We start from the raw sequence: 72,089 nt of genomic DNA, 5'->3' as shown, positions 1-72,089 counted from the left end.
AAAGAAAAATTTCAAAGAAACCATAGGTTATAAATATATTTTTCTCTGATTCATTTTATTTAAAGTATTTATATAGAGAATATCATCTTTTTTTTAAATAGAATACTTATTTACAAAATAATTCCTTTTTAGAATACTACGAAATGACTTTTTTTAATGAATGTTAATTTACAGATTGATATTTTTTTTTAAGATATAAAATTTTCTTCAATGTTGCTATTGATGTAAGAAACTTTTGCCCGTGAAATATATTGTAATACATGAAAAGATTATTATATGCAAAATTTATAGCAAATCTATTTTTAATTGATAAATAGTTTTTAGATTATATTATATCAGAAAATAGATCTTATAATTAATTTTATAAATCATCTGCATAAACCAATGTAAAGTCAACGACAAATAATTTATTAACATAAACTAATATAAATAGAACTCAATAATATAATATCAAAAGTATTTGATAAATGATTAAAAAATTAAAGCTATTCACTCATTATGTGTGAAGAAAACACTCAAAATGGTTATTTTTATATATATCAAAATTATGAAAATTAATAAAAAGAGAGGAATATAAAATTACTTTGGCAGAAGTAAATCATACTAAATTCAAGTTTAATATTTATAAATGGATCTTATCTCATCTCTAATAGAATTAATATTAATTTAAATAACAAATTTCCAATTGTCGAAGTAAATGTGCTGTTATTTGTACCTATAAAATTCTAGTATTATATACATATTTTTATATTAATTTTTCTTTATATATGTAAATAAGTATAGTTTTACCTCACGATACAAATTAATACAATGATTATTTATTTAAAAATAATTTTTGTTAAATTGAGAAAAGTCCATATTAAACATCCTATAATTTCTTATTTGATAATGGTTCTGATATGTTGAATGATTTTAAATAAAAATATAAATTATAAAGTACTAATAAAAATTCCACTATTGAGTCTAATAGAATTTGATAAGTATATGCTTGATTAAGTTCATGTGAAAGGATCTCACAATGAATGTGCCTTTAATAGATAAAAAAAAGAAAATAAAATAACATCAATATTATTTTTATCAATAACTTATAGATAATAATAGGAGAAAAATTTTAAATATTTGAATGACACAAAAAAAGAAATCTATAAATTTTCTTTCTATAATGAAACTTTTCTTTCAGAAAACAAATATATAAAAAAACTTTCTAATTTATTTGATTGTGTAAAGATTGTGTAAATCTTTATACAATCAGAAAATGATACATACAATGAAAAATAGGTAATCCTAAACATAATTTTTAACGTATATATAACGTATACATAATTTTGCGTATTCGAATATAACTTAAAAATATCAGAATAATGTAATATAATATAAATATCAATATTTGTACATTCAATTGTTCATTTTTATATGTATTATATTATACTAAATTTTCGAAAATATTTTACATAAAGAATACATCGTATTTTATAATATTCGTTTCCATTAAAAAGATTTTATAATTTTTTTTCAAAATATTTTTTTGTAGCAATTTTTTTATAAAAAATTCATCATCAATTGAAACAGATATTAAAATTTCACTTTTTCGTATTAAAATATTAAATGTTTTTTTTAAATATTGATGCAAAAATGGCAATAGTTTATTGTATTAAGATTAAGATTACTTATTAAGATTATTAATCGAATAGAAGATTATATTGAAGATTATATTAAAGTATTTATATAAAAATTAAGTAAATTCTGTTTCTATATCAATCATTGATCGATAAAGAACCGATATCGTTAAATATAATCACGATTCAAAGGATCAAAGAATTTAAATTCGGGAATGCTAAAATTTTATGTTACATCTAATTGATTTATTAAATTTATTAATTTTAAAAGATATTTAATTTTATGTTTTTTAAAATTATTTTGTGATTCTTAAAAATGTCTAGAAATATTAATTTCATCTTTTGTCAATTTTATGCCAATATAATATAAATGAAAATTTGTCAAATGATGTTTATAAGTCTTAAAATATGTTGAATTGTTATTTAAATTAATAGAACATTTAATAATAATCGTTGATAAAAATTAATATGAGTATATTAATAATATTCCTATTATATTTATAATTTACTTAATTTTATATGCAATTTGCTTAATATATATGATATTACATATAATTCTTTATAGTCATAGATAATAGAAAATATTAAAAATATTGAGTGTTATTATTTGAGGTATCTTTATTAAATAATATTACAAAATTACAAAATTTTATATATTGCTGTAAAATCATCAAGCATACCTTGCAATTTAAAGAACATGTTGATTGTTGAAAATGAAATCAAAAACAAATAGAATAGTGTTTATTTTCTAAAAAAAAATGAGCAAATCAAATTTTATAAAGATATAATAATTAATATTTTTGTTATTGTTATTAATATTCATAGTATATTCTCAAAATATTATTATTGACTATTGTATTATTATTATATTGCTATTTATTTATACTAAAATTGCGCACAAAGAGCATTGTTTATTTCTGTATATGAAATTTCATCATCAAAAATGATAGGAAAATTACAAGATAGATTATAATATAATAATTTAAAAATTTTTTTAAATATCAAATATTTATTTATATTAATTGGTCACATTTTAATGTATTTAAAAGTAAGAATTAAATGTATTGACAATATCATCCGATATTATGAAAAAAAAATTAATGTGAAAGAACTATCTTTGTTATTCTATTTGCTTTCGTAAATACCATTCGTCGATCTACACATGTACGCATAAAAACAAAAATAAAGATATTAAAAGAGAATCTAAAAAAACTTTAATTTTCAAGAGATTACCATAGAACTCGGTAAAATGTTTAATTAAAATTCAATTTCTTGTATATTATAATATTATTATATAGTATACAATTCAAGAAGTATATAAAAAATTATAAACTTTAAAGAAAATGGAAATAACCAATCATTATCAATCATAGATTATAAAATAGAATTGTTATTAAATAAAAAAAAGTATAGGATTTTATTAATCAAAATCGATTAGAGATATTAAAATGAATGAATCCTAATCAAAAATAACAATTAAAACCACAGTTTCTTGATGAAAGATATTGTGTATATTTTCATAGCCAATAAAGAAAAAGAGGTTTAGATTGCACTGTAAAATTACATTAAGAATCTATCAAAGTAAGATTCGTTATTTTCTTTAAAAATATTCAAAATCTAAAACTCTCGGAAATATAAAAAAATATAATCGACTTATATAATCAGTTAGAAGTAATTGAAGAAGTTATCAATGATATATTTTTTCATGATAATGCTGTATAATTTATCGGAATCTTATAATTATTTAATAAATATTTTTAAAAACAAACTCGAACAAAAATTAAAATTTTTTTTCAATGCTAAATTAAAGAAAAAATAAAGAACGAATATCATAGATTGAATTATCTGAAACAAGTTACCATATTTTTATATAGTATAAAAATTACAAATTAGTTCTAATCCAAGAAAAGAAAATTCATTCGAGCTAAAATTATTTTTGTAAAAGAGAAAATATAAAATCTGAAAGCAAAAGAAAGAAAAGATAAATAAATAAAGAAAAAGATAATAACAGTGAATTTTTTTTAATGCAAATTCGTATATAATCGTCAAATGAATAATATGATTCAAAAAGAATAAATCACGTGACAAATAAAATAAAAAATTTTTTATTTTCTATAAATAGTGCAACAAGTATTAAAACGATCACAATTAGAAGATATAAGTAGTATTAAATATTTAAATAAATTCAATCTTAATATTTCATATGAATCTATATATTCTGTATATAATATAAAAAATATAAAAAATATAATAATTTTATTTCACGATAGAAGTTAATATAGTAATTATTTATAAAAATAATTTTTGTAGAATGTAAAAGAGTCTATATAAAATATCTTATAATGTTTTTATTTGACGTTTTCTTTGACGCTTCTAACAAGTTTGATGATGTTTCTAATTTATTATAAATAAATACGAAATACGAAATTACGATGATGTTTCTAATTTATTATAAATGAATACGAAATATTTCTTAAATAAATTTGAAGAAAAAATATCATATACTATATTATACTCTGTGCTTATACAAATATATAATAATAACGTTAATCATATTTTAATAAAGGGTGTTTCAAAATTCACGCAAAATTTGAATTTTATGTCATTTTCAATGCTAAATTAAAGTATTGTCAAAAAGACAGAAAAAGAAAAAAACAGCGAAACAGCTGATAGTTTAGGATTATTAAAAATGAAACATTAGCCGAAAAAATAACGCGTTTTCATTGTTGAGCAATTATAAATTATTTTAAAAATTTTAAAAATAATAAAGGTTTGACAGCTATAGTTCGAACAAAATCATTTTTGATTGATTATGAGAGAATTGTCGTATTTGGAGTTCAAAAAATCCACGAGTAATTATTAAAAAACAAATGCATTCAAAACTTGTCACTATTTGGTGCGGATTTTGGGCTAGAGACATCATCAAATCATTCTTCTTCGAAAATGCGGCTGGTTAGGCAATAACAGTTAATGGTGCTCGTTATCGCGACATGATAATCCAGTTTTTTTGTACCTGATATAAATTGCAAGATATGGATATGGATGACATATGGTTTCAACAAGCAGTCCGAAAAACAATTCAATTACTGTAAAAATCATTTTCTGATCGTAATTTCCCGTTTTGGTAATCAAAATTGGCCACCCAGATCATGCGACTTAACGATTGAACTTTTTTCTTAGGATTTTTTGAAGTCTAAAATTTATATCGACAAGCCCACGATCACATCTTGAAGGAGAAAATTGAATGCTGTATCAATGAAATTCAGACATTATACAAAACGATCATGGAAAATTTCACCAGAAGAGTGCATATGTGCCAGCAAAAGCGTGGAGATCATTTATCCGATATGCTATTCCATACATAATCCCATACTGTACATTTTATGAATCAATAAATGAAAAATACATGAAAAATTTACAATTTTTAATTGTAAATCTATATTATCAATCAAAATTACTTCTTGCATGAATTTTGGGACATCTTTTATATACGCATATACTTAAAATAATACTATTATAAACTTGATGCATTAACATTTACAATTTTTTATATTTATTGTATTATATTATTCGTAAAAATATTTCTCGAATATAATCGTATTTCTTGTTTGTTTTGATTAAAATGTTTTTTAATGTTGTATTTTTTCACGAAATTATTTGCAATTATTTCTAAATTTACTTTTAGATTAATATATTAATAATATTTATAGCTATTCACTATATAAAATTCTCTATATTTCTTCTCTATGTTAAATAATATTATTTTACAAAATTACAGAATTCTATATATTGCTATATATCAAATATCTTGTAATTTAAAGAACATGTTGAAAAAAATGGTCTTTATTATAAGAATTCATTATAATTATAAATTAAGGAAATATATAATTGCATTTTATGTTATATATAAATTTCGTCTGTACTTGATAATTGAAGTATTTCTTTTAAAATTTTTTTTATCTTATTCAACTTGTAAAATTGTTCAAAAATAACAAAGATTAAAAAAATAATATAATTTTAAAATAAATACATTTATTATGAGTAAATAAACTCATTCATATTTTTACAATTTTACATAAAATATGAATAAAAAAGATTCTAAAAAATTCTATTTCCATAATATAATATGCAAAAAAAAAAAAAAATAAGAAAATGAAATGAAAGAACAAAAGTTTTTTTCTTGTAAATTTTGTTGAAAAAAAATTCTTTCAGAAGAATTTTAGTATTTTATATCTAGAAAAATATAAATTCGATGTGTGATTTTAATATCCTTATATTTATATTTTTTATATTTCTTATTATATATATATTTATTTATTGATTTTAATCCATTAATAAGTTCTGTATTAGGAAAATATAATAAAATTTTATTACAGTTATGGTCTTATTTCAGAAATTTTTCTATCCTATTTTTTTTTGTAATTATTATCATTATATTTATCATTATATAGAACGGCGATTACAAATCATCAGCGACACAAGCCATCGTTGATTTTCATTAATTCGATGAGAATCTAAAAAATAAAAAAATTCATTTAAAATTTTATTAATATATATATATGTATCAATGTAAAAATTAAAAAAAATATTAATAATTTACTTGTCATTGTATACATATTTTTTTATAATACTAAATCGAGAGATACGTTTACTTTGTATATATATTACAATATTACTATATATATTTATATTATTATATATATTTATAATATTATATTACATTATAATATATATTCAGTTTTTTTCAACAAGTCCGAACTTATAAAATAATTTCAAGTATCGTTATTTGGACGATATTTCTATATTCGCAGTATAGAAATATATACATATATCTTTTTCATACTTTTCATATTTTTAATAATTTTTATTAATCATATTTAATTAACATTTCAGAACTTTCTTAACTTTCATAAATATTTCTTGGCAATATCAGAAAACTCACTTATTATCAGTCTAATTTTGAGCAAGTTTAAATATTGAAAACTATATATTACAAGTGTCGTCAGACCATGTTTATTATTAACACGTTAACAATCGTTATTTTTGTGAAATATTCATTCATTTGTATTCATCAGAATTTTGGATAATTTTAATTAAATGATATAGTTTCTACACTGTGCCATAAATCTTGAACTTGCCAAAATATTTTATTGATAATGTATCAGATTGTTATCTATTAAAATATTCATTCTCAAAAAAGAAAAAAATTCGAAAAATAGAATTATCATTTACACATATTAAATCTTCTTGTCTTTTCAATATAACACATAAAGAGATGAATAGAACAAATGTACAAAAGATCTTAAATGTGTCAAAACTTTTCTTTTTGGATAAATTTAAAATTAGCGTCAAATTCACACTTCAAATTCAATTCATTCATAGTCATTCGAAAAACAAAACACAATTCGCAAAATAAAATGCAAAACAATGCATTTATTTAGTGACAGTAAAATATGATTTATATGAGTTCACGAAGAAAAATGAAGTCATCAAAAAATACAATATAGTTATATTACATAATCTCAAAAATATCACAAGAATATTGTAATCTAAGTGATTATCTGTAACATCGAATTTGCTCCAATTAAACATTATTTCCAAAAATCGTTATTTGGATGTAATTGAAGTGAGATTGAAGCATTACTGACAAAGTTTCATTTATCATTTCTGTTTAAATAGATTCTATAATTTTTTACCGTTATGAATTTCTAATTTTTCCGAATTATAAAATTTGATTATCAGAATATTAGATTATGGATGCAATATTGAAATAAAAATATAATTTAATATAAAAAATTTATAATATAAGATTATATTTTCATCTCAAAAATCAATTACAAACTCTTTAAATAATTTTATATTAAGGATAGTGCACATATAGAAATATATTTTGCTAAATAAGAATCCTTTTATTTTTTATTAAGGTCATAAATAATAACAAATAGTTGTAAATGAAATGATTTAATATGAATCACTGTAATCAAATCATTTCTATGATTATTCTATGAAAAAATAGAAAACTTATTATTTTAAGAAATTTAAATATCATAACATAGCAAAATTAAAATTTATTAAAAATTGTATCGAAAAATGAAGCATTAGATATTTATGTAGTATCAATATTTTATGTTATTGATGATGAAGAAAAAATTTAATCAAATGAACATAACAATTATAATAATTATTGATTTAGAAGAAAATAAAAAGTCATGTTACAATAATTTCTGATATTTAATTTATCAGACTCTGCATTCACTCAAAAGTCACATTTCAAATTAAATCAATAATATATTTGATATTGTTTATAAAATTGACAAAATAAAGATAACTATAACGTAATAAAAATATTTGATATTATTTATAATATTGACAGAAAATGAGAAAACTACTTTTTTCTGAGATATCATTATTAGTATACATTCTCGAAAAAAAAATGATTTAAAAAATTTGAAGTGAATTCATTGTCATTACAAACATTAAATCCTTATTAATAACATTGAAAATTTCATCTTTTTGTTTATGAGAAAATTTATTATCAGAAAAAGCTAGAAATCATATTGTAAAATTTAAAAAAATACATAAAATTCTCTTGAACTAAATGATAAAAATAATTTAATTACTAGTATTAGTAATTATTAATTTAATAACTAATTACTAATATTTGTGGTTTCTTAATAACAAACAATCAAAAATAAAAGAAAATAATTTTATATTAAATACTAAATGTAAGAATAATACACATTAATCACAGTCCAAAAAGTACAAAATTTAAAAAAATAATCTTTATTTAAAAAGAAATTTTTATTTCTTGTTTTTTTTATATCATATTATAAAATATAAAAAAAATTTCAATCTTCGTTTCATTTTTGTAAAAATATTAAGAAGAAATAAAGTTAAAGAAGAAATAAACTTAAAGTTCACTAAAATTTTATTTGTGATTTTATTATTGAATATTGCCAACAATACTACAATTTCGTAATTGATATCTATTTTTTTTCAATACATTCATTTCAAATGTTTTGTGAATAGATATTATGCAATTATTATAATTAAATATATTCATTGAGATAAACACATACATTTTTATTTATTGGTTTCACCGTCCAACAAATAAATAATTGTAAAAAAAATATATTCAACATTTTAATTTGAAATATAAGATTTTGTAAATTTCATATAGTCAGATTGAGTGTCATTGAATGTCAACGATTTATTTGTGGATTTGAATAAAATGGTATAAAAGATTTATCTATTAATTTTTTTTTAATTTGCCTATTAAAGAAAACGTATTACATAATAAAGTTTGCTATAATTTTTTCGCAATAAATTGTTAAGTAACAGATATTTTATAATAGAGTTCACAAAAATTTTATATAAATAATGTATGAAAAATACAAGATTATTATTTCATTCATACATTGCAATATTATAATGTAAATGTAGCACACTAAAAAGCTTTACTGTCATTTCATTCTATCTGAAATGGTTATAATAGTCAATCATTATGGTAAATATAGTCATTATGGAACATATAGGAATTTTTCCAATATTTTGATATTTAGAATTTATCGTCCAAGAATATTTTTTATAAACATTGTATATATGTATATGTATATATTTAGATTTTTTTCATTTAACTCAGATATTTTGTACACTATAATAATTATATATTAAAATAAATTATTTTTTCTATTTTGATCTTATTTAGATTGTTCGTTTTATATTTTGATTTTATTCAATTTTTTTTTCATTTTTATAAAATATTGAAGAAAATGCTATAAATAAGTATATACATATACAAAAGAAATTGGTAAGAATTAATATTTCTGAAAAAAATTGCATAAAAGAAATTAAATAAAATTTTTTTGATCTTTTTCATATTTACATTTAATATTCTATTTTTTAATAAAAACAAATATAAATTTTTTATTTAAATTTAATCAAAAATGTGTTTAAAAAGATTTTCTTAAACAGTGTAAAATGTCTCAAGCGTTTTCACTTATCAGAAGATCGATAAATTTGTGAGAAGCATGAAAAACAAAATAGTTTATTTTCTAAAAATTTCATAATAAAACATGTTTGTTCGAATGCTTATACTAGCACATTATATGAGCCACTATTTGAAATATATTTGATATTAAATCCAATGCTTTTGGTTTCGAATATAAAATTTTAAAGCAAGATTTTTATTTTCTATATATACTCTCAATACTTATATTATTTTCATTTATCTTAACAGAAACGTACAATATGACAAATATCATAATTATGATTTATCGAAATTAATAAATATTTCGTTAATAATTTTTCTTCTTCAGTTCGTAGATCTTATGAAATTTGAATAAGAAACTATTATTTTTATATTTAATTATATATCCAGATAATGTTATTCTATTAATTTTATATATTTAAGCTTTTTGTTCTTATTAATTTATTTTCATTAATAACTTTCAATATAGCATTTTTAATATATGATTAAGTGAATTTATTCGACAATTTTTAAATTTCAATTCAAACGACATTTATTAAAATATATAAATCATTATTCCTTTAAGAATATTTATTATAGATTATGCAAAATTAAATTATTTTAGAAAGGTATAATATATGTACCAAATTTTCCTTGACTATATGCCTCATATCTCTCTAAATATAGAATTTTAAAATAGTAATTATAATAATATTTAATTTTACTGAAACTAACAAAAGTTGGCATATAATATTGTATTTTCGTATAAAATTAATAATATTTTATAAAAATCATTATATATATCGTTATATAATGATAAAAATCTTATATAAATAAAATAAATATTTATATTTTTCAGCACTAAAAATAATTTCTATAATAAAATAAAATAATAGTTTTAGATAATAAAATTATTTAAAGTAATCATAACTTAATGTAATCTACACAAATATATCATAAGATATAAAGTGATATGATATAATCTACGCTTCTTTTTATTTTTAACGTGGGAAATATAAAAATGTTTCAAATCTGCCTATATGTCAATTTTCAGTCTCTTCTAAATATATGGTATATGAATTTTTTCAAACTTTTTTTTTTCATTCCAAAACTATATCGAATACAAATAATCTCCATTTATTCGATTTACTATAATTTGAATATAACTTATCATAAAAACATAATAATAATATCAAATTCAATCATTTTCATTATAACTTCTTTTTTAAAATTTAATGTTAGTGATTATATTTTTAAAAGATTATCAATGCTATCTCAAATAAATATAAAACTATTCATTTAAAAATTTAATTTATCTTTTAATTTTTGGTATTATAATTGTAACTTATTTGATTATAAAGGACGTCCCAAAATTCATGCAAGAAGTAATTTTGAGAAAAGAGGTTTGTAATTAAAAATTGTAAATTTTGTATTGATCCATGAAATATACAGTATAGGATTATGTATGGAATAGCATATCGGATAAATGGTCTTCACACACATTTTGCTGGCACACGTTTTGGTGAAATTTTCCATGATTATTTTGTATAAATGTGGCTGAATTTCATTGGTACAGCGTTCAATTTTCTCCTTCAAGGAGTAAGTGGGCTTGTCGGCCATAATATAAACTTTAAACTTCAAAAATCCCAAGAAAAAAGTTAAATCGCACGATTTGGCTGGCCAATTCTGATTAAAAACGGGAAATTACGACCAGGAAATAACTCATGCAGTAATTGTTTTTCGGGTTGGATGGCATCGTCTTATTGAAACCATATCGTCCATTTCCATATCTTGCATTTTAAGCTGAAAAACTGGATTATCATGTTGCGATAACGAGCACCATTAACTACTATTGTTTGGTCAGCCTCATTTTCGATGAATATAAAATGGTTCGATGCTTCCAGTTCAAAATTCACATCAGACAGTAATTGTGAATGCGAATTTATATGAAGGTAAATTGTTCAATAATTATTCGAATTATTCAATATTTATTATAATATTATTTCTTTCGTTGGTAACACTATCGCACAAATAGCGCAAAATTCAAACCTTGAATGAATTTTGGGACACCCTTTATTAATACAAATAAGTTCATCGTTAAATATAATGAAACCTTTAGAAAGCTTTGAAGATTAATGACTTACCACTGCTAAAATCATGGTAATATATTATCTACTTCATAGTATATATTATTTACTTCATAATACATCGCTGTTACATTTACAAATAAAAAAATAATAAAGAAATTGGAAAAAAATATTGATTTGATATTCGCTCTTATACATTTATTGTATGATTCTCTCAAAAAATATACTAAGATGTCATCAAAATAAACATTAAAATCAAATTAGACATAAATATACAAATGTTTATTAAGTCTTATTCATTATATAAATTTGCTTTAGATTTTTTTATTTGTCTTTGTATTTATTTTATATTGTTTTCGCTTTTTCATCCAACGAAAATTTAAATTGCTTTTAATTATTTAATAAATAAATCTCAATATATTGTATATAATATATTTTTGTATATTAATTTTGAAACTGTTTTAAATGGATATATTATTGTATACGGTATATTATAAACGATGATATACCAAATTTATCTTAAATTCATAACTGCAAATTGTGAAATAAAAAAAGAAGATCACATTTTACGGATCATTTAACACAAAGAATTACAACAGCCTTATAGCCTCTTATAATTCAAACATATGCGCAGATCATTATGCGCAGATATATATATATAATTATAAATATATTTGCAAATCACACAAAACATATGAAAAATGACATCATAAACGCAATAAATACTTTATAGAACTACACAATTTACATTATAAAATTTACATTATTTATAAAAATATATATAATTATACAACAGATTTGGTTAACTGACGGCTTGCAAACTATGATTCATTTTATTAATTTAGAAGACTTTTTATTCGTTTAGAAGAATTAGAAGAATAGATCATTTTATATTTCTAAAATAAGTCAAGACGAATTTTTCTGTATTTCACGATTTCTACTATAATATAGTTCGCATTAAGTATAAATTATTGTGCTCCATTTAATTCTAATATCCATTTTATTCATAATCTAAAATATACATATGTAATTAATATTTTCGTGTTTTTCAATATATTAAGTCATATATTAAAACATTTATATTAATATATTGAAACATATATGTTGAAATACATGTATACTTATAACATATAATGTATAACATTTTAATATATTTATTTTTTAATTAAATATACTGTGATACACGTAAAATCGCCGATCAATAGAGATTATAAATTTAATCAATTACATACGATTCGACTAAATATATAATAAATATGCATTGCATTAAATTATTTATGTTCTACATTATTACATTATACATAAATATTTTTCGAATATATAATATGTCGGATATATTTTAGATATATAAATACGATTTTTTTTGTTAATATCAGAAATTCAATAAAATGTTTGAAACAAAATTATGATATCGATGGACATGTATTATGATAATAAATGTTTGAATTTGAATTATCGTGTAAAAGTCATCTTTAAATTTTTAAATAGAATTCTATATATTTTATTATGTATCTTTATATTGATGTGAAACGTTTTAAAAAATTATTTAACTTTTAAATTTTCTGCAACATTCATGCTTTTATCATTAATGTTACACTTCGATTGCTTTATAGAATTTATATATCGTGATAGTTTTGAAAAATCAATTTTGTGTAACAAAAATGAGAAACAAAAATATTAATAGATGAGAAACAAAAGAGACTATTTTTCAACGTCCTCCATTATTGAAAATATATCTTTAATTTGCTTTTCATTTTCTTTAACATTTTAAATATTATTTCTTTATATGTATTAATTATTCTTTAATTTTTCTAATCTCATTGTATTTTTAAAGTATTTATATTAAAAACTATTTATATTGTACTCTTGTATATTGTATATACAATATATACATTGTATATTGTATATTGTATTGTATATTGTAATCTTATCTTAAAAAAATTGTATGATCAAAAATCTGGAGAAATTACTGACCATACTAAACTATTTTCAATTCAGCAAAATTTATATGTAAAATGTAAATGTAACGTACATATAAATTTTGAAAATTAATAAATCAACAAAAAAAAAATGTAAGTAATATTTTGAATATGTTTCAATATATAGTACAAAAATATATAATAAAAAATATAGAATTTCATTTAAAAATTTAAAAATTTAAAAAAATTGTAAAAAAAAATTTCCATTTCATAGAATAATTCAAAGTTATCCCGTAATTAATACTTAATTTAATACCATTACAACATGTTCCTATTAATATCGTACAACTTACATGTGAAATTTTTATTATTTCTGATACTTTTTTATTATTTTTACTAAAAATAATAATGTGTACATAGAATGGATATATTTTTCATAAGTATTTACATATATTTTTAGAATGTTTTTTTCATATCTTTCATGCATTGTTATCTATAGTGTAATAAATTGTATAGTGTAGTATTGTGTAAATAATGTTCTTTATTCAAATATATTAATGAAGAATATAATAATTAGTAATACGATAAGCGTAAATATTATATATACAATATAATAATTGATATAAAATATAATAACAATAATATAATAATAATAATAATAATAATAAATATCATTTTACGTGGAAAACAATTATAGATTATTCATATGCAATAGATTATTATAACTGTTATATAAATTATTAAAATATATAATATTAAAATATATAAATTAAAATTATATTAAAATAAAAAATATTGATTGAAATCTAACTGTAGAACTAATATCTGCAATACGAATAATACAATAATTTCAAACGATAAAACTATCGATCGAAGGAAAAAACATTAAAAAATCAAAATATTAATTAATTTTGTTGTCACAATATTTAGTAGGTTCTACTAATAAATTCCACGATAATGTAAGAATAAATGGAATGAAGTATTTATCGCGTAATTGAGATATCATTTGCACCGGTAATATATCTTGTCAGGATGATTTTCTACAAAAAAAGAATCACATTATACGCTATAGGTTTCATTACTTAGGACTTTCTGATTGGCTGAAACGATGCAAATTTAATTTTCTGAACTGCGCGAAACTTGAAACATTAAATAAGTTAATATTAATTTTAGTTTTCTGTACATTGAGATCTTATGAATGTCCGTTAATGAAAAAATATAATAAGAGATAAACATAAAAATTAATTATGAATAAAAATTGTAATCAAATTAAACAGAATTAAAGACGCAATAAAATAATAATACTTAAGAAACTATATAAATATGTAAAAAATAATATAAAAAAGAGAAGAAATACAAAAGCTCATTAAATTAGGAAAAACAAGAACGTATAAAAATTAAAGCATAATTAGCTTCATTCATAGTTCTATTCTTTTCCAAGAAACAAAAAAATTAATGAATTCGAAAAAACAGAAATGCGACATCCAACAAAAAATTTAGCAAATTATGTTAAATTATGAATATATATAATTGTGATTGTGGAATGTTCTAATTTAAAATACAGAAATGTTAATAAGACTTTGTAAATATAATTTTTTCCAAATATTTAATTTGGCGGAATGAAAGTGTTAAGAACTGACACTAAGAAATGATTCTAAAGAAATCTAGAATAGTATCGATACAATAGTACAATAGTCAATAAATTTTTCAATATGTTTATATTGCGATATAATTATATTAATGTTATAATAAAGTATTCCAGTTTAGAATAAACAAGTATCATTTTCGTAATAAAATTTCTCTTAAAAATAATTTCAATTAAAAATATAATTTAGATTTGAATCACGAAACATTTTTTTCATCAATTATTATTATTTCAATTTTATCGTTTAGAAATGGAAATTAAATTTAAAAATTTTCGACAAAAGTATGGAGATAAATACATGTTAAGAAATGATTCTAAAAAACAGAATCTAGATTTTTACATGAAAATCAAATAATTTTCAACAAATTTGCATAATTTAAATTAATGTTACGATTCTAATATTTGAAAAAGAGAAAAAAAAATTCAAGCAATTTTAGACATTCGTAATATTCGTATTTCATATCGTAATATTAAAATATTTAATGTCAGCTCTACGTTGTGTTACATAATGTTTTTGGAATGCGAAATGTTACCGCACAACTAATCAAGCAGTAATCTCAATTGAATACCTTGAGAATCGTGATTGAGCATAAACGTAGGGTCCATTAGTTCATTTAAAATTACTGAAAAGATATCCACGATCGTGACGACAATTTCGATCTCATTAATACCATGATCTATATCTCACATATCAGGGTAATCATTAATTTATTTTTATTTTTAAAAATCTAAATTTATTATTTTATATTATTTTATCCATCTTAATATAATAATGTTACATTAGAGAATTTTTATAACTATGCAATCAATAATTCAATTTCGTTTGATTGACAAGGATAAAAGTATCTCGTACATATCAGATGAAAGCATAAAAAGAACAATTCCTCGTAGAACGGTAGCTATTATTTTACGGTCACGCTCAACTTTTGATATGTTACAATATTTATTTTCAATTCCAATATTTACTAATAATGTTAAAAATTAAAACCAATAGACTAATGATACCTCGCTGTTATTATATTCTTAAAGTATTTACTTTAAAATATAATATATCTTAAGAAATGATGTCTAATTCTGCAAAATTGAAATTTAAAGTAATCGAATTTCAATCATATGATTATACCAAACATAACAAATGACGATAAACAATGCTATAAATAAAATCTATAAAAAATATCTATAAATCATGTCAAAGTTCACTCTACCACAATTTTTCTCATTATTTAAAAAGATAGTGTTTAATTTCACTAGGTTTAAACAGGAAATGTTAAAAAAAAAATGAATAATAAATCATATTACAAACTGCTATTGCTACACATTAGTAATTAATATAATAACATATTTCCAAGATGCATTACATCAATACTATATCATGAAACAGTAAACAAAAAAGGATAATCATAATTTCAATCATATCAAACACAAATAATAGTAAATTATTCTATTCTTAAAAATTGAATTTGTTTCTGGAGTGTATTATCAATACTTTTTATTATACTATTACTATGGATTTAAAGGACATTTAGATCAGTTGTTAAATTAGTTTCTCCTGGATTGAAACAGAAAATGAAACAAAAATTTCATCAATATATTAAATAATGATAAATTGCCATAAAGCAGCATTTATCAATAATTTTTTTTCTAAGATACACCACTAATACAAAAAGAGACTCTTTTTCTTTTCACTCTTTCATGTTTCACGTTTTCTCCATCTAAAAGTCTATTTTGTACAATATTTAAAAGTGATCGCAATTTTTTTATTTTCTGTGATCTTGATTTCACAAAAGATATCTTATCTTTCTTGTGCTGATATCAAGGTATTTTGCAGGATAAGTTTGTGTACAGGTTTATCCAACTATTTCAACATATCGAATAATTTAAACAACATTCTGAGAATTCCAGTTAAAGACCACGTTTTGCAGAATCATGTAGGTTTCTTTTTCCTTAAGAGATCAATGATAAGGAATCCTTCTGCATAACATCTTAAGCCTGTCTGTCTGTATACGTTGACAGTGTGCAGTGACAGGCATATTGGATGAATTTTTTCCTTATAAAAAAAAAAAGAAAAAAAAGAATATTTATTACATCAAAGTCATTGACCTTAATATTTGTCTTATTCCAATGAGAAAATATAGAGTTTAATTTTTAATTTTATGATCTTAGGAAAACTTACACGATATTTAAGAACATTAGAGTCAAAACTTGTTCCACCAATTTCACAAGAAAACACAATGCAGTGGATTCTAATGAAACCAGTGTTGTCATATCATTACAAATTGTTGCATTTAATTATAGCAATTGAACAAATCCACGGACCTTTGGACCTTTATCTCGATTTTATCTTCTACAGAAAAAAATTAAGCAATCGTGCCCGTAATAAGGTTACATGTGCTTCGGAATTGATGAATTTTCTTTTTCCACCAGATTCTTTAAATGCTGCATCATAGAATTTGTTTTTACAACACAAATCACGAGATTTGCTAAATGTTAAAAACCGCGAATTCGGATTCGAAGGCAAACAGAAATACGACATCGAACAACAAATACGACATATCATGTGAAATTCTGCCATGCATGAAAAATTGATTTTGATCAAAACTGTAACTTTTCGACAAGAAAATCGCTGTTACGGCGAATTGGGGATCGAAAATGATCAGAAAGGCGTTAGTTAATCTCCAATACAAATTCGCCCTGTTACCTCAAATTTTAGAACGAAAAATTAATTTCGATAATTTATGTAGCATTTCGGCACGAAAATCGCAGTTTCGGCGAATTCTGCTTTGATATCGTTGATGTTTTCAAATTGATACTCACGAGTTACGTCGAATTCTGCCACGAAAATTCGATTTTGATTGAAAATTGTAGCTTTTCGACGCTAAAATCGCTAAAAACCGCGAATTCAGTTTTAAAACAAACAGAAATACGACATCGTACAAAAACTCGCCATATCATGACAAATTCTGCTATAAAAAATTGATTTTTAATTAAAGCTGTAACTTTTCAACAAAAAAATCGCTGTTTTGGGGATCGAGAATGATTTAATTAATAAATTATGAATTTTTCATAAAGTTTTAGAAATCTTAATTTTAATTTTGTGTTAGAATACTGATATAGAATAGTGATTATAGAATACTGATAAACTAAAAAAAAAATAAAAGATGCGCAATAGTAACGTATCACATTTTTGTTTACTCAGTAAACAGAATTATATAATAATCGTACTGAATACTGAATATTTGTTGGAAATAAATCTTAAATGACAAATTATGTAAATTTGTATAATTAAAAATCATAAAATTTTTTTTAATAATAAATATATTTCATAATAATATTTATGTTCATTGTCTATTATGATCATTGTATATTACATTTTATTAAAACTTAAAAATATTCATTTCTATATACATTTAAAAGAATTATTTCTATTATATACATTTACTTTTTGTTGAGAAGTTCTACATAAGTGATATTGCAATATATAAGTAACATTACTATTGCATCTAGTTGAGCGTTTTCGTTTTTCAACTATTTCATTCTATATAATGTAAACTTTCTAGATATTGCTGTAGAATCAACATATCTTGTCATTTGAAGAACATATTGGATAAAATGTTTCCTATTATAGTAATCTATTAGAATTAAAAATATTACATAATATAGAATTACATAATATTAATAATCCGATAGAATTTACGTACAATACGTGATTATATTTCATATCTTATATTAATATCATTTGTATTACATAACTGATGCACTTCTTTCATAAGCTTATTTATTTTATATAATTTATCCTGTAAAATACTTAATAATCGTTCAGATAATATTTCAGATGGTCTCGGATGCATTGTCAATAATTATAAAATCAATCATATTTTTAGAAAATTACAATTTTTAGAAAAACGAAACAAAGGTAAAAATATCTTATGTATTTCTATAATTAAAGAAAATAAAGAAACAAAAAATTTTTTTTTATAAATCTGAAAATAAAGAATGATCTCTCAAAATACATTTTAGAATAAAGAATATAAATTCAACGTGTAATTTTAATATCTTTGTAATTAATATTTAGATAATTTTTCTTTATTTTTAATCGTAATTAGGATCGAATAATTAGAATAGAATTCGAATTATTGATTCGATCACGGAACAAAAAAAATAAAAAAAATCGTATAAAAACTTCTAATATTTAATTTTACTATTGTAATTTATTTTTTCGCGAGACTTGGATCATGTTTCAAATTAAATCTATTCGATAATTGTAATATGGATATTTGATTAATCATAGCATCGACGAAAGATAAAAGTACTATTCTTTTGTACGTTAATCTTTAACAGTGGATCTTCATTATTGTTTAAGAAATTTTAAATTAATTTAAAATTATTATCATGGTTAATAAATCCTAATTTTGATAGGAATTAATATTATTGAAAATCTTATTAATTTTATTTTGAAAAGATAATTTACGAAATCACGAGAAATCAAAAACTAATCATGCTATAGAAATTCAAAAAATATAGAAATAGAATAGAATTTACTCGAATAAAAATAATGAAAAAACTGTTATTAAATAATTAATGTTTATTACCGCTTGATTACAAATAATTGAAAATAAAAGAAAATTAATTGAATGTTAAATAAATAGTAAAAAATATTAAAATTAAATAATTGATTTTATTGTAATTATTCTATTTATCTCTTAAAATATAATTTTAAGAGAATATTCTTTTTCTTCTTCAGATTTACGAAAACTTTTTCAAATTCTTCTTTTTTTTTCTTAATATTTTTTATTTTTTCAACACTATTAAAATATATATATATATTCTATATTATATTTATATTATATACATATTTATATATTTTTAAAAAAATTTGATCTTAAATTCAAAAATACGATATTTATTTATTTATTTATTTTTAAATCCATAATTATTAAATTCATAATTTAGCTTACGAATACGGTAAAAATAAAAATTCCTAAAGTAATAGCATTATTTATTTATTAATTCCTAAAGTAGTAGTAGTGGTTATTATTGGTATATATATATAAGCAAAATTAAATTGAATTCTCATAATTTATAGATATAAATGTACCAATACCAATTAAGATAAAGTTTATTTATTATGCTGAAGATAATTAATATAATTAATATTTGTATAAGTTGGAAGAAAATTTTTCGATAATTTTTTTCAATTCCAAATGATTGTAACATATTATTTATATGTTCACATCTTGCAATAATTTTTCTTGAACGCTGTAGAAAAGAAAATAGAAAAAGAAGAAAAATATATAGATGAAAGAAATGTAAATATATTAAAAAAGTGAAAAAAATGATAAGTTATTAATATATTCGAAATAATATTTTTTGATTCTAGGAATCAAAGCAAACATAAAAATTAAGATAAAATTATTAGTTGAAGCTTTTTCGATAAGTTGAAAACGAATTTGGTAAAACATAATAAATAAAGTACATTTCGAATTTTAATATGTCAATTTTTTTTTGTTTTAACTTTTAAAATTGATCATTCAAAAGAAAAATCAATATTAATTTTATATCAATTAATTTTATATGAGAAAAAAATTGTAAATGCCGTTTATTTATTTTATTGCGTTTATTTAAATTAAAATCAAAATTATTTTAGCTTTTTTTTACCGTCTTAATAAAGAAATTGAATTTTTATGAAAAATTTGATTTCAATGAAAACTTATATATAGCAGTATATCAAAATATTATATATAAAAGAATTTATTTTTGGACAAAAAATTTCTTTGAGTATGTGAAATCAAGTCTTATTTTTCTATGTTTTGCATACAATTTCTTCTAGAAATATATTGTGTTCTATCTCCGATGGTACAGTTAGAATTCAATATTTTATAATTTAAAATTTTGTATTATCTCGAATCATTACGAAATGAATATATATAAAGTATATAAAAAAGAAAGTATATAAAGAAAGAAAAATAATAATAAAACTTGAAAAATTGATTTCATTGCTTTGAAACGATGTCCCATTAAAAAAAAATGGTTTCATATTATTATGCAATATTATGCAATTATTATGCAATTCGCAATATTTCATATAAAAAATTATCGTCGATTTCGATAACACAAATTCAATTGTGTAATGTATACGAAAACTTCTGCGAATAATTATATATATAACGTTCTTAATAACAAGTTAATAATGAAAAAGAAAAATAAATTTTACACGATGTGGATTACATTTAAATTAAAAAAAGTATTTCGTTCTGATATATTATCTAAATTAATTTAAAAAAATTAAGACTGATTTTATTTCTTGTGATTATATATATATCCTTTTACAAAGATAAGATAAAAATTAAAGAAAAATAAATATTTCTAATATAAATAATTTATATTTTTAAGAAAAATATGTATATCGTCTGTTAATAATACTATTATTAATATTAATTATTGATAAATAAATTCATGAAAATTATTTTTTTGATAATTAATTAAATAATTAAAATTAAATATAATTATGTTATATCAAAATTATGTTAAAATAATATTGTTAACAGGTGTGATACATTATTAATTTATAACAATATGATCGATATGATGTAAATATATATATATATATATAATACTTTAAATCGAATGCTGTTGTAGAAGAACTAAAATACGTTTAGGTTATTTAGTCTAAATGTCATGTTTGATTATTTTGTAATAGATATTCTGTGAATTTATATTTTGTAAATCATATATACGAATATATGAATATGCACACATATATTAATAATATATTTAAAAATACGATATAAAATATAAATTATGAATATATAAACAACAAATTTAATGCATAATTTTAAAAGTTCGCTAACGCGAAAAGTTCGAATAACGCGAAATAACACGTAACCTTAATGATTATAACCTATACGAAAGTTGTAAATTTGACAGTAAAAAGAAATAAAAAAAAGAAAATGAATGGTTTGAAATAATAAATATTTTAATGAATGCTTTAAGTTGAAGTGTTTTAGTTTTCTTTACTTTTCTTTATTTGAATATTATTTTTAATATTATATTTAATTTAACTGTTTTTCTGTGGAATACTTTTACCAATTATAAAATTAACGATCGTTTATATAATAGAATTTTAGAACATAAGTAAATATAAATTTCACATATAGTTTCTCTCCAATCTTAATATTCATAGTTTCGTTATTTTGAAGATTATACTTTTTAAAATTATACGATATAATTAGAAGAATTATAATAATGCAGAAATATTTAAATTCATAATAATTTTTGTATTTAAATATATTGATAAACATTCGTAATAATTCAATAATAATAATCCATTTTAAATATATCTTGTTCTATGATAAGATTTAATTGTCTATATTACTAATGTCTATATTAATATTATTTAACTATATTACGTGGAAATCGACAACGTGTAAATATTCGACAATGTGGAATTTATAATCTCGTCGAATCTCGTAATTTATGTTGTAAAAACAAATTCTATTATGCAGTATTTAAAGAATCTGGTGGAAAAAGAAAATTCATCAACTCCGAAGCACATGTAATCTTATTACGGGCACGATTGCTTAATTTTTTTCTGTAAAAGATAAAATCGAGATAAAGGTGCAAAGGTCCGATATGATGTGGATTTGTTCAATTGCTATTAATAAATGCAACAATTTGTAATGATATGACAACATTAGTTTCATTAGAATCCACTGCATTGTGTTTTCTTGCGAAAGTGGTGAAGCAAGTTTTGACTCTAATGTTCTTAAATATTGTGTAAGTTTTCCTAAGATTATAAAATTAAAAATTAAACTCTGTATATATTATTAGGATAAGACGAATATTAACGTCAATGACTTTGATGTAATAAATATTCTTATGTTTTCTTTTTTTTTGTAAGGAAAAAATTCATCCAACAGTGTGCCTGTCACTGCACACTGTCAATGTACACAGATAGACAGGATTAAGATGTTATGCAGAAGCAGGATTCCTTATCATTGCTGACCTCTTCAGGAAAAAGAAACCTACATGATTCTGCAAAACATGGTCTTTATCTGGGATCAGAATGTTGTTTAGAATATTCGATATGTTGAAATAGTTGGATAAACCTATACAACAAGTGTCCTGCAAAATTCCTTGATACTAGCACAAGAAAGATAAAATATCACTATTTTTTGTGAAATGAAGATCACTGAAAATAAAAAAATTGCGATCACTTTTAAATAATTCACAAAATAGATTTTTAGATGGAGAAAACGTGAAACTAGAGTGAAAAGAAAAAGAGTCCCTTTTTGTATTAGTGGTGTATCTTAGAGAAACTAGATACACTAGTATCATAGAGAAAGTTATTGATTATAAATGCTGCTTTGGCAATTTATCATTATTTAATATGTTGAAGAAATTTGTGTTTCTTTTTCTGTTTCAATTCACTAGAAACTAATTTAACATCTAAGTGTCCTTTAAATCCATAGTAATAGTGTAATAAAAAGTATTGATAATATACTCCAGAAACAAATTCAATTTTTAAGAATAGAATAATTTATTATTATTTATGTTTGAAATTATGATTATCCTCTTTTGTTTTCTGTTTCATGATATAGTATTGATGTAAGCATCTTGGAAGTATGTTTATTATATTAATTACTAGTGTGTTCATAACAGTTTGTAACATTATTTTATATTTATTATTCATTTTTCTTTTAATATTCCCTGTTTATGATATCATGCAAAGATAGAAAAAATTTTAATTTCATATAACTAATTAGTGCAGATTAAATTTATAATTTGTATCAATAATTATATATGTGTGTATGTGTGTGTATGTGTATGTTAGTGTGTGTTTGTATTAATTATAATTTCCCGTGTTGAGTCAAATTAAGCCGCAGGCTCCACTCCTAGTGGTGTCCTTCCGTCAATTTCTTTAAGTTTCAGCTTTGCCACTATATTTCCCCCGGAATCCAAAAGGTTTGGTTTCCGAAAGCTGCCCGCCGAGTCAAATGGGCAGGTTAAAGGATTTAAAGTGTTCTCATTTCGATTATGGGGCCTCGGATGAATCCCGTATTGTTATTTTTCGTCACTACCTTCCCATGCTGGGAGTGGGTAATTTGCACGCCTACTGTCTTCCTTATATGTGGTAGCTGTTTCTCAAACTCCCTCTTTGGAATCGAATCTTGATTTCGTTATCCATTACAACCATGGTAGGCACAGAACCTACCATCGACAGTTGATAAGGCAGATATTTGAAAGATGCGTCACCGGTGCTAAGTGAGCATGCGATCAGCACAAATTTATTCAGAATCACCAAAACAAACGGATGAGCCGTCTGCCACCGATTGGTTTTGACCTAATAAAAGCATTCCTCCCATCTCTGAGAGGAATTCTGTTTGCATGTATTAGCTCTAGAATTACCACAATTATCCAAATAAATATGTCCACGATTTAATGAACCATAATGATTTAATGGGCCATTTGCGATTTCGCCTTAATTCGGCATGTACTGAGACATGACTTAATCTTTGAGATAAATATATGATTACTGGCAAGATCAACAAGAAATCTTATTAATATATTTTGCCAATTTTGACACACATATATGTATGTTTTTTGTCATTGGTGCCCCCTTGCCGATCGACTATAACTATCGATTAGGTCTTTGTAAATATTCGACTACGTATCAAGTATGCTAAACATTTGGCTACCTTTTAAAGAATATAATTTAATTTCAAAAAGCGCGTAATATAAATTCATGCTGAGGCATATCCCAATGTTACTAGCATTTCCTCAATATGCTCCCATGATATCATCGTTTCAAGAATCATACTTCACAATATCATATATATATAAAACATAATATAATATTGTGATTTTTAACAACGTGTAATAATAACATCGCACGTTGTTTCTTTTCTCTCTTTTACAAACTTAAAATTCATCATACGAAATGTGCAAGCCAACAAAAATACGCTCGTACGTCCTTAATAATATCCTTAGGTGAAAGGCCCGATCGCTCGAAGCTAAAAGTTAATGCTCAGTCGTACAAGTATACATGGCAAAAGCCATGCATACAGATCACCAGCGTCTCCCTATCAGCCGTACAAGAGTCATTCGGTCATAGACACCGATTCGCGGCTCTGCAGTGTGGAGAAAGATCGGTAAGAAAGTATTTCCCGAGGAGCGGTGTACCATATCTCGAGATCATAGAACAGACACGCGCCCGACCGCTGTTCCGCCCGGCCGAAGCGGGCTGTCGCTTCTCTTACAGTAACGGAACAGTCATATCGGCCATCATATCGGTTCCGACTAATGCACGGCTGCTTACTGGTGCAAAACCGCTGTAGTGACAGATCGAGCAAAAGGTACATTGGAAATTAGATTTCGATCAATCATCATTATCATTATATAAACTGGTAAAAAAATTATAAATATATTAACAGGACGGTATAAATGAAAGGGCAAAAATAAAAGATTTTTATAAAAAAATTAAATTTTTTCTTTTCGATAAGAAAAGTTACGAAAAATCAATTTTTAATGAAAGAAAAGAAAAAATTAACGATATAAAAAATTGCGAAGGATAAATATAAATTGATTAATGAAAAAGACATACAAGTTATAAAGTTATTTTTCGAGAAATTAAGATAAAAATATTTGAGTCACGTCGGTAGTCTGATCATACGCGCAATCTCCTGGTCAGGTCCATTCGCCCGAACTACACGTATTGCGCAATTTCCCGGTAATATCAGTTTGCTCGTTTTATATGGATGGCTCAAACTTACTCTGTCAGGTTAGTTCACCCGTTCTATACGTATCGCTCGGATTTACTCGGTCAGGTCGGTTCGCTCGTCCTATTTGTATCGCTCAAAATTCCCCGGTTAAGTCGATTCGCCCGTTCTATACATATTCCTTCAACATCCCCGATTAGATATTTTCTCCGCAATATAGCTTTAACGTTTCAAATGATAATTCTTCCATTTTCTAATCTTACCTCCAAGAAGCTCGTATTTGCCTATTATTATCATTGTTCGTATACATTCCATGTTTTGGTTCTGAGAAATCCTTTATTGCTATTATTATTATTATTATTATTGTTATTGTTATTATTATTATTGTTATTATTATTGCTGCTGCTGCTGCTGCTACTATTACTATTACTATTACTACTGTTATTATTATTATCGTTGTTATCATTATTATTATCATTATCGTCATCATCGTTATCATCACTATTTTCTTTTTATTTTTCTTTCTTTCTTCCTTTCTTATCTCCTTTTCTCCTTTTTTTAAATAGAAACGTGTACCCGCCTATAATATTTTTATGAATATATTTTAAAATATATTATATAATATATTTTATATTTTTACATTAATTTTATATTTCATATCTCTTATGAATATCCATAAATGTTTACATTTCCTTTCTTTTTCTCCTCTTCCCTCTTTTTTCTCCCTTCCAACTCTATTCTCCTTCGGGATTTTCTATGACTACAAATATTTTCATTATTTTTATTAATTACACTAATACAATATTATAATTATATTTCTTTCGTTTTTTCCTATACTAATATTACTATACTATACGTTACGATTCAACGATGTTACGTTCTGTATTTATTCAATTTTCTAATAACATTGATTTTTTATTTTAATGATCCCGTTCACATTGCTTCGGTGCATCCGTTTTGTTTACGGCAATCTGCCCGATCACATCGCTTCGACACCATCCTACTGTTCGCGACAATTTCCCCGGTCACGTCGTTTTGGTGCCATCCTATCGTTTGCGATTATTTTTTCGGTCACATCGCTTCGGCGTCATCTGGTTGTTTGGATTAAAGCTCCCGGTCATGTCGGTTCGCGCCGTTTTAATCTATTTAGTAAATTCGATCTTTACTGCGGCATATTGCTTTGCATCGCGAATGCTCTTTCAATGTCCCAATAACGTATTGCTTTTATTTTAGAGTACTAAAAAATTTTTTTAATGAGTACCTGCTAAAATTTTTTTTTATAAGTTCTAATGACGTGTTGTTTTTTGAAATTTAAAAAAATTTTTTTTTAATAATATATTATATGTAATATATTATTATTTTATCATGTAGTTTTATATGTATGTTACTCATGGATAATATAATACCATATCGTTACCGCGGGTACACACATTGTCTGCTAGTTTTTTGGTTGGATGTATATATATTTTCTCTTGCGTCTCTTTTCTCTTTCTTTCTGCTTTCTTTCTCTCTTTATAGTTTTGTTGTCTATATTTTGTGGGGTCTCGTCTAACCGACAAGACGAATCCCCAAACATACGGCTAAGTCTCAATAGAACGCAGCCTGCTCTATCGAGTACAACACCCCGCCACGTACCTAAATCGTCTTTCAGACAATTCTCAACATCGAAGTTGGAATACCCATGATCGACCGTTAGAGCGCCATAGCCGTCAATCGGCGAGATCCTGACGACGAATCCAAAGACGCCTGTATGGCAAACTGGGGCTCGTGCAATGACCGATCACAAGGGCCGACCACCTAGTAGTGTCACATTATTTTGAGCTTTTCGACCCACACGAAATTCCTAGAGATATCGTTGCTATCTTTGACTAGAAAGGATACGACCTTAGAGGCGTTCAAGCATAATCCCACGTAGCTTCGCACCATCAGCCGCTCGATTGCATGCGTGAACCAAATGTCCAAATCTTTCCTCTACTAAGCAGAGTTACTATTGCAACGAATAGTTATCAGTAAGATAAAACTAACTTATTTCACGACGATCTAAGTTTATGTTCTTTATTGGCGGGTGAACAATCCGACACTTGGCGAATTCTGCTTTTAATGATAGGAAGAGCCGATATCGAAGGATCAAAAAGCGACGTCGCTATGAACGCTTGGTCGCCACAAGCCAGTTATCCCTGTTACTTTTCTGACCCTTATTGCTGAAAACTCTTCAAGCCAAAAGGATCGATAGACCGTGCTTTCTGTATGCATACTGAACATCGAGATCAAGCCAGCTTTTGTCCTTTTACTCTACGCGAGGTTTCTATCCTCGCTGAGCTGGCCTTAGGACATCTGCGTTATTCTTTAACAAATGTACCGCCTCAGTTAAACACCTCGCCTGGCAGTGTCCTCGAATCGGATCACGCGGGAGTATTTTTGACGATCGACCGCGAAAACCTCACTCTTACACGCTTGGCTTTAGAACACTGGTCGAAACACCGGTGCACGCGCTCCGCTCAACCGAGTAAGTAACCGAGTAAAGAAACGATGAAAGTGTATTTTACCATCTCCAATTTATGCTCTCCGAAGAGGAATCGATAAGCATTCCAGCGATACCACGTGAAAGTACGAACTACGACTTCAGGGATAAGAGGCTATATATTGTGCTTTGTGCCCTCATCACTCTCAAAAACTACGCTTCGAACAGCAATACTTAAGGTGCCTCACTAGCCGCTGCAACAGCGCGCATCTATCCAACAGCCAGCGGCGTATTGTTTACAACCACTTATATTGCTTTGCTCTGACGTATTGTTTCCAAGGCCAGCTGTGTATTGCTTTGCAATCACCAACGGCGTATTGCTTTCTTTGTCGCGGCACAGCGGCATTGGCCCCGCAACAAATTGCTCATTCCTTTTAGTTTATTAGGTCTGACGGCGTATTGCTTTTGACTCATGAGGATATAAGAGTCATAAGATTTATGATTTGTCAATTTTGATATGGTCAAGCCTTAAATTAAATAATATTTGAATATTTTTGAATATCACACTTCATAATTTATATATATATATATATATATATATATATATATATGTACTTTTAGAATTATGATAAGTATAAAAAGCAAATGATTCATATTTCGAAATCGTTTACACGCTTACGTATGCTATGATGAAAGAGAAGAAATAATGTTTTTGAATCCATATTATATAACATTTTATTTGTTACAATTGGTTTCTCAATATGAATAACAATTTTTGAAGATAATGTTTCGCGATCTTATCTTCAGGAATTGATTTATAAATTTTTGTGTGTTTTCGCAATTTTCTTTTTTAAATAAATTTTTATACTCTATATCTAATACTATAAATTATATTAATACTAATAATATATTTAATACTTATAATAGTATTATAAGAATAGAGATTAAAGAGTTGATTGTAAGATACAGTCATGGAATCCTATAATACTATAAAGTCTCAAAAATTAAGAAATATATTTTTTCTAACAAACACGATTTATGATTAAATAAACAACTTAAATCGTGATGGAGTAACTTTCGAAATTTCAGAAAATTTTAAAAGTTCTATAGTTTTAAAGAAAGCTAAGGAATGAATATCATAAACATTGCTATATCATAAACATAGTCAAAATCCCAATATTTTTTTCCTAATAATCTCTTTATTATAGTAAAATATAGTAATCACAAATCATGATTTTAGAAGTAATAAACCTTTAACCTTAAAAAGTTTTGTTTAAAACTTCAATAAAGTTGTCCACGGACTTATTTGTATTATTTGTATATATAATATAATAATATAAATCATTATATTACCAAAAAACTGAAAAAGAAATTAAAATTTTAAATGAATCAAATTAAACATTCATTTAGCTTGCTATAGTTGATAATTTTATAAAAGTTATAGTCGCCGGCACTAAATTTTAAAGGATGAAGAAGAACTTATATAATGAAAATTGTTGCACTTGAAATTATTATTATTATTAAATTTTTGTTCTTAAGGATTTTTATTTAAACTAAATTGTAAATGAGGATCATTTGTATTCAATATATTTCTCTATTATACACAGATTTTTGAAAAAATTTTGAAAATATTCACATAGCATTTAACAAAGAAAAAAACATTTAAATATTCAAACAAGATCAAAAAATAAAATAAACATGTTAGAAATTAAAAAAAAAATTTATTTGAATATACAATTATTGTAACAATATATATATATATATATATATATATATATATATATATATATATACTTACTCAGTTATAATTATATACTGAGAAGTTAAATATAAAAGTTTGGATTTGAAATAGAATCGCAAAAGAAATAATTTAACGCAATCCTAAGATAATTATAAAAAATTTTGGAATTGTAACAATTTTTTTAAGAAACAAATGTTATATTTGAGACACATTAAATATATATAAGCTCTATTTTTTATTTTAATAATATCCTATATTACTAGAATCATATTATTTAGTTTATTTTATATCTTATTTTATATTTTATTATATGTAATATAACAGTTATAACAATTTACTGTTAATAATTATTATTAATAATTTAACAATCATCCGCAAATAGAACAATTGTCAATTTTTAAATGCGATCATATTCATTTAACAGAATCATTAATCACGAGACAAGCAACTGAATTTGAGCGAAATTATTTTGCATTTGAAAAAGAAGATTTTGCATTTAATGAAGAGAACTACTTTGCATCTTTCATGCAAGAAAATTGAAATATGTTAATAATCAGAGTTAATAATCAATTATTATTAAGATAAAAACTATTGTATGACTTAATAATCTAATGATGTATTATGGTATGTAAGATAAACATAATCACACTATGAATAAGTGATAACTTTTAAAATTCAAGAAATAAATATCGAAATAACGAAATAAACAAACAATTACATACATGATTACATACATAATGAAAAATATAACTTAATCAAATCATATATGGTCATATAAATCAAATAAAAAAAATCTATTGATCACATTATAATAATAATTGGTATAATGGTAATAATAGCTAATATAATAGCTAATATGAAATCCTTAAAAATAAATTTTGATTTCAGACTTTGATCTAAAACGTATGAGAAAACAAAAAAAGAAAAAAAGTAGACATGAACTAAAATGCAAAATATAAAAAAATATATTAATTATTAATAATCATAATTTTTGTAAAATAAAATTCTAAAGCTTTTATTAAATTGTTTTAAGAAAAACAATTTATAAGAAATAACAAAAATTTTTATCAAGAAATATTTATAAAATCTATAACTAAAAGTGTAATACTATAAGATTATATAGATACTATAAGATACTAAAGAAAAACATTATGTGTTGCTAATTTAATATAAGTTTAATCTAACTTATAAAAGTGACTGTAAAATCCAATAAAAATATAAATATAATCCAATAACTCTTACAATAAAGTTAGAAAATGTGCTACAAACGTTTAAAATACAATAATAAAATACTACAATAAAATCAATTATGTACTTTTAATATTTTTTATTATTTATTTAATATTCAATTATTTTTCTTTTATTTTCAATTATTTGTAATCAAGGGGCAATAAACATTAATTATTTAATAACAGTTTTTTTCATTATTTTTATTCGAGTAAATTCTATTCTATGTCTATATTTTCTTAATATCTATAGCATTATTAGTTTTTGGTTTCTTGTGATTTCGTAAATTCTCAAAATAAAATTAGATTTTCAATAATATCAAGATTAGGTTTTAATGTTGACCACGATACTAATTTTGAATTAATTTTAAATTTCTTAAATGATGATGAAGATCCACTGTTAAAAATTATCATACAAAAAAAGTACTTTCATCTTCTGTTTATAATTAATGTTGTAATTAATCAAATATCTTTATTACAATTATTAAATTGTTTTAATTTCAAATAAGATCTAAATCTTGTGAAAAAATAAATTACAATGGAAAAATTAAATATTAGAAATTTTTATATGGTTTTTTTTATTTTTATCTGTGATCGAATCAATAATTTGAATTCTAATTATTCAATCCTAATTACAATTAAAAATAAGGAAATATTAATTACGAAGATATTAAAATTATATATTGAATTTATATTCTTTATTTTAAAATGTATTTTTGAGAGATCATTTTTTATTTTCAGATTTATAAAAAGAAATTCTTTATTTCTTTATTTTCTTTAATTATAGAAATATATAAGATATTTTTATCTTTGTTTCATTTTTCTAAAAATTGTAATTTTCTAAAAATATGATTGATTTTATAATTATTGACAATGCATCCGAGATCATCTGAGATATTATTTGAATTATTATAAAATATTTTATAAGAAATAAGTTATATAAGTTATATAAGAATAAGTTATATAAGATAAATAAGCTTATGAAAAATGTGCATCAGTTATGTAGTACAAATGATATTAATATAAGGTATAAATCACATATTGCACGTAAATTTGTAATTTTAATGGATTACTATAATAGAAAATATTTTATTCGATATGTTCTTCAAATTACAAGGTATGTTTGATTTTACAGCAATATCTAAAATTTCATAATTTTATTATGAAATTTAATATTAAATTTAATATTTAATATTAATTTGTAAAGATAGCCTCAGACAGTAGATAGCTCTTACAAGAACATTTTTAATATCTTGACTATCTGTCTGATAAATTATTACATCTTAGAAATAATGTAGTAATAATTAATAATATAATAACATCAAGCAAATTAGATATTATAATCAATTTTTTTCATTGAAAATGTCATTACTGATATCAAATTTCATCTATGTCCATTATTAAATGTTTTGAACAATGTTGATATATTGATATATTGATATATTGGGAGGATTTGAACAATATATTTATTTATTAATTTGAACAATATATTTTAAATATCAACATATTTTTTTAAATACTTTAAAATTTACCTTATTATATAATTTCCTTTATATTATATAAATTATTGGAAAAACTATTAAATCAGATTAATCAATATGTTTTTATTATCTAGATATTTTTAAGAATCATAAAATAATTTTAAAAAATAAAATTAAATATCTTTGAAGATTCAATAAATCAATTAGATATGATATAATATTAAATAAAGTTTATTAATGAATTTTTAGTATTCTGGAATTTATCCTTTGAATCATGATATATTTAGCGATATTATTTACTTGGTTCAATGACTAATGTAAAAACAGATTAATTTATTATAATATTTAATTTATATAATATTACATTACATACTTAATACAATATTACTTAACATATTAGAATATTACTATACAATATTTCTATATAATCTTATTGAATCGTTAATCTTAATGAATAACGTAGTAAATTGTTATTATCTTTGTATAATACTTCTAACAGATATTTAATATTTTAATATGAAAAAGTGAAATTTTAATATCTTCTTCACTTAACGATAAATTTTTTATAAAAATATTATCATTATAAATAAAAGATATTGTAGAAAAATAATATCAATTTTTTTAATCAAAATGAACATCATGAGACACAATATATTCTTTATAAAAAAAATTTACGAAAAATGTATAATATGTAGTATAATAAATATAAAAATTGGAAATATGAATAATATAAAAATATTGATATACTAAATTTGTAATATTTTATATTATACTGTGATATTACTATTATTTTATACTATGATATTTTTACATGCGACAAAATCATTGAAAATTATATCCGGGATTGCATTTTTTGATTGTATATATATATAATTTTCTGATTGTAAGTACAATAATAATAAATCAGAAATCTTTTTTTATATATTTGTTTTCTGGAAGAAAAATTTCATTAAAATTTATAGATTTATTTTCTTATGTTATTTAAAATATTTGAAGCTATGCTTTTCTCCTATAACAATTTATTAGATTAAAAAAAATAATAATATTAATATTATTTCATTTCCTATTTCTAACTTATTTTTTTTTTTTTTATCTATTAAAGGCACATTCATTTTGAGATCCTTAAATTTTCACATGAACTTAATCAAGCATATACTTATCAAATTCTATTAGATATAATAGTGGAATTTTTATTAATACTTTCTACAATTTATAATTTATATTTTTATTTAAAATTATTCAATATATCAGAACCATTATTAAATATAGGAATTATAGGATTTTTAATATGGATTTTTTTCAATTTAACAAAAATTATTTTTATAAATAATCATTGTACTAATTTGTATAGTGTGAAGAAAGACTATATTTATTTATATTATATTATATTATATTATATTATTATTATTTATATTATTTATATTTTAAGAGAAAAATTGATATAAATTTTATAGATACAAATAACAGCACATTTACTTCGACAATTGGAAATTTATTATTTAGATAATTCTATTAGAGATGAGATAAGATCCATTTATAATGATTAAACTTGAATTTACTATGATTTTTTGTCAAAGTAAATCTATATTCCTCCCTTTTTATTAAATTTCATAATTTTGATATATATAAAAATAACCATTTTGTGTGTTTTCTTTACACATAATAAGTGAATAACTTTAATTTTAGAATCATTTATCAAATACCTTTGATATTAAATTATTGAATTCCATTTATGCTAGTTTACATTAATAAATTATGTGTTATTGACTTTACATTGGTTTATGCAGATGATTTATAAAATTAATTATAAGATCTATTTTCTGATATAATATAATCTAGAAACTACTTATCAATTAAAAATAGATTTGCTATAAATTTTGTATATAATAATCTTTTTATATATTGCAATATATTTCACGGACAAAAGTTTCTTACATCGATAACAGCATTGAAGAAAATTTTATATCTTAAAAAAAAAATCAATCTGTAATTTAACATTCATTAAAAAAAGTCATTTCCTAGTATTCTAAAAAGGAATTATTCCGTAAATAAGTATTTTATTAAAAAAAAAATGATATTCTCTATATAAATATTGTAAATAAAATGAATCAAGAAAAAAATATATTTGTAATCTATAGTTTCTTTGAAATTTTTCTTTTTTGTAATGAATACTATATGAGATAATAAAAAAAAATTTGAAATTCATAAATCAATTCTGCAATTATTTCTTTAATCTTTTATTGATTTAGAAGTATCTGAAGATAAAAAATTATTTTCCAAAGTTGTGACAAATAATTTATAAACATTATTTGCATGATGCAGTTATGATAATTTATACAATTGCACATATATAATAATACATATATAATAATAATAATAAATATTAATATATACAATGTATATAATAAACATATGTGTTTATAAAAATTTAGGACATTTTGAAGATTGGATATCAAAATAATAAAGATAGTTCATATATATCTAAGATTTAATTTAGTTGTAATCATTTTAAGTTTACATTATATAAAATGAAATAGTTGAAAAATGAAAACGCTCAATTAGATGTAGTAGTAATGTCACTTATATGATATCGCAATATCATTTATATAGAACTTCTCAACAAAAAGTAAATATATATATAATATAACTCTTTTAAATGTATATAGAAATGAATATTTCGGAATTTTAGTATAATTTTAATTAGTAATATACAATGATTATAAATATTATAGTATTATTATTGAAATATATTTATCATTAAAAAAATTTTATAATTTTTAATTATGCAAATTTACATAATTTGTTATTTAACTTGTTTAAGATTTATTTCCGACAAATACTTAGTATTCAGTACAATGATTATATAACTCCGTTTACTGAGTAAACAAAAATATGGTTCGATACTATCGCGCATCTTTTGTATGTTTTTAGTTTATCAGTATTATATCTAACACAAAATTAAAATTAAGATTTCTAATACTTTATGAAACATCTATAATTTATTAATTAAAACTTATCGGACATATAAAAGTTTCTTCATTATTTTGATATTTAAAATTCACCGAAATAGTTTTCCCTGTATTATTTTTATAGATACTCTTTACATCTATACTGCACACAACAATTAAGATATCAGATCATGCAGGTCAAAATATGTAGTCATATTTTCATTAAATATTGCAGTACGAAAGATATGATTAATCTCTCGATCATAAATTACAAATTAATTACTTTCATTAAAATGGGAGAAGTAAGGAAATGTATAGAAAGATATATATATGTTTATTTTTGATTTATTATTTCTTTCAGAAATGTGTTACAATTTTAATATTCACGGAAAATTTGTTAATTGAGATTATAATTGTGACTATGAACTGTGATTACATATTCTCAATATAAATATTGCCTAGGGATTCTGATTAGGGATTCTATCGTCTATTTGTGCATTATATATTGTCATTAGAATCGAAAAATTTAAATCAATAAATTTATATGCAGTTTTATTGTATTTATTATTTTATTAGGTATGCAAATAAATTCTTTCTCCTTTTTTTCCAAATTTAAGATTTTATTACATAAATCAAATACAAGATTATGTCTCAATATATTCACCCTGATTCTCTATCCTATCTGCTGAGTAAATTATAAATTCCATTCCTGAAAAATGATAGCTACTTGCTGCTTATGAAGTCGTTAATATATTTTCGAATTATCTTCTTCCTAGTTGAAGTGTTTTCCCAATAATCGCAGATTCCGAAAAAGAAAATAGCCTGACGGGACCAAGTCTGGAGAGTACATATCATGTGGCAGGACTTCCCATTCCCATTTCATCACATAAATTGTTCCCGCCTTCCTTTGCAATGTGGCCGAACGTTCGTGTTGCAAAATCACATGTCTTGTTCCTTGTCCTTGTAAACAGTTATTTTTGTTCTAGTTGATCGTATAAATTCATTAATTGATTTTAATAATATTCGACATTATTGTCCTTCCAAGTAGAAGCAGTTCATAATAGATGATTCCTTAGAAATACTACTATATAGACAGCTATAAAAAATTACAATTTTGATCCAAATTGATTTTTCATGGAAGAATTTGTCATAACAATGCGAGTTTGTGTTAAATAACGATTTCTCTCTGATCATTTTCGATGTCCAATTCACCGTAACAGCGATTTTTCTGTCGAAAAGTTAACAATTTTAATGAAAATCAATTTTTCATGTCAGAATTTAGCATAATTTGCCAAATTTTTTATTGGATGTCGTATTTTTATTTTCGAAGCCGAATTCGTGATAGCAGCATTTTCGTGGCAGAATTCAAAGTAACTCGTGAGTATCAACTTGAAAACATTCTCAACTTGAAAATTCTCAACGATATCAAAGCAGAATTCGCCGAAAGGAATGCGTGCCGAAAAGGTATATAACTCATCGCAATCAATTTTTCGTTCCGGAATTTGACGTAACAGGGCGAGTTTGTGTTGGAGATCATTATCCCTTCTCTTTGAACGTTTTCGATGCAGAATTCGCTATAAGATCGCTTTTCGTGATGAAAAGCTACAATTTTGGTCCAAATTGATTTTTCATGGAAGAATTTGTCGTAACAATGGGAGTTTGTGTTAGTAATGTCTCTCTGATCATTTTTGATATAGTATACGCAAAAACAATTATTTTGTTTCGAATAGATGCTTGTTTTACTGCAGAATTCGACGAAAAACGATTGTACAATTTATAAAACGTCATTCTCATCGATTTCAATGTTGTTCGTAACAACGATTTTCTATGCGGAAAGCTACAACTTCTATCAAAATCGATTCCTTAATTCAAATTTTGTAATATCTCGATTATATTATTATTATTATTGATCACGTCTCTCTGATCAAATTTGAAAAAGATTTCGCCGTAACAGCGATTTCCATGTATATTTTTACAATTTTCGAAATTAATTGTTCACAATATATCTCTACTATCTTGTAAAATTAAGCGATTTTAAGGTTATAGAATTTAGAGATCTATTTGATTCCAGAATTTCCTTTTTTTTTTATAGAAAGATAGTGTTTTAGCTGTTTATCGTAAAATAATCAGCGAAAATTGAATATAAAGAATAATATTTCCCGGTTACAATCTTCACAAAAAATCGCACGTATTCCTATCTTCGAAGATACAGCCGTTTTAACAATACACAATTAAAGTTTCTAAAATTTTCCCAACTTTATTCAACAATAGGATTGAATTAAGAAAAATTTAATATAAATGGCAATGTTTCCCGGTTGCAATTACAACAAAAAGTATATATCCTTACTATCTTCGGTGATACACCTGTTTTAAAGCTTTATACCGAATTCTAAGAAATCCAAAATTTCTTCATACGAGCATGACATTCGAAATCCATTGTCGAGAGAACTCATTACACTCAATTTGGTCTGATTATTCTACGTCATGGTCGTATAACGAATAGGAAATCTTTAGAATTAGGTAATGTTAAAACCATTTTATCCGGAGATAATAATAATATAATACATAAATCATATATGTACTATAGCTATTTTACTATATTATAGCTACATTATAGCTATATACCTATACACAAATTGTATAAGTATATATACAAATTCATACACACCAAAAATAATATATATAAATATATATACGGACACTATATATATGTATACATACACAAGATAAAAAAAAATGCATTTTTATTTATTACTTTCATTCATTACACTACATCCCTGGATTTACGTATTTAGATAAGAAAAAGAAAATTTCATTTTAATTAAATTTCAATTTAAAACCGCTGCATCTTTCAAAATATATCGTATATATATACAACGTAATATAAATATAGTAAGTAAACAATACAGCGCTATACAAACGCACAAAAATAACATATACACATATACGTTCGTTTAAGATATATATATACATACACTATTCGAGTAATACATATGTAATAGATATATAAAAATGATACCCCGAAAAAAGTTTTAACGTTCGTACGCATAAGAATGGCGGTTAAGAAACACATAAACAGACAAAACGGTATATGTATAGACACGCAATTAAAACGATATATATGTACAAATATAATACGAATATAACATAACATAATACGATATAAATATAGTAAGTATATAATAATAACGATTTATACATGAATACACATGAAAATCATATATATATATATATATATATATATATATATATATATATAAGATATATACATAAACCAAAGAGAAATGTATCTTTCTTCATACTCCGAAAATATAAAATATATATATATAATAATAATAAATATATTGTAACATAAATATAGCGGATATATAATAATAGCGATATATATTCGAACAATAATCATATACGTATATATACATATTTATATACAAACACAGAAAAGATGTATATACATATAAATAAGAAGGAAAACATTTTCATTCGTCATCGTTAAGCATCCAAGTTTAAATACATATATTCCGATATATTTCAAAAATATATAACATATATATAATAATAACATAATACAATATAACATAAATATAATAAATATAACATAACGCAATATAAACATAGTACATACGCATAACAATAACAATGCACACATATACGAAAAAATCATATACATATATATAGACATATAATGAAGAAATATGTAGTAAATATAAAAACGATACAATTATATAACGAAAGATATTAAAGATTACCGAATTCTAAGGATTCCAAAATTTCTTCATCTTTATATGACTATGACGTTTGACTAAACTCCTTATCTAAAGAGCTCTTTACACTCAATTTTGGCTGTTTATTTCTTTACAAGCTGTTCATACATTACGGTCACATAAAGAAGAGAAAATTTTAGAATTTTATGAATAATGAATTATTAAAACGACTGTATCTCTAAAAATAAAAGAGACAAATATGGTTTCCTGTGTTCATTGCAAGGGAAACGATGCTCTTTACATTCAATTTTGGCTGGTTATTTTACGACAAGCGTTCATACGCTATGGTATATTTTTATGCTCTTTACATTTCATTTGTGCATTTACCAAATAAGATACAAAATTGTTGAAGAATTTACTTGTAAATATTAATTCAGATGAAAATGATGAAAATATTAATTCAGATGAAAATTTAAGCATATCAAAAGAACATTAACATTAATGTATCACATAACAGGATGAACAAGATAAAATAGTAAGCATTGGAAGCAATAAAAAGATTGGAGAAGATAAAATATATTTTATGAAATATCCATTTTACTTAAATAAAATTTTAGATCTCGATAATCTAACTACGAATGATGCAGATACATAAATTTTCGAAATGATACTTTAACAGTTGAAAGTTTAGATGGAAATAGATTATATTTGGATTCAACGTTTCAACACAATTTAGAATTTACAATTTTACCACATACTATTGAAAATTTTGAAGTTGTTATCGTTACTTATTAAAGGATAATATGATATTTATCTAATATATTTTTATATATTTAACATATATTCAATGGTAAGCAATGATAGAGATTGGCATGGTGAAATTAGATAGAAGTTTGAAAATGATATGATAAGCGATATGTAATTAAACGAATTAGTTATAAAAAAAAATTGAAAATAAATTCAGCGAAAATAAATATAAATCTGATGATATCTTCGATAACAGTATTCCTACGCATTTACATATATATATAAATACATGAATATATGTATATATATAAACGGGTAATATACAATAAAACTTTCATGAGATCTAATAATATAAATTATTGGATTATCTAAAAAATTATATTACGTACTTATTGATATTACTACTGATATTATTATTAGTTTGATTATTTGAGGTTTTATTTATAATTTGTATGACAATTTTTTTTATATTATCTTGTAAAGAAATTAAATTGTTATGAAAGATTTGATTTCAATGGAAACTTATATATAGTAATGTATTAAAGTGTTATGTATAGAATAATTTATTTTTGGACAAAAAATTTCTTTGAATATGTGACATCAACTCTCATTTTTCCATATTTTGAATACAATTTCTGCTGGAAATATACTTCTTTCTATCTCCGATGATAGAGAATTAAAAAAAATATTTTATAATTTAAAATTTTGTTTCATCTTGAATCATTACGAAATGAAATTATATAAAGAAAGAAAAATAATGTTGAATTTCACTATTTTGAAATGATGTTTCATAATAAAAATAATTGTTTCATATTATTATACTCGCAATATTTTATATGAAACAAAATTATCATTGATTCCGATAACACGAATTCAATTGAATTTGTTAAGTATATGAAAACTTCTGCAATTAATTGTACATATAAAGTTTGAATTAACAAGTTTAATAATTAAAAATTAATAATTAATTTTAATAATTAATAATTTAATTAAAAATTAATAAATTAAAAAATTAATAATTAAAAAATTAATAAATTTTACACAAAATGGATTTATATATTTACATTAAAAGAAGTATTTTGTTTAGATATATTATCTAAATTAATTTAAAAAAAATTAAAGATTGATCTTATTTTACGTGTTATATATATATATATATATATAGATGTGTGTGTACACAATATAAATGTTTGTGTGTGTGTGTGTTCACACACATATATGTAGTATCCATATATTGTATCCTTTTATAAAGATGAAAATTAAAGAAAGATAAAAATTCTTGATAATATAAATATATTTATATTTTTATGAAAAACGATCATATATATCATCTGATAATATTAGTGTTATTTGTTCGATGAATAAATTCGTGATATCATATATTTGTTAATTAATTTTTTAGAACTAAATATATATCAAAATTATGATAATTAAAATAATTAAAATAATATTATGAACAGGTACATTATTAATTTATAACAATGTGATTGATATATTGTAAATATATGTTTAATACTTCAAATCGAGTGCTGTTATTGAAGAGCTAAAATACATTTAGAATTTAATTTAAATATCGTTTCTTGCCGTCACTTTTGATTATTTTCCAAGATAATCTGTGAATTTATATTTATATTTTAAATCATATTCATATATATATATGCACACATATATTAATAATATATTTAATAAAAATACAATATGAAATGTAAATTATAACAATATAAACTTAAATTTAATGCATAATTTCAAAAGATTGCTATGAATAATATGAAATAATATGTAACCTTAATGATTATAACCTATATGAAAATTGAAAATTTGACAGTAAAAAGAAAAAAGTAAAAAAAGAAAATCAATGGTTTGAAATAATAAATATTTTAATAAGTGCTTAGTGAAATGTTTTAGTTTTTCTTAGTTTTCTTTATTTATTTAATTTGAAAGTGTGAAAATGTAAATAACTTAACTATTTTTCTGTGGAATATTTTTACCAATTTATATTATAAAAATAACAATTGTTTGTATAATAGAATTTTAGAATATACGTAAATATAAATAGTTTCTTTCCATACTAATTTTCATCGTTTTGTTATTTTGAAGATTATACTTTTTAAAATTATACGATATAATTAGAAGAATTATATTAATGCAGAAATATTTAAATTCATAATAATTTTTGTGATTAAATATATTGATAAACATTCGTAATAAGAACAATCCATTTTAAATATATTTTGTTGCATAGCAAGATTTAATTGTCTATATTACTAATTAAGAATAATATTATTTAACTATATTACGTGGAAATCGAGAATGTGTAAATATTCGATAACGTGGAATTTATAATAGTCTAATCTCGTGGTTTGTCTCCCAAAAACAAATACTGTGATGCAAAGAACCTGGTGAAAAAAAAAATCATCAATTGCAGCACATGTAAACTTCTTACAGACACAATTACTCAATTTTTTTCTGTAAGAAAATAAAGTCGAGATAAAGGTCCAAAGTAATATCATGTGCATTTGTTCATCATGTTGTTTGTAATAAATGCAACAATTTGCCAGCAACACTACTATTTTATAATTGGTACTTATTTGTTTTTCTTCAATACATTTGCTTCAAATGTTTTGTAAGCAGATATTGTGCAATTATTATAAATAAATATTCATTTAGCTAAACCCATACATTTTTATTTGGTTTCACCGATCAATTAACAAGTAAGTAATTGTAAAAAAAAATATTCAACTTTTTAATTTGAAATATAGGATTTTATAAATTTTATATAGTCAGATTGAATGTCATCCAATGATTTATTTATGGATTTGAATAAAATAATATAAAAAATTTATCTACTAATTTAATTTTTTTTTTAATTTGTGTTAAAGAAGAAAAGAAGAAAAATAATAAAATTTCTTAGAATTTTTATGCAATAAATTGTTAAAGAACAGATTTTCTATAATAGAATTCAAGTTAAAATTTTATATAAACAACGTTTAAAAAATACAAGATTATTATTCATACGATATTATAATATTATAATATTACAATATTATAATGTAAATGTAAAAGGTTTTATTCATTTCGTTCTATCTGAAATGGTTATAACTCAGTCATTATAGTAAATATAGTCATTATGGAACATATAGAAACTTTTTCATTATTCTGGTATTTGGAATTTATCGTCCAGGAATATTTTTTATAAACATTGTATATATGTATATGTATATATTTAGATATTTTTTCATTTAACTTAGATATTTTTTACATTATAATAATTCTATAATGAATTCAAATAAATTATTTTTTCTATTTTGATCTTATTTAGACTGTTTGTTTTATATTTTGATTTTATTCAAATTTTTTTTTTCATTTTTTTAAACTGTTGAAGATAATGCTATGAATATATATATATATAAGAAATTGATAAGAATTAATATTTGTGAAAAATATTGCACAAAAGAAATTAAATAAAATTTTTATGATCATTTTAAATATTTACATTTAATATTCTATTCTTTAATAAAAACAAATATAAATTTTTTAAATTTATTACCAAAAAATGTGTTTAAAAAATGTTTTTTCGTAAACAGTGTAAAATGTCTCAAGCTTTTTCACTTATAAGAAGATCGATACATAATTGTGGGAAGCATGAAAAAATAGTTTACTTTCTAAAAATTTCATAATAAAACATATTTTTTCGAATGCTTATATCAACACATTGTGAGGCACTATTTGAAATACATTTGATATTAAATATAATACTCATTTAGTTTCGAATGCGAATATAAAATATTAAAGCAAGATTTTTATTTTCTATATGTATTCTCAACACTTATATTATTTTCATTTATATTAATACATACATAACAAACATCATAATTAAGATTTGTTAAAGTTAATAAATATTTCATTAATAATTTTTCTTCTTCAGTTTGTAGATGTTATGAAATTTGAATAAGAAACTGTTAATTTTATATTTAATTTAATATATCTAGATAATGTTATTCTATTGATTTTATATTTTTTAGTTTTTTGTTCTTATTAATTTATTTTCATTAATAACTTTCAATACAGCATTTTTAATATATCATTAACTGAATTTATTTAACAATTTTTAAATTTCTATTTAAACGACATTTATTAAAATATATAAATTTCTATCATTATTTCTTTATATAAGAATGTTTATTATAGATCATGTAAGATTAAATTATATTAGAAAGATATAATACATGTATCAAATTTTCCTTGACTGTATGTCTCATACTTCTCTAAATATAGAACTTTAAAACAATAATTATAACAATATTTAATTTTACTAACAAAAGTTGACATATTGTATTTTCATATAAAATTAATAATATTTCATAAAAATAACTTTATACATCACTATATAATGATAAAAGTTTTATATAAATAAAATAAATATTTATATTTTTCACCACTAAAAACAATTTCTTTAATAAAATAAAATAGTTTTAGTTAATAAAACTATTTAAAATAATTATAATTTAATGAAATCTACAGAGACGTATAATGAGATATACAGAGATATGATATAATCTTCTTTTTTATGTTTAAGGTGAATTTTTGCAGACTTTCTTTTTTCATACCAAAAACTATATCGAATAGAAATAATCTCCATTTGTATTCGATTTATCATAGTTTACCATAAAAACATAATAATAATAATATCAAATCCAACAATTTTTGTTATAACTTCTTCATCTTTTAAAATTTACTGTTGGTGATAATTTTAATTATATATAATTATTATTATATTTTTAATAACAGATTAACAACAATGCTATGTTAAATAAATATAAAACTATTCATTTAAAAATTTTATCTATCTTTTAATTTTTTAGTACTATAAATGTATCTTATTTGATTGTAAAGGACATTCCAAAATTCATGCAAGAAATAATTTTGATAGAAAACAGAGGTTTGTAATTAAAATTGTATAAAATTGTAAATTTTTTATTGATTCATTAAGTATACAGTATAAGATTAATGTATGGAATAGCATATCGGGATAAATGACCTCTACGCACATTTTGCTGGCACATACGTACTTTTTTGTTGAAATTTTCCATGATCGTTTTGTATAAATGTGGCTAAATTTCATTGATACAGCGTTCAATTTTCTCCTTCAAGATGTATGGTCGTAGGCTTGTCAACATAAATTTTAAACTTCAAAAACTCCAAGTCCAAACTCAAAAAAAAATCCAACTGCGTTAATTAAATCACACGATCTGGGCGGCCAATTCTGATAAAAAATGGGAAATTATAACCAGGAAATAACTCGTGCAGTAATTGAATTGTTTTTCGGAGTGTATGGCATGAGACATCGTCTTGTTGAAACCATGTCGTTCAAATCCATATCTTGTAAACAGACTCCAGTTTTTTCCACATATCCTTAGTTGATTCACACACACACACACACACACACACACACACACACACACACACACACACACACACACACACACACACACACACACACACACACACACACACCCACACACACACACACACACACACACACACACACACACACAATTATAATAATATAATTAATTTTCGAAATAGTTTAAAAGATAAAATATTGCTTAGATTAAAATTCCAATTTTTTTTTATTTTATAATTATTTCGAATTATTTTATAATCATTCTATTATATAATTCTATTTTATAATCATTTCGAAAGAGATTTTTTTCTTTTTCATCTTTCTTTTTTTTATTTTATTATAATATATAATATATATAAATATATAACAGAACTATAACATAATAATTTAATTTAAAATTATTTCTTGTTTTGCATTTTTAAAATTGACGTTAAAGATCATGTATAAAATGTTAATTAAAATTTAATTCCTTTTCTTTTATATATATTGTTTCTCTAAATCTAATCTCAATCTAATTTAATTAAAATAAATCGTGTTGAGATCATTGCATTTTATCGATCGATGTATGAATTTTTCGTTCATAACAATTTGTATATAGTTCTACACTTAAACAAGAGTATTATCAATCTATTCTTCTTGTCATTATTATAATAATTATTTAATCAATGTGGTAATCAGCATAAAACTGTATTAAATACGTTTTGTAAATCAAAATCTTCTAATTTGTTTTTAGATTTCCTGTAATCCTTTTGTATAATTTTGTATAATTATGTATAATTTATTAAATTATAAAAATTATAAATATTTTCTATGAACATTATTGAAATTGTAATTGTTTTTTATTGAAACTTGTAAAATTTTCTTGTTTTATCATTTTTTTCAATTTTTTTTAACAAAATGATCCCAAATTCAGAGATTCAAAAAATTATGAAACTTTGGAGATATGTCCTTATGTAGGTGTGCATAATTATATAATTTTTTCCGGAAATTTTTTGAAATTACTTTGAGAAGAAAATCAACTCTTAAAAATTCTATTTTTAAATTATTTTTCGATTTTATCTTGTAACCAAACTATAGAAAAATATGAAAAAATATTTTTAAAAAATATAATAAAAGTTTTTTTTCATCTAATAAAACAATAATTTTTATACAATTGTTATATTTTTTATACAATTAATTAAAAAAATTAAAATATTAATTTTTTTAAACTTGTTTTTTAATAAAAATTTTAATTAACAGCATAAATAATTGTGATAGTATAAAAAAATATTTTCCGTTTTTGATAAATACAATTGTGTCGTGTTGATTTTCATTGTTAAATTTTTAAAAATAAAAAAATTTATATTATAAACTTTTATCTTCTACTATACAGTGGATACACTAGATATTGGACATACTAGATAAATATATAATTATTTTATGAGATCTTTTTATTTTTAATATAGTCATCATCTTATTTATTTTTTTATGTAGTTAATAAAGGGATACAATAAAGAGTAAATAAGTGGCGTGAATAACAATGAACATACAAATAACATAAATAATATTATGAATTATTCTACATGATAATGAAATTTTTTAGAAAAATGTTGTAATAGAAATTTATTTCCATTCAAATTGTATAATAATATGATTACCGTATATTAAATAAGACGATCATCCGAAACCTTGTTGCAAAAAAGCGAATTCTTAAAATTATTTAACGAATTTTTAAAATTATTTGATTTCTCATCATATATTATTTAATCATGCATCAATAAGTGAATACTTTATAATATTTTTGAGATGAAAATTGATTATGAAACTATAATTTAATATTATTATTATTTATATAATAATATTATTTCATAGATGTAGATTTATGTTGTGTAATTATATAACAACATAACAAAATTTCTATATAAAATTCTTCTATATAATAAGTTCTCTATATAAAACCATATACAAAACCATATACATTAAACACATTATATTAATTTCTATAATTTTTCTTTTACAGTTGATGCAATATGCGATTTTGTTGTAATAGTCTCGTCGTCGTTGTAATAGTTCACCAATTCTTTCTGCTATGGCGTGTTTCAATTTATCAAGCTCATTGCAAATAATTGCAATATTTTTCAAAATTAATGTTTTCACCTTGAGAAAGGAGTTCATAGTAGATTATATCTTTCCAATCCCATCAAATGGATAAAAAAACTTTCTTTGAGTGAGGTCCAGGCTTTGTGACAGTTGAAGGTCTATTGTTCTTAAATCAAGTACGTTTTCGATGCATATTTTGATACAAAATTCAACTCTCATTTCCAGTGACAAGTCTCTTTCATAGAAGAATCTCTTTCATGTCGCTAGAGTAGGAAATCGTATTTAGAGACACGGTTCATCGGTCTCCCTCAATAGCTATGGAATTCAAACTTCACATCGATTAACATATCCCATCTTGATTAGATTATTATCTACCGTTTTCCTGAAAATGTTAGTGGTATCCATTATTTCTTGCACATTATATTGCGAATTTTCAGCGAGTATGGCCTTGATAAAGTCCGTATTCGTCGTTGCTGGGCGATCGCTGCAATCTTCATCTTTCAAGTTAAAATTGTCAACTCTAAATCTTTGTAGCATCACTCCCGTAAACAGTACAAATCTCGTTTATACTATTATTTGCACTATCACTTTTTTTTGCTCTTTTAAAACAATAAAGCATAACATGCTGCAAATACTTTCTGTGGCTGTTCATATCGAACGGTGTAGAAAAAAGTTATACAAGAAATTTTCATCAACGAAAAAACTTTAAAAGAGCTCTGGAATGATTGAAATCGATGTTATAAATAGCTAATAGATAAGCCTGTATGTTCACATAAAAATAACCAATAAAATCATTCCTAGCATGCGAAAAAAACTTATGGAATACTCTAATATATTAAAAATAAAAAGTATAATTAATATTTTTAATAGTATATAATTAGTATTTCTTATAAAAAATTTATATAAGTTTTTTTTTCTTTTTTTTTTCTATTCTCAAGTGATATGTTGATCTAATATTTAATATCTAATAAAAGACAAAAGTACATACTATATATAAACACATAATATGTATAATATATATATATAATATATAACATATAATATAAATTTCAAAAATTATATTATATTTTTTCGAATATTATTTTCGAAAATTTACGAAATATGAAATACAGCAAAGCTTTTCATTAAAAACAAACAATATTTTTATATATTATTTATATATTTTATAGTTATATTTTTATAGTTATTTAAATTACTGATTAAAACATGTTATGTTGAAAAATTTTTAAAAATTATTAATTTTTCGTTTATAACTTTTTTAACTAAATAAACAATTAAAAAATATTTTATCAAATGATAATTGTAAAAAGAAACTGATTCTTTGTCTCAAATTTTTTTTTATATTTCTTTTAGGAATTATACATAATTAAACATAAAATCGGAAAATAGCTGAATTTTCAAAGATTGAGTTTATCCTTTTAAAATGACTTTAAATTAAATGATTGATTTTTTTCATTTCGACTTCATCAGTTTTTAAAACATTAAATAAATTAATAATTTTTTTAAAATTCATTTAACAAAAGAATATAACATAGTTATTGATTAAAAAAATTTTTAATATATTAAAAATATTTAAAACATAATGATAAACAAATTAAATACTCAATTTTTAATATTTTTTATAAAATATCATTAACAAATATTTTTCTTAATTACTATTTTAATTCTTTTAATTTAAATTTGTTAAGTCTTTTGTTATTTTTAAAATAATATAGAAATAATGTAAAAATTTCTTTTAATATTAAGCAATAGTATTGACACAAATTTTTATTTTCTGGCATCTAAAGAATATAATACTATAGATATTTGTGGAGAAATCGATTGACTAAAATAAACATAAATTAATATAAAAAAAAATATTACTTTGTAAAATTCTAAACAATTTATGTTTATGTTTATTAGATTTATTAGATGAAGTGAGATGGAAATAGAAAAGAAGAAATCAAAAAATTTTTTCATTTAAGACTTTTTTTCAAATAAATGAAATTCAAAAAGTTATCAAGTATAAGCGAAATTAATTACTTCTGACTATATGCGAATTAATTATTGATAGAAAAAAATTCAAAGTGAAAATAAATAGAAAATATAAAATAAATTTTTTTCATTTTCAAAAATTAGTTTTCAAGAAAACTGAATTTGAAAATTTGCTTGTACGATTATATCTCAATTTTCAAAAAAAAAGATTTAACTTATTCATTAGTATTATACCGGAATTTTATTTATATTTGAAAAATTTTATTACAAACTTAATTTGCTAGAAAACAAAGCCTCAAATTATATAAATTATATTCTTCATTATTAAAATTAGAGAAAAGAAACATATATGAAAAGGAAAAATAAGAATTATAAAAAAATAAATTAATTATAAAACAATATGTTGTATTACCACAGCGTTTCAGTTCATTCAACATTGGAATCCAAACAAAATACAGAAAATTACTTTATAACATAATTGCGATAAGATTATTTTTGAGTAAAAATTTTTAGAAGATTTTTTAACAATAAACTTGATACCTCAAGATTTCCGTTTTTATATTCTATATTAATTTGTAGGTAATTATTCTATATTAATTTGTATAGTAATTTATAGTATTATTATAATATAAAAATTGTCACGACGATTTCGAAATTTCACGGATTTCATTTTGGATATTATCCCATCCCTTCCATTAGAAATATTCGACATCTCGAAAATAACCTTGATTGGTTTTCCAAAAAATCGAGATCAATCAGGAATGCTACGAGATAAACGAACGAAATGAGCAACGCAAAAATAAAACAAATTCAATTATCGCAAAAACAAGATCGATTATCATTAGCAAAAAAACTCACTTCAACATCAACACCACTTATTTCTTATTAACGAACTGTCATAATTTCAATAAGATTCAACATCACTAAGTTGAAATTGAATCATTCGAATATAAAAATTTTATATTTTCGATTTAATTCTTCAAGTAAAATCATTTTTTTCACGATTGTATCACCATCACTATCCGTGGGATGATAACTTTTATAATTTCTATTAGATAGTTCGTAATAAAATATTTTTTTATTTTTTGATATATATATATATATATATATATATATATATATATATATATACTATACATTAATATATGATAAAGTATTTCTGTTGATTCATATATATTTAAGCATAGAAATCAAAATTATCGATATACAAGTGATTTTTAATTTTTCGTTATTCACTAATACTTGTTAAATTAAAAATTATATCAATTAATGTTCAATTTGAAACGAAATAAATTTTATTTAAAATCTTTTTTAATATGTTGCGAAATAATTAAATAAAAACTTTTTAGCTAATGGTTTAGCTAATGAAAGATAATTATAATTAAAAAGAAACAAATATTTCATAAATATAATACTCTTTAAGTAGATAAGACATATTTTTTTTATTTGCTTAAAAATATTGTTCGACTAATTAAAAATTCCATTAGCTTCTGTTATTAATTTATAGAGAATTGCATAATCAATCGTTTTATTAATTATGTTATTGGAACAATTCATCATTATTTCATATGACAATTTAGTAACTTTTTTTAAAATTTATTTTACAAATATATATATATATATATATATATATAATGATTATTGATACAGTTTTTCACAAATATACTAAAAAAAAATTCAGTAAATTATAGCATATTAAATAATAATGTTACATATTAATACATATTCCATATACATGTATTCCAGAATTCCGAAGAAATGTAAAATTTTCCGTTTTTATTCCATAAATTTCCGATGTAGTTTGATATCGTACAGGTATAATTTATTTCGCGAAAAACCTATTATAATTCTTATGGAAGTATTCTAAAACATGCCAATTTCTGCTTTTTGTTTCACAGAAAGTTTTAAGCAGGCCTCGGTTTCAAGATACGATATCCATATTCAATTTACATATCAACGATTTTCTATATCTCTAAGTCAAGAAACTCATTTTTATATGAATTTTTTGTATAAACTCAATGAAATTTATGAATATACATTACATTTACGATTATAGAGTATAATGATGCATCACGCAATGATTCATCTCACTAAATAAAATCGATCAAACGATATAAATTAATTCTATAAGTTCATTCAAACGTTTTACATAGATCGAGTTTTCATTTTGTAGCTATGACACAAGTAATTTTTATTTTTCATTTTATATTTGCATATAATGATCTAATATATTAATTTAATAGATCTTAGCGAATGATTGCACTGTATATGATTCGGATTTTTTTTTGTTTTTATCGTATCTTTAACGATGAATTGTATATACATTAGTAAACCATACAATCATTTATTTTATCATTCTTTTATGAAGATACTTTTATGAAGACAAAGAAATACCCCAAAAAAGAATATTCTAATACATAAAATAATAACTACAAATAATAATAACTACTTCTAATACATAAAATAAATCACAATTACATATTCGATTGCGAGCATAAAGTAAACTATTTTCTTTTATAATTAACTTTCAGTGATTTGAATGGTTTTAAACTATTATATAAATGCATCTTAAAATGCTTTAACAAATCGTAAAAGATCATATCATTTTTAAAGAAAAAAAGGAAATTGATTTTTCTATGATCTAGATATCTATCAAAAATTACTTATGTTATATTATGTAGTATTTAATATACGCTTCAAGTTTTTCTTCAAGTTTAATTTGATTTTTTTTTATATCATTAATAATATTCAAAAATCAATATTCAAAAATAAAAATATGTTTATTTTATATCTTTCATCGTATATAATAACAAATTTATGTGAAATCGAAATTACATTATATCATTATTTGAAACCAAATAATGGAAATTCAGTTCTTCATAAATACAGCAAAAAAAAAAGTCCAGCAAATCATATATATTAAATAATATATGTATTTGGATCTCTTCTTATAAAATTAATTTATAAAATCTTTCAAACAGGTTTACAAGTTTGACTTATTTTAAATACAATTACAAAAACTCACACTGATTTATTTGATAAAATCACAATCTTGGCAGTTTCACGCCAAGAATATTTGATATTTTTTTTAATATATTGTATGCAATTGTATAATTTTTTATTTTTTATATTTCATATAATTCTTTGTGAATAATATGCAATGTGAAAAAAACTCTTAGAAAAAGAGAAAATCATATTTGGATGAATTTTACTTTACAGTAAATCATACCTTCATTTACAAAAATCATGTCAATATCAATTATGACGAAGAAAGGAATTAGTACTTTTCATAAGAATCGATTCATGTTCTCTGTTCTAAAATAATGTTAAGATAATATTTCCAGATAAATTATTTATCAATATTTTGAAAGTCGTAATTGTCTCGTATGTTTCGTATAATTATCTCGTGACTTTTCTATACCACGTAATGTACCACCACATGAACTTTCAGTAAGAAATCATAATCTTTCATTACAGTTTTTGCATTTTTTTTCCTCTATTTTGTGTTTCTAGACAAAATAAACATTTGTATAACATTGTATTTTAATTGTATTTTAAATTGTATTTTAAATACAATTAAAAAATATAATATAAAAATATATAAAAAATATATAAACTAGATTTGTCTCATTCTGATTTCGGTCTTTTCTTGTTATGGATTCGTGATAAATTATGATAAATTAAAAATTTGTTTGTAAATTATGTTTTTTTGTAAATTATATTTATTTAGATTATGCACTTTTAAAATTATATAGAATTGATTTTATTTGATCGCTATATCTAAACTGGTTGTTCAGCATTATTTAATATTTTATATAGAAAAAATGATGATACAAGAATGATAAAATTTTCTTTAACTTCGTTATGTATTTTTAGATAAAATTTTTTATTTAAAATTTTAAAAAATTTCTTTTTCTTCTGGATTTCTTGATTCAATTTTATAGTTTTTTTTAAGATATTAAAAATCTGTTTAATGAAAAACTGAGATTAAGATATAAAAAATAAATAAAAATTCCATCTGCATTAATTGATAATATCAATCAATTTGAAAAAGCGTAAAAAATATTTTAAAAAAATCAGAAATCTCTTTTATTTAAAAATTCAATAATCTTTTGAAATCTTTTTACAAATAAATCGTCTTAAATTATATTTTCAATACTTACTCTACGTTATAGTAGTATCTTTGTCATAATAGTATCTTTAACCTAATTTTCTTGGTTCCAAAATCATGTAGAAAAGACAAATTCAAGAATTTATAATTATGATTTAATCGATGAAAAAAAGATAATCACGTTTCTTTAAATTCAATTTATTATTGATCAAAACTAAAATAATTCTCCATCGTATCGCAATATGAAGCAGCGAATAAGTTCGTGAGCTAATAAATCATAATAATCCTGATATCGGTACAGAAAATGCCGTTAATATAAACGTTATATAGAAACAAGAACATTATTAGAATTAAATACAAGAACTCGTGGCTTATGATGCATCACTTGTGAGTTGTATACATCAGTATGTGGGCTTCGCATACCGGAGATCTCTCTTCGAATAGACTGATCCTTTTAAAATACGAATGCACATGTTGCAAGATGTTTTATTTCGAATGAAAATTTGAAACTTGATAAAATCGAAATATCCAAAAATTTGAGAATCTAAAATTTCTAAAATTTGAAAATCTAAAAATTAAAGCATTTCAAAAATTATGACTAAATTAATTACTTAAAGAATATTTTAATTTTTTCAATTTCTTTTTTAAATTCTTCGAGATTAATAAATAGCTAATAACGAAAAATATTAATAGAAAATCAATTAATTAAAAAAAAGAATAATTAAGTATTATGTAAATGTTATCGAAATTGAACATTTCATAATGATGTTGAAAAACTTAGTTTATAGAAACAACTACGATATAATATGGAAAGATTAAAAATAAAAAAGAGAATAAAAATAAAAATTAAAAAAATAAAGCATCTAAAAGTTAATGACTAGAGTAATATGTACGAATAAAGTTACTTCGAAAAATTATTTCAATAATTTATTGTTCAAAACATAATAATAATCGCAAATAATTGTAATGATAAACGGCAAGGTTATAAAACGGATCAATTATAATAGCTACGAATAAATATTATTTAAATATTGTAATAAATAATTACTTAAAAATTTTTAAATATTACTTTCTCAACGGATTAATGCTCATCATATGTGTACACATATCTAGAAAATTATTGATATCATTTGATAGAGATAATTTTTATATATAATAATTACATATACAACTACATATACAATAATTTTTCACTATGCATCCTAATATAATATGATATAAATCGTAATTGGCGATGCATCAAACATACCTTGTATTTGCATGCATGCATATAGATGCTGACTTCATGGAATCTGCTTATCGGAAAATCCTGTCTACTAGTCACGGGATACCACTGTTCAGTGATTTTGCTTCTTGAATGATTTCAGATAACCTTCCTACCATCGTGTTATTTTTTCAAGAATAAATAATTAACGTATTCTGTTTTATATATAGAATTAATTTTCGGAATATCAAAAAAAGAATGGATATTAATTGAATGAAGTTTGGTTATGATTTTTTAATTTTTAAAAAAATTTTTATAAAAAAAATAACTTTGAGTTTAAAAATTTTTTTTATTTTTTTTTAATTTTTTAATTATGTTTGATTAATCTTTTTTAATACAGAACTTTGTATAAGATAATTTGGAATGCTCAAAAATTGCATAATATTCAATAAAATTATTGTTTCGTTATTTCGCTAAAATTTTATATTAAGTTCTTTTAAATATTAGAAAAAATTAAAACAAAGTGTTTGATAGTTATATTAGAATTTTAATATTCACGGTAAATCTAGAATACTTCTAAAAAAATGAATAGAGAATCCTACTGATTTCATTTTTTTATTTTAGAATGTTAATTAAATTATTAAATTTAAATTTTTAAATTAAAAATTTAAGAATTATTTATAAGCATTTTAAATATTTAATTACAGAAAATAATATAATACTTTTCTAGTGAATAAAATGAATAAAATTCATATCCTGAAATCTTAATTTTGGTAATCATAATCATACATCATAGATGTGAAAATCATAAACTCTTGAAATATTGATTCTCATCAACTTCTTAAAAACCGAATATACAATGGAAGTTACACTTTCTGTTTATACTTAATTTTATAATTCTCTTATAATCGTAGATTCGCGAAACGTGTTTTCATGCTTTTACATCATATTACATCGAATACCAATGATTAATCTGTCAACAAACTATCGATGTATACAAATATTTGAGACATTGGTGAATAATTTACGGATATATTTTCAGTTATTAAATTATATTCTTTATGATTGATTATTTGAAAAATTAATGTATATTGCAATATCATGCAAATTTTATTAATTTAAAATAGATATATTGCAAGATGAACTTTCAAAAATATAAATGCCAAATAATAAATAAAAATCAGTATCATTTTATACTTTTCAGGATATTTTCACAAATGTTGAGGAATTATTTTGTGTGCATTATGTATTAAACGATTATGTTGATAGAGATAATTAAATTTTAACTTAATGGTTATTCAGTTTTACATTGAATGGTCGTTTCCGTATAAAATAACGGAATATTAATATTAATCGATAATATATTAATTTAAATAAATTAAAATAAGTTAAATTAAAATAAAATAAGTACTAATATACTTATGATTGTTCGCATCCGCAATAATAGTATTGTAACGATTTTGATGGACATAAGCTAATAGCTGGATACTTGTCAAATGCCTTTCGATAACAAATGATATACTTCTTAAAAATGAGTGGATTGTATAAATAGTTACACATGCGTGTCTATTAAAGAGCACGGTTTCTCACAAAATCGCAGCAAGTAATCGTGTTAGGTACGACGAGTTAAAACAAAACTAATGTAATTAATAATCTCTGGCGATCGGACTACGACATGTTCACAACGAGATCTTCTTAGTAAATGACATCCGTGCCCTCAGAAAAATCCCTTTTTAATTCGATTGGGATAGATTGGGGCACGCTAATAACAACAATATCGTGGCCTATTACCCACTAAATTCGAGGAAATTTCTCGCTTAGTGATCTGTATTCAAAGATCTCATAAACAGGAACAGATCGGTGAATCATTTTTATACATTTTTCGAATTAGAACAATGTTATTTGTCTTTAAATTAGCAGCATTTGAAATATATCACCGTTAGGATAGTTAATCTGAAGCACGTTAGAAATATACAATGTAAGTGTCGGCTAAATTCTCAAAAACAGTCTTCCCAGATAACACCATTCTTTGTTTACACTTAATAGAGATCCGCGCGCGATAAGAACATGATGAAAAATTTCTCCAAATAAGCTGTTTATAAATCTCGTGAGTAATAAGTGTTCGTGAACAGACACTTTTGATCGATTATAAATATAAAAATATTATAATATTATATGAATGTTGTTTCAATGATACAAATATATAATATAAATAATCAAATAATGCGTTAATTCTATCATTCAATTATATATAACCAAACAATATATATTTATTTTATATATATATATATTTGTATTAAATTTTTCTAAACTTGAAAATTTAGAAATTTAAAAAATTAAAATTGAATATTGCAAAAAATTGATATCTTCTTCGTTTTATAATATATTTTAAACAAATAAAATATTTTATTTATTTTTATAAAAAATTATTTTTTATTAACAATATATTTTATTTCTAAATGAATTTGATACTTTTTTCAATATGTATTATTTATTCATTCTATAGTTCAATTGTTTGTATGAGGATATTTATACAACTGCAATATTCGTTAATTTAATTTGAAAATTTAAATTCACAATATATACTGACATGCAAAGGCTCCAGATTTCTTTAATTTTTCTTCCAAAACAATTAAATAATATTACTCAGTATTATTATTTCATTTGATAGTTATGTTGGTAATAATTGCTATATAATTGATAGTAAAATCACAAAATCGCAAAATAGTTTAAAAGATTATTAAAGTATGTAAAATTGTTATAAAATTGTTTTTTACTTATCTTGTGAAATTATGTTGATTCTTGTAAGTCCAGCGATATAAGTCCAGTGATATATGAGGATAGCAATGATTTATAGGAAGTTGATTTTTTTTAAATTTCTTCTCCATTTTTATCGATCATGTCTCTTTTAGATATTACAATTCCTGATATAAATTAATTATGATTTCTTTTTTTCGCTTCAAGTTAAGCGAGAGTATTTTTGTTACGCGTTATAGATTTATGATTTATATTATTATTAGATGGGTGTGTAAATAATATTAAGGTATAAATTAAATTAGATTTAATTGTTTGACGACGCGACGTGAGATTAATTGGGAGCGATTAATTATTGCAAAAGATCATTGTAAAAGCAATTGTACGCTAATTTAATAAAATAATAATCATTTTATTCCGAATTAATTTTTTCTTTTTAAATTTTTCAGATTTATTTAATTTTTATTTCTCTTTATTTTTTCTTTTTTCGTTTTTTTCATAATTTATTTAATATTAATTACATTAATTACAATTTATTTCAAGTATCAATTATTTATATTTTACATTTTTCATAATTCATTTATATCAATTATCAATTTTAATGTTTCGTATTTTATTTATGTGTTTTCAATTTATTTAATTTTTTATTTGTTATTTCTTAGTTTAAAGTGTATCTCGATGCGTAGTCATCTCGTGGTGAAATTGGCATCATTTTTCAAAATTTCTCTTTTTAAAACCTTCTCTTAAAAAGAGTATATGAAAAATATTTTATTAGAAAGATTCAATAATTTTTATTAGCAATGTTATTTCTTTTTTTTAGAAAAGATGCCAAACTAAGAACTACGTTTCAATCCATTTCTATGTTCTCGTTTTCCCTAATTTAATAAACTTTCGTATTTTCTTTTTTTTTGTATTACACTTTTTTCTTTATTTAATTTTTATCTTAAATTATTTTATTGCGTTTTTAACTCTCAAATTCGATAAATTTTTATTCATAATTAATTTTTATGCTTAATTCTTATTATATTTTTTTATAAATGGACATTCATAGAATTTCAATGTACAGGAAACTATAATTAATATTATATTATATAATTTTTCAATTTTCGCACCTTTCTTTTTTGTTTCGTTTTTTTTCGTGGAATATTATCGTGATATACTCCGAGTGCAAATGTTCTCTCAATTACGTGGTAATTATTAACTAATTCTATCTATTACCACTTTATTGTGAAATTTATAAGTTCTATTAAATATTGTGATAACAAAATTAATCTTCCGAATTTTTATGCTTTTCCCTGCGACAGTTTTATTGTTGAGGTTATTGGTATTATTCATATTGCACGTATAATGAACTTTTCAGTCAAGATTTCAATCGTTATCGTTTATTTTAATATAATTTTAATTTATAAATTTATAAAATAAGTTATAAAACAGTCAACGTTAAAAACAGATTTTATTTTAAAGTAACAAAATTGAGATTTTTATTTTACGCCTTAAGTTAAATAATATATTTTTGTTTGCATTAAACTTAATCTATATATTTATCTTACAGTTTAATTTATTTTTTATTTGACATGAAATGATTATTTAAATCAAAAATAATATAATTATTTTTTTATAATAATCTTTACAAAAATCTTTTATATTTACGCTTGATTTAAATCTAATTTAATCTTGAATTTAAATCTAGTTTAATCCAGATTTCAAAAAATCTTACGAACCTTAAATCTACGATTCAAGTATTCGCGTTAAAATATATTCGCATTACACTCACATCTTATTTCGAAAAAAAGTTAAATGAAATTAAAATTATACTTAAATATTAAAGAATAATGAGAGAAAGAATAAAAAAATTCGAATTATCTCCATCACGATTACATCAATCGATTTATTTAACTCATCAAATGGATCAATATTCACATATTGACAAGCAAAGGGTTATGATACGATCTTATAGTCAAATGCATGATGTCTACAATTACAGAAAAGAATTAAAAGTTTCAGAACCATCAAAACCGAATTATTAAGATGTCGTCTTAACGATACGCAGGAAGGAACTGGAAATCATTTTAGAACTATCGTGATCGATTTACAAAAGACCTCATTCGACGTTCAGAACCTATCTCAGATCAATTGGTATCTAATAAATAAATTTTGTTTTTTTGTTAATGCTTACTTTAAATGTAACAAATGAATAAGAACAAACATAATGATATTTGATTCTGTCCTTTTGTAACAAAAAAAAAAAAGGAAAACGAAGGAAAACAACTTAATGGATATTTAGGCAAAGCTTTCTCATTTTATTGTCAATATACTTTTAGATATCTCCTATTAAAGTTTGAATCAAAAGTTTCTTTAGCTGATAACCAAATTTTTTGCTTCGTTCCATTATTTATGTTTAAAGATGATAAAATAGAATTTCTTAAATTTAATGGCTGTGCTTCTGCCTAACTTAAAATTGCCTGTTATTGATCAGTGCAGTGATAGACACATCGAATGAATTTTTTTCTTATAAAAGGAATATTAAAATTTTTATAACATAAAAGTCATTAATGTTAATATTTGTCTTATTTCAATAATATATAGTTTAATTTTTAATTTTATAAAATGTAATGTATAATATATGACATGTTTTGAATGAATATTAGTATCAAAATTTCTTTCACAACTATTAACAAAACAGAATGCAGTGAATTACGAAATGAGTGTTGTCATTTCATTAGAATGACATTTATTAACAGCAATTGAATATATTTTAAAATCATGGTTCGAAGGTGATTTCCGAGCGATAATAAAGTTGAGACATCTCTTGCAATATAAGTCTCAAAGTCTTAATTCAACATTAATCGCATATTAATCTTTTAGAAAAGAATATTTATTTTTTTTAATTTGTAGAAGACAATTATATATAGTTTTCTAAATATAAATGTTAGAAACTGAACATTGTAACAAGAAAGTTGTAACAAGTTATAAATGGTAAAAGAAACGTTTGGACTTTAATAATAGTTTGTTTATTTATTTATTGTAAATATTTAAAGTGAATAAAATATTTGAAATGAAAGTGAATGAAATGAAATATTTGAAAAAGTATTAAGTTTTTAATTTAATCTTCCTTTATATCTTTTACGTGCAAAATAAGTTCGCCTACAACAATATTATTATAATGGTTTGGTGGATCTAAGGTAATAATGGGTGCTTTAAAATGCTCTTCGACAAATATAATAACGAGTGGTATACTTCTTAAATATGAGTGGACTGTATAAGATTGTGGTTACTTGCGAAGCGCGTTTATTAGAGAGCAAGTTTCTTTTCAATATCATAGCAGGTATTCGTACTGACGGATAGAGGATGTGATGTTAGAACAAAATTAATGTAACGTACTAATGTTGTACTCATGTCATACTCAGCGGTTGGACTATGACGTGATCAGCATAAGACTCTATTAGTGGAGTTCATATCCTCAAAAAAATTCTTTCCTGTCTTAATTAGGAAGTAATAGTTTCCCGGCGGGGCATGCCAATAACCAATAATATCTTATAACCAATCTATCTGGCTAGTGCCTGATTCATGATTGGCCAAGTTCGAGGAAATTTTTCGCTTGAATGGTGATTGCATACAAAGATCTCTCAATAAACAAGAACAGATCAGCGCATCTTTCTTATAGATTTTTCAAATTAAAATAGTGTTATTTGTTTTTGAATCAACCGCGTTTGGAACGTCAGCAAATTGAAGTATATCAGAAATCCACAATTATAAGTGTCAACTAAATTCTCAAAAACATTTTTTTCAGATAATCATCCTTTGTTTAAGCTTAATAAAGAACTGCGCGTGATAATAATAACAAAGAGTTTTTTTATAGAAAAAATTTTTCCGAATAAGCTGTTTATAAATCTAATGTAAACTTTCTTGTAGCTTTGTAAAGAATTGTAGTAATATTCTTTTTATTTTAAGAAAACAGAAAGCTTCTCTATAATTTTAAATTTGATTTTTTTGAAGATTTTTTTGTTATAGAATAGAGTAAAAAATCAAAAGTGATTTCTTTTAAATTTTATAAATTTAAGTGAATTGATTTTGTTGAATTATTGAATTTATGTGATTGTATTATATTTTACTTTTTTCAATAATATTATTTTATTTTTTTAGTTATTTATATTTACTATTGTTTTGTACTTATATATTTCTAATATTCAATTTTCAAATAATGAATAGAACTTCGATGTAATTCTAATATTCATATATTTCGATTACGTTTGTAATATTCTAATATATTTTTTGTTGTATTTTCTGATTTCTAGAATGAAAAAAAGTAATTATTATTATTTTTTTTTTAGTATTGTTAAAAATAGAATCAAGACTTGCAAAGCGATCAGACAGTTTGGTTTTATTTTCAAGAATTCGAATATTTTCAACAGCTACTGTATGTTTAATAATAGTTTAACAATAATTTATGAGCAGATATAGTTCCTTAACGCTTTCCAGATCCACAATTTAAACAGAGATATAGCAACAATGGCCACTTCACAATTCACACTTGCACGTCTTGCGACGAATCATCGTGGAAGCGAGCAAACCTATGCACTACAACAATTCCGTGAAAGCTCATTCTTCGAAACCGCTTTTCAACAACCGCGACAATTGGTCCCTCTAACCTTCTTCTTAGTGTGCATTTTCACGAAAAGTAAGAACTGCAAGGAAAATCAAGACCTGCGATAGATCATTTAGAATACAGGTTAGATAGAATTCAGCAAGGATTGTTTGTATCAAAATACAGTTAGAATCATTACAGTTAAGCAAACAGTCAAACTACCACCATTCGGTCATTCAAAGCTCATAATATAAACAATTATACAGTTTTACAACAGTAGGGAGTCCTTCGAGTAATAATAACATCAGTAACACATTTGTTGCAATATTCAAACTTGTTTAGTTTCGACTTTAATAAGTATATATCAAGCATTAAAGTTTTCGTTTTGTCTAAGTAACGAAAAAATCAATATTTTATTTAAAGTAACGAAAATAAGTTAATATTTTAAATAGAAATTTATTAGAATTAATTAGAAAAATAGAATTATTGAAATAAAATTCGAAATATTTATGATATTCTAAAAAATATTACAACTATAATATTAAATTGTTTGATTTCTTTAATCATTATTGTGCAAAAATATTATTGCTCAAAAATATAAATATATATATTTTTAATTTTTCAAAGCTTGTTTAAAAGTTAAAGTTAAAAGTAAAAATTAAAAGTAAAATTTATAAAATATTTTCAATATTTTTGTATTTGCATTAACAAAATAATTTTATAGTTAAAATAAAAAATTACAATAAAAAATTAAAAAAAAGGAAATCTTAATAAAAATATTATAAAAAATTTATGCAACAAAAATAAATTGATTTTTTATGAATAAAATGGAAAAAAAATCCCTTTAATAGTGCAAAAATAATTTTATTTGAAAGCAATTTTGAAAAAAAGTATTTTGATGTAAACTTTAAAGATTTATTATATATTTTTTAAATAATTTCAAAATTAAAAAGCAATGAAGTTAATTATTCTTATCATTGCATAAATTACAAATATTTCTTACGAATATAATATATTATATAATTTAAATTTTATAATTTAATTTTATATATATAATATAATATAATATAATATAATATAATATAAAATTCAAGTTATTGTAATAAAAAGATATCGATTTGGTCTGGAATGACTCATATATATTGGAAATGGAAATGGAAATTAATAGTTCTAGATAATGAATAATAATGCTTTTTAATAATATTCATTTTAATAGTTTTTGTTTATATACTAATTAAATATTCATGTGTCCTTTTACAGTAAAATCAAAATATTCCTTTCTTCATTTTTTCATATATATTATGTCCATATTTCATATAGCGGAAATGTCATTAAAAATATTTTGAATGCTTTTTTCACGTGATATTAAAAATATTCATATTTAATATCACAAACTGATAGTTTTTATTTAATAAATAATTATAATTTATATAATTAGAAATAATTATAGTTATAAATATTATATTCAGTTTTTCTTTTTATTTTAAAATTTGAAGTTTTTATCGTTATTAGTTTTCACATAATTCTCTGTCAAAAATCACACAATTTTATAGAAATTTATATTTTTTGAAAATTTTAAGAATAAACCATTTCTGTTTCCAGATTCGTGCTTTATTTAAGGATTTAATAATATTTTCAATTTTATAAAGATTTAATAATTGTAACAAAACAAAATTCGTATGAAATTTCATTTGAAATTAGAAAAATATTATAAACAAAAAGAAATACTTATGCTTGATATTTTTAAATGAATAGAAACATTTTAACAGTATGACATAAAAAATTATTATAAATTAAACAAAATAATATTATAAAATTAATGAAATCAAAATATAATAATGTAAATAAATCCATAATAGTAATATTACAAAAAGAATCCAATTATCCCATAATTAATCGATAATTTCTAAAACAAAAGAACAAATTTCAAAATGCATTCCGTAAATTAATAAATAACTGAATAAAATATAATTAAAATATAAATTAATCAAGCGACACATAACGAGATTAAGTTATATAAACTATGTACTAAGAAAAAAATGTATCTTTTGCTTATTATAAAATACAATGATATAATATTATATTATAAAATAGCATATAAAATATTTAAAAATAAATCACAATTTCAAAATGTGAAATAATGTGTAAATTTTATTAAATTTTATTAATTATATTAAATTTATTAAATATTTTATTTATTATATTAAATGTGAAATATATGTAAAAGAAAGAAAATAAATGTAAAAACAAAATATAAAGAAAATATATTGACTACATTAATAATTATAATTTTCTTTAAAATTGTTGTTTTTTAAAATAAAGTTCTCACAAAAAGTTCTCATAATGAAAAAGAGACTTATATTTATTTTTTACACAATAATTTTTATAAATAAATAACTTTTAAACAAAACGATATTACAATCTATATATATGAAATCATATAAATAAATAGAACATTAAAATAGTACAAAAGATATATTAAGAAAATAATATAAAAAATTGCCAATATTTCATGACACAAAAAAAATGATAAGATTTAACAAAAGATTAAAATAATGGAAAATAAAAATGAAATCAACAAATATTCATCATATCATCATAATTTATATATTAGAAACACCAAATTATATTATTAAAAAAACTATGAAGAAAAAGTAAATAAAAAAAAATATATAGAAAATAAGGTTTTTTATAAACTGAAAAAAAAGAGATCTAAAGATCTTATTTTAATATATTTTTAACAAGAAATTCCAGTGGCAAGCATTCTAACTCTCATTAATTTTATAATATGGAACGCATGTAAATTATTCTTGAGAAACTAATTTAAAAGAAAATTAGATCAAGTTTTTCTTTCAAAAAACCTGTATGCTTCATTTTAATTTGTATCTTCATTGATAAATAAATAAAATGACATGTACCATTTTCGATTAATTTTAAAGAAGAATTATTAATATGTTATATTAGTCATAAAGAAGATACGAAAGAAATCATAAGATGAATTCTATAATTCATTCTATTCATTCATTTTATAATTTACAATTGTATATAATAATTTAAAAGAAATATAAAAAAAAGAAATTGATAATTAATAAAAGAAGTGAAAATTTTTAATAAAATAAGTAAATAATCAATAATCAATTTTAATGTTCATTGTTATTTCTATTAATTCTAGAAATAAAATTTCAGAGGAAATGTATATACTTCTAAGTAAGTATATCGGAAGTATTGAACTAAATTTGATTTTTTATTTCATTCGTATACATTTTCTCTTTTTCATTTATGTGTTAAAATTGCATTTGTCTAGATAAGCGTCAGATATTCGATTTGAACTTCAAATATTAAAGCTAGTACTATTTTAATTGTATAAGTTAATTGTATATAACATATTAATACAATATGGATTAATTTTATTAATATAATGCATAATATTATGAATAAGAAATTTTTAAAATATATTATATTTTATAATTAGTATCTACCATTATTAAAATATAGTATTATCGAATATATTATAGATGATAAAAAATAAATAAAAATAAATAAAATTAGAAATAACGTGCCGTATTTTGCTGTAATATAAAATATTTTTGTTATATTGTTATTTTTTTTATACTAAAATTAAAAGAATACTTATATATTTATATACTTATAAATTTTTATTAAAAGATATGATATTTAAATTATTATAATTTTAAAAAAAATTGTATTACAATATTTTATCTGAGTTCATTTTAAATGTTTTTTATTATCTCATTATTAGATTTAATCCAATGATTTCTTTTAAATCATTAAAGAGATTTTTTTTTCTTTGAAAAATTTACAAAATTTTTTCCGGTATTTGACTATTAAGGAAAATCTATTTTTTATAACTGTAAAAAATTAATATACTATTTTCTAATAAAATCTTTATTTTATCTAACTTATTAAAAAAAGTTTTCTTATCGATTTTGTTGATTTTTGGATATTTTGAAATCATTTAGAAATCAACATTTTTCTGTCATTCAGTCTTATTTTTCGAAATATTTCCAAAACAAAAATTATTATTATTGCACATAAAATTTTTTTATACATTATTTTTTATACATTGACATTCACATTACTTCTGCAGTATGGGGCTCATATTTATTCTCTTGTTAATATGAACATATATAACAGCAATATGGATTAACAAGATATAATAATGACTAAAAATTTACTTTCTAATTTAAATTGGGCTTTAAATGTCTTAAATCCAAAAATTATAAAATATAAAACAATCCTTGAACATTCGAAATTACAATGATCAAATTACAATAATATCTTAATTTTCAGGCAAAAGATCAGTAAAAAATATTAAAAATCAATTTTTAGAAGAAAAAAATTCTAAATTATATAAATTGTATTCATGATAAACATTCAAATTCATGAATCTTATAATAATATATATACGTTTATCATAATATTATTATATACAATATAAAAGAATATCACTTTACTATATTATTATTTGATAATAGTTAAAATTAATTAAAAAATTATTATGAAAAAATTATTATGATAGGAAAAAATTTTTTCGCAACCAATAAATAGTCATAAAATTTATGATTTGTCTTATAATTTATGATATGATTCAGAGAAAGTTTGTTTGCATGAAAAATCTTCTTTTATTGTCATGGACTATAAGCAACTATATTAAGTAAACTATATTAAGTATATCTTCTATTAGATATAAGATGTAATATGTTACAATATTTTTTAAAATTTTTTATATTATATATTATAATATTTTCTACGAATATATCAATATTATATTACTTGATGAAATGAGAGGATTTTATATGACCATATTTCCAAATAAAATAATGTAAATATTTGCTTTCATATACAAATATATTGAATCATATTAAATATATTGAAACATAGAATAATGTTGATATTATTATATTCTGAAAATGGTATTAATTAGAATTATCTAGAAAACAGGTTTCCTCATCTTACGATCTTACGATATGTTATCGAAGAAATCAATAAGCAATTGTAAGCAATTCTTCCCTATGCATATAACTGTTGCTTAGTCATAATTTTTTAATTATTAATTATATTATTATTATTATTAATAATTAAGAATATTATAAGAATATTATAAATTAAGAATATTCTTATTCTTTTTATATTACTCATATTATTCTAAAACAAATAAAACAGTTGATATACGAAAATGTTGAAAATTTTTTTATTAAATTTTGACAATTTAAATTAGTAATAAATAAAGCAAATGAAATGAAGCCGGTTTGTCTCTACCATAATGCAGCTTACATCGTTTCATTTCATTTAATGTAACTTAAACTAACTTAAACTAAAAATTGTACATGACTTATTAAAGAATAAGATTCAATCAATATTTATATATCAATTTCCATGTTTGTTCCAGAATCGAAAAGTGACATACAAATATATTAACATCTAATATTATATATTTTTTGATTTTTTAAACTTTTTTTAAATTTTTATATTTCTTTATCTTTTTCCTTTTTTTTATTGTAGCATTCAAAGAAAATTATTACAAAATGTGAACAAATAGATAATATTTTAGAATCATTCATAGTTGAGAAAAATTACAAAAACATCTTCTTCCAAGTAATACAAATATTAATTATATCTAACACGATAATGATAAATATTATTTTATTAAATTTGTTTTATATTCTTTCCAAAGAAGAAAGACAAAAATTCGATTTAAATATTCCCATATATATAATAGTAACTATGTATTTGGAGATTTTTACTTTCATAATATTTGTAAGATAAATTATATATAAGAGAAAAGTGCTAATGAAGATAATAGTAATTGAATAAAAAGATATATATTTCTGAATTTAAGATTACGTTTTTTTTTCAATTGTATATTATATATATATATATATATATATATATATTATATATATATATATATATTTATGATATATTTTAAATTTTTCATAACTTATGGTAATAAAAAGATATATATTTCTGAATTTAAGATTACGTTTTTTTCAATTGTATATTATATATATATATATATATATATATATATATATATATATATATTTATGATATATTTTAAATTTTTCATAACTTATGGTAATATAATTATTAATTATATAATTGATAAATTTAAGAAATATTTATTTTTCATGAACAACTTCATTAGTATTTTATATTAATACAAGTTTATTTGTATTCTTTTTTCAAAGATTTTTATATACAGAATATATAAAAAGTATGTATAAAAAACGTGATGATTATAGCGTGATTTTATATCTTTGGATCGGTGAGAATTTGATAAATAAAAATGCGTACAAAAATGATTTTGATAAAGAGTACATTTTCACGTACTCTTTATAGATCTTTACGAAAGATATAAAATCATGTTATAATGCATTATATATTTATTATTTACATATTCCATAAAGTACTATGAGTAATTATGAAATTATTTATATTATTACAATTTTTATAAAAATGAAAGAAAATATATTTATATATTTCTATATTTCGGTACAAAAAAAATACAAGGAAAAGAAATATGGAAATAATATTTTTTTTTTTTAAAGTAAAAAAGGAATATTCTTTGTTGCATTTTAGATTGTGATAAAATCAATATGTAATTTTAATCTTTACATTTAATATTCATTAAATTTTTTTTTATTTTTCATCATTTATGATCAAATCATTATGATCACAAACATTAATAATTAAATTATTTAAATTCTTTCTATCATCTACATTCAATATCATATGTAAACACATATATAACATAAAATTTTAATATGAATATTTTTTTATGATGAATATTTTTATTATTGAATGAAGTACTTTTCGAATTGAATGTAACTAATAGTGGTTTTGTATAATTTATAGACTATATTATACAATGGCAATAATTATATAAATAAAATTTTGCATAATAAAAGAGATAAAAAATCTAGCAAATCGAACCAAGATCGTAATTATAGTAAAATTTTAGTGTATTATCTTTTATCGTGTTGCTAATATAAATAATCTATTAATCGTAAAAAAAAGTAATCTAATCGAAATTGGATCAATATGTATCAATAATTGAATCCAAATTATTTAATTATAGATGTTTCTATTCTTCAATATACAATTAAAAATAAAATTATCAAAGTTAAAATTATATTTAATAATAAGTATTAAATATAAAAATACTAAACATAAAAATATTAAAATTATATTTTTAAGTTATATTTTCATATACACTAAAATATAATTTAAAAAAAAATTTTGTTGTCAAATTTACATGAAAAAAATTTTGTTCCTTCATTTTATTTCCTAATTTTCTTTTGTATTATATTCTAGAAATAAATAAGATTTTTTTTTTCATTCTTGAAAATTATAACAATATGAATTAATTTAAAAAATTAGTTATATTTCTTTATAATACTAATCATTCAATTATTATTATTTTCAAAATTATATTATTTGAATTTTTTTAAGAATTTTACATTTTACATTTTATACAAATTGTATAAAATGAACAAGCTTATAAAAAAAGTATATGAGCTACCAAATACGACAAATATTGATATAAGATGTGAGATGCAATTACATAAAGCATATAAATTTATAATTATGTATTGTATAATATGGACATAACTATATACGGACATAAATTTATATAATGATTATTACAATAGAAAACATTTTGTTCAACATTTTCTTCAAGTTATAATGTGAGATCACAACAATGTATAAAATTTTATAATATTATTCAATTAAGAAACTTCAAAGAGTGGAATGATTCCAGATATTTTTAATGTCTTGAATGTATTTACAAATAATTGTAACATGTATATCAAACTAATCAAACTAATTTATTTTCTTATTGAAAGTGATATTACCGAAATCAAATTTTATCAATGTTTATTACTGAATATATTTATTGTATATATTTATTGTATATTGATTTTATATTTATTATATATTTTATTGATTATAATTCATATATTCATATATTTTATAATTTTTAATATAAAGATAAGATTTTTAATATAAAGATAATATTCTTTCATATTACACAAGTTATTGGATGAGCAAAGATATTGGATGAGATTTAATTAATCAGAATTTTTAATACCCTATTACAAGACATAAAATTAAATATTTTCAAAAATTTATTAAATTTATTAAACTTCAAATAGCGTAAAATGAATTTGTTTTTAAATCGTAATGTATTAAGCGATATCATAGTTCTTTTTATAAGTTATATGATAATTCAAGAATCAAAATTTATTGATTAGCTTTCTATGAATTCTCTTCTGAACAGTTTTCTATAGTAATTCCATAGAATTTCTATTTAAATATCTAATAGTATCAACGAACAATATAACAGACGGAATTAAAATATTGTTTTTACCTATTATTTTTAAAAAATAAAATTTTGTATTTTATTTACAAAAAAATGAAATTTTAATCTTTTTCAGTTAAGGATGAACTTATTATAAAAGGGATTGCCATTTTATAAAAAAAATGTCATGATAAAATAAAAATTTAAACTAAAAATTTTTTTCAATGCCTTTTCTTCTGAGAAATATTTTAAGAAATATTATAAAATAAATAAAAAAGGATTAAACATATGAATGATAAGCAAATATAGATGTATTATATATTATTATTGTGATGATTTGATGTATGTAGGAACACATAAAAATAATTGAAAATTACATCTGGAGTTATCTAACATGTATAATTTTTTCTTCTTTTTTTGTGTGTATTTTAAGTATCTGATTATTTCCTTTTCTCTTATTGATGACGATTATATTGATAAATATGATAATATAACGAAAATAAAATAATAATATTAATATTATTTTATATTTATTAATATTAATATTATATTATTTTCTATTAATCTATTTTTTTTATCTGTTAAAGGTATGTTCATTTTGAGATTTTAAAACTTTTGCGTGAATTTAATCAATATACTTATCAAATTCTATTTCATTTAATAATGCAATTTTCATTATTGTATATTATATATTATATATTCATTTTATAATGAATATATATTCTCAGAAACGTTATTAGATAAACAAAATATAGGATTTTTCATATGGATTTACCTATATTTTACAAAAGTTATTAATATAAGTAATCAATGTACTAAATTCTATTACAAGATAAGATTTTTGTACATATTTTTGTACATTATAATGAAGAATTATATAACAGAATTAATATGTATATTATATATAAGAATTAATATACAGATATTAAAATTTTATAAGTAGAAATAACATATGTGTTTCGAAAACTAGATATTTACTATTTACATAATTTCATTAAAGAGAATCATTAAGATCCACATTGCCAAAGATTATATCTATATATGTAATCTCTTCTTATTAATTCTCATGATTTTAAAACATATTTAAAAAATCATCATTTTAAATATTTCTTTCATATATAATCAGTTTTAATCCATAATAATTAATTTATAATAATGAAGTTTTGAATTATTTTGAATAAAATTTTATATATTGTGTTATTGAATTATATTTATACAGAATATGAAAAATTATTTGTCATTAACTTTGGAAACATTGATTTTGAATGATAATTTTTTATACTTTTAGATCGGTGGAATACTTTTAGATCTGTTTAAAAAGTAATTACAAAATTGATTTTACAATTGTATCGTAAAGTATTCATCATAAAAAATAACAGTCTCAAAGAAACAGAAA

This window comes from Apis cerana, unplaced genomic scaffold, assembly GCF_029169275.1.
Source record: "Apis cerana isolate GH-2021 unplaced genomic scaffold, AcerK_1.0 Chr0_AcerK, whole genome shotgun sequence".
NCBI lineage: Eukaryota > Metazoa > Arthropoda > Insecta > Hymenoptera > Apidae > Apis > Apis cerana.
Note: the sequence above shows the minus strand (reverse complement) of the source record.